The 72,089-nt window shown below is 37.1% G+C and overlaps 3 protein-coding genes across 3 annotated transcripts; 2 read left to right on the top strand and 1 right to left on the bottom strand.

Moving 5' to 3' along the window:
- Window positions 1-24,280: 24,280 nt before the first annotated feature.
- LOC145774869 (uncharacterized) lies at window positions 24,281-38,845 on the top strand. The gene is made up of 9 exons (XM_082586200.1): window positions 24,281-24,374; window positions 24,706-24,791; window positions 26,145-26,243; window positions 27,005-27,212; window positions 29,473-29,667; window positions 32,954-33,053; window positions 35,874-36,016; window positions 36,934-37,106; window positions 37,783-38,845. Exons 1-9 carry the CDS (start codon window positions 24,326-24,328, stop codon window positions 37,969-37,971), a joined length of 1,242 nt encoding a protein of 413 aa, XP_082442326.1. The 5' UTR covers window positions 24,281-24,325; the 3' UTR covers window positions 37,972-38,845.
- Window positions 38,846-39,257: 412 nt separating this feature from the next.
- LOC145774870 (guanine nucleotide-binding protein G(i) subunit alpha-2-like) lies at window positions 39,258-50,240 on the bottom strand. Its single transcript, XM_082586201.1, has 9 exons — window positions 49,896-50,240; window positions 47,820-47,944; window positions 46,951-47,044; window positions 46,463-46,567; window positions 44,428-44,579; window positions 42,672-42,804; window positions 41,536-41,713; window positions 40,856-40,980; window positions 39,258-40,094 (listed from the first exon to the last, which is right to left on the bottom strand). The coding sequence occupies exons 1-9, from the start codon at window positions 49,986-49,988 to the stop codon at window positions 40,029-40,031; spliced, it is 1,071 nt and encodes a 356-aa protein (XP_082442327.1). The 5' UTR covers window positions 49,989-50,240; the 3' UTR covers window positions 39,258-40,028.
- A 2,842-nt stretch (window positions 50,241-53,082) lies between these two features.
- On the top strand, window positions 53,083-65,182 carry LOC145774567 (uncharacterized). The gene is made up of 2 exons (XM_082585834.1): window positions 53,083-55,327; window positions 65,031-65,182. Exons 1-2 carry the CDS (start codon window positions 53,083-53,085, stop codon window positions 65,180-65,182), a joined length of 2,397 nt encoding a protein of 798 aa, XP_082441960.1.
- The last annotated feature ends 6,907 nt before the right edge of the window (window positions 65,183-72,089 follow it).

The following is a 72,089-nucleotide window of genomic DNA, read 5'->3' as shown; positions in this document are numbered from 1 at the left end:
ACCAACACAATGACTTGTGGTGGAGGAGACAGTGGGAATACAAACCTGACCAAGGCAAGACGGTCAGTGCCCACTGTCTGTCCGGATTTTTGAATTCTTGGACTCGGCGACCGGAGCTCCTGGATCACGCGAACCGTGCATTTGCTTACAAAGCCCGCCTAAACCTACTTCCCTTGAAATCAAAACCAAGCCATGGCCGCCCTTATAAACCTGCCATATGTCGCGCGTGTGGGAAAGCGGAAGAAACTCTTCCTCATATATTGAACCACTGCCCTACCGTGATGCCTGTTGTCACGGAACGACACAATTCAGTATTGTGGGAGATCGTGAAGCATGTACCTGCCGAATGGCAACCCTTGCTTACCATAGATAGTACGGTTCCACAACACGTGGAAGCGGGCGGTGCTGATCTGCGCCCTGACATTGTCCTGCAACGCCCTGACGGTGTCACGGTTGTATGTGACGTCACTTGCCCGTTCGACTACGGCGCGGATTCTCTTCGAAAAGCCGCCGACAGGAAACACGACAAGTACGGCGAGTTATGTGTAAACATATTGGAAGACAGGAAGCGCCCTTGCAGGGACGTCCTGTCACTTCCGTTCTTCGTAGGCTCCCTCGGGAGCTATGCTCCGTTGAGCTCTCGGGCTTTGGCGGCCTTGGGTGTTTCTGCTCGTGGGGTAGCAGAGGTGGCTAGAAAAGTGGCCTCCCTCTCAATCGAAGGTTCCCTCTGTGTCTGGAAAGCTTGGAACGCCGGGCTCACTCGTGGAGGGGCTACGTCATAGAAAAGACGATTCCAGCGATCAGAAGCTCAATTCCCCAACAGCAGAAGCTCTGCAGTAAGCATCCGAGCGCGCAAGACAGCAAACCTCAAAACCCGCCAGTAATTGTGTGACGTCATAGTATATTAAATCCATTGTTTCATTATCAATTTATCTGTAAACAATTGTCGTTTCATCAGCATGCTGCAGCTCAATGAAGAATACAATCATCATCAATAAAATAAAATAGCAATATATGAATTAAGTATATATTACATATCGTGAATGGACTCATATCATCTATCAATGACGTAATATCATTAACAACACTGGATCTGTATTTTCATATTTTCAATATTTTAGAATATCACACACTACCTTCTCCCGATATGCTGCTCTTTCCCGCTCGGATCAACCTTGATAAACATGATTTTCCGATCAACTCGATGCAACCTGCAAAGTTTCATCCCACTATTCTATATTTTTCCTGGTAATGTAGCCTAGTCATATCTACGCTTCGATCGCTAGTCCCCACGACCCATCTGGGCGAACCTGCCTCAACGTCTGGCCAGTGCACATCAGTGCTCGTTGGTTCAACGTCAACACTTTTCCAGTAAGTAAAGCATACAATATATTCCCACATACCTTCTTTTTTTACACCAATTAATTGAGCCTTTGCTCCAGATTTTATATAATTTTCGTCTCCCACGAGCATTTAAATCGTCCTTGTAGCTAAGCTTCTCTTCCTCGTGGGAGACCCCAAAGTTTATCCGCTCTGCCTACTGGCAGACCGGGTATAGGAGTCAAACGTACCTGTGTTACGGTCACGTGATGGAGACGTGGGCGCTGCCTGGCTTTATAAAATTTCTGTCGCCCGGCCCGTCGTGAGCTGACCTTTTTGCGTTTGCAGAAAGCTAAGCCCGTTCCGCCATTCTAACTTTTGCGGACGAGTCGCACAAAATTCTCGATCCACAGGTACCTAGACTCTCCAGCCTGGCCCCCGCGACCTAAGCTGGTGTACTTCCCTTCCGGGTGCATCGCCACCCCATAATCACGCCGCTCCCCGCCTCCACGGGGCGTGGCAGGCCGGTTCTTTAATGTCTCTGACCTGGCTATGTTTATTGTGTTCTTCTCGCGGTGTCAATTATTTTGTACTCGTGCGTCGTTGATCAAAATAAAACAGTTCATCATCTGCTTTCAGCAAGATGCATAAATGGTAGGCCTGAAAAAAGGGACCTTTCAGGCCTACCATTTCATTGCCTGAATATTTTTCTAGCAGTTTTTACATAAAATTCAAAAAAAAATTGATTGTGGCAATGAGGAAATTTAAAAAAGGCCAAACAAAAATTTGTCGGCCAAACCACTTTAAAAAAGGCCAAATTTGACATATTTGGCCGTAAAAAGACCAGTCTGGTAACCCTGGATTCTGATCATGTGAACATCTCTGGGGTAACGCCTAGAACATCACACAACTAAGGCGAAAGAGCCTTGTCCAATGTCCATTGAGTCCTGTCTTCAACGTTTCAACGTTTGAGGTCATTGCCTTTAATTTTTTTCGGTCATTACCTTTAAGCTGGATGTGCACTGACAGCTTGCTTAAAGGTAGTGTGCTTGAGAGTGCTATTTAAAATAAACAATTAAGAAAAATGACGTCACAAGTCAGCGAAAACAGCAATGGTTTTAGGTCAGCCAGGCTGTGCACTCGCTGATCTGCACACCTTGGCGCGTCATTGGGGGAATCCCAGGCAATAGCAAGTTTTAGCTTGTTGGATTAGAGTTTGAGGTGATCAGCGTTGGAAACAACTTTTGCTAGAACTGAAGCAAAAGCAAGCTTTCTACGACGATGTAATTCAAAAATTTATTGCACAAACAAGAAGAATCGAATTATGCTATAGATGAATTTTCCTTCTGTAGTCGAGGTGTTAAACATTTTCGTTTTTACTAAGTAGTACGGCGGATAAAAGTACAGCCGACCAACATAGCAATCGACTTTCTTTTCTTGTTTATCATCGAGTTGCTTTGCTATTGTTTTTTGTTTTAACTTTCACCTGTTTGTTTTTAATTCGCTTGTACATTTCTCAAGGTGTTGCGACCGTGCCTAATCCTTGCATGAAGTAAATCATTTCCATCTCGAGCACGCTTTAACTTTCGCGTTTTTTCAAACTCCTGCTGTGTTATGGCAAGTAATATTGTTCGTTTTGATGGTCGGAAATAAAAAGTGAACTGAAGTATGTGACTTTAGAAATGCAACTTGATGTTTGATATTATTAAGTCTTTCATTCAATGCGCTGTCAAATAAATATCTATCTTGTATTCTTCTCCATTCCGACAACATTATTTTTGTCAGTTCTGTTCATGTTCAGAATTTGTGCTGAAAATGCTCTCTGAACGCACCAAATTCAATGTTAATTTTAAAAATTTTCTGGGGAAGGCCCTCCAGACCCCCCGCTGTTGCTTTGCCGTCACTGAACACCCTGTCAAAGTGGTCACGGTACGCCACTGGTGGGGGGGGGACTTATATACCAGTCCCAGGTATACAAGTTCTCTCATTTTCGCAAACCATCATTTTTTCCGATTAGTTTTCTTTTTTTAATTTCTCTTTCGCCTGAGTTGTGTGATGTTTTAGGTTTTTCCCATCTCTGGGCTGGCCCAAGTTGCCAATCATATTTTCCGCAAACGTTTAAAGATTTTTCTTTGAAAAGATTGAGATAGAAAATGCAGCAGCGCCATCGCCAACTGTCAAGGTAGGCACTTTAACATAGGACAGTTTTCCGTGCTAACCAGCTACCACCATTGCGCCGCGGCGCATTGGTTAAGAAAGGTAAGACAATTTTCCTTATAAACTCAATTGATTACAGTCATTAAGATCCTTTTGCACTCAGTTCAGTTGCAGAAGAAAAAAGAACATTAGCAAAGAATGGGAATCGAACCCACGCAATCCAAATGACTATTCCCTTGCCCTAACCTTAACCCATTAGGCCACACTGCTTGTGGCGACACATTTACTTAATTTTCTTTGTATCAAAAATCTTTCAAGTAGATCGGTCAGAATATCACGTGCTGATTCGCATGATTGAAATCAGCTGATTCGCAAGAAAAACTGTCCTTTGTCAAAGGGTAACGCCTAGAACATCACACGACCAGGGCGAAAGAGAAAATTGAATTGAGTCCTGTCTTTGTCATGAGTTACCATGGGGGGGTGGGGGGAATGTTATACCTGGGACTGGTATATAAGTCCCCCCCCCCACCCCCCTTGGTAACTCATGACAAAGACAGGACTCAATTCAATTTTCTCTTTCGCCCTGGGCGTGTGATGATCTAGTCTTTTCCATGTCAAAGAGCCTACTAACTGCCAAGTAGCTGATCAAAGTTTCCGCAAACAAATTTAAATTTTATGTGCCACTAATTGCGCTAAATAGATGGAGACCAGACGGTTGTTCTTGAAGTGCGTTGTTTAAGTGCACACTGCGAGAGTCGAACTGGCGTTGCTTGATCTTGCGGTTTCTTTATCTACAAAGTTGAGCGCTTGAGCAACTGAGTTATCGAGGCGGACTATTCAACAGCTCACAATTAACATATGCGCCATAATCTTTAGGCAACATCAATTGCGCAATTTCAGACCACATCAGTTGTGAATCGCTAATCGGAAGCTTTGGCAAAAAATTTTATTGTTGTACCGTAGCCTATAATATTTTATTTGTCGGAAATAGTTGAAAATCAATCATTGAATTTCATGAACCGCCTGTTACGGCCAATCTCTGTACAAATCAAACATCATATAAAACCGTTCAGGTCTACTGAATCTTACGTCATGGAAATTCCTAAAAATGAGCCAAGATTGCACCATCGTTCGTAAGACTTGTATCACACCTGTTGAGAATTACTTCACAATGTTTCACTATTACGTCACAGTACTGCGTACGTGAGTTTGAGATATTGCAATGTATTCTGGTCATTCGTAAAATGATTGCTTGAAAGTTGGTCAAATATTTAACTGTTTGCTTAGTGCTTGTCAGCTGGACGAAAATTCCGTCTTTATCTAAGTAGTTTGTTTTGTAGTGACAGGTTTTAGTGGCGTACCGTGTTGCGTCCCATTTTCGATAGCCGCGGGCTAATTTTGCAGAAATACAATTTTGAATAGACGTTTCAGAAGAGTGTTTCTCTTTCGGTCATTACATACAGACGAACGGATTCGGGAATCTTATGTTACAATTTTCCCACGAAGAGATTATGGTTTACCGCTGTGACCATAAAGAATAAAGACGTGACTTGTTAGCTGGTAGGCCAAGAAGCACCAGAAGCACAAAAAGAATAAAGACATGACTTGTTAGCTGGTAGGCCAAGAAGCACCAGAAGCACAAAAAGAATAAAGACGAGACTTGTTAGCTGGTAGGCCAAGAAGCACTAGAAGCACATAAATAATAAAGACGTTACTCTAGCTGGTGTTTCTACGGAAGCACAGGCAGCATAAAAAATAAAGACGTGGCTTGTGTTCCAGACAATTGTTCACCTAATCAAACGTCATATAAAACCGTTCAGGTCTACTGAATCTTACGTCATGGAATTTTTCCTAAAAATGAGCCAAAATTGCACCATCGTTCGTAAGACTTGTGTCAAACCTGTTTAAACATGAAACATTGGATCACCAGCTTTGAACACCTGTTTGAATTGCGTGACAATGTCTTTCACTATTACGTCACAGTACTGCGTACGTGAGTTTGAGATATTGATATCTATTCTGGTCATTCATTTTAAAATTGTTGCTTAAAGAGGTTGGTCGCATGTTTAACTGTTTTGCTTAGTGCTTGTCAGCTGGACGAAAATTTCCGTCTTTTATCCAAGTAACCTGTTCTGTAGTGACAAGTTTTTAGTGGTGTATCACGTTGCACCCCATTTTCGACAGCTTTGAGGCTATTTTTACAGAAATACAATTCTCGAATAGACGTTTCCTGAAGAGTGTTTCTTTTCGGTCATTACATACAGACGAACGGATTTGGGAATTTTATGTTACAATTTTCCCACGAAGAGATTATGGTTTACCGCTGTGACCAGCTTGTTAGTTGGAACTTAGAAGCATAAAGAATAATAAAGAAAATTGTTGTTGGTTGGTAGTCTACAGAAGCAAAAGATTAAAGCCGTTTTCTTCTCAGTTGGTGCAGAAGAATTAAAGCACAAGAAAATTAAAGACTTTTCTCAGTTGGTACTGAAAAACTAAAAATTAAAGGCGTTTCTTTGTTGGTTCTGAAGAAAAAAACAACATTGACATTCATTGGCAAGATAGAAGATTAAAGACAATCGATCTGTGCTTGAGATTCAAGTGGACAAATCCAAGCAAGTTTTGTGGAACTTTAGGACTTCATATACCCGTACAACTACGGTATTGTGCATTTAAATTCTTTTTTGTATTTTTACGGTCTTTGCAGTTAAGTTTTTTATAACTACTGTAATAATTTTGTGTGTTTGTGTAACTTAATTTTTTAATTGTTAAATTTAGCCCCAATATTTAATATGTCTACACTCGGTGGCGACAAGGACTCGGCCGCCGTCGACTCGACTGAGTTGAAGCCTGATGATGTTCTTTGCGGTCGGCAGGCTATTCTGGGGAGGGACCCAGTAACGATGAGGCTAAGTCAGTTCGAGAGGCCCGGCATTTTAGAATGGATATTTTAACTCAAATTGGGGAACTTTCTGTAGCCCTAGGTTCTTTGAGTGATAAGCAGGAACTGTTAATTTTTCGATCTAACTTGTCTACTTTAGAAGAGGAATTACAGCATTTCCATGCTTTTTGAGTAAAATTTTTAACTCTGCAATTTTGGCAGAACTTCATGATAGGGTAGATCCCGAATTTAACTCGTTGAAAAATAACTTCGAACAAAAAGTAAGTGAGTTCTTAGATATGTTGGATGCTGACATACATCCTGAGGATAGCGCCTCAAATATAAGCACTAGGATGTCTAGGAGTTCATCACGGATAGTGGCACAAATTAACCTGCAGCTAAGACGAGAGAAGCTCCAGATACAAGCCGAGGCCGAAGCGAGAGCTGCTGAGGCCAAAGCAAAAGCTGCTGAGGCCACTGCGAAAGCTGAGGCCGAAGTGAGAGCTGCTGAGGCCGCCGCGAGAGCCGAAGCTAGAGCTGCCGAGTTCGCACTCAAAGACGCTCAGTTGAGAGCTGAACAACGTAAAGAGATAGTTTTGGCTGAATATCGTTCAGAGTTGGGCTCCCGGCGTAGCTCTAAGAAGGGCTCTTCTAGGCATTCCAGAAGTGAACATCAATCGCAGTTAAATTTACATAACCTTTTCCAGACGCCTGTTCAATCTGTAAGTGGACCAGTACAATCCACATGTTTTCAAGCTATTTCAGGAAGTCTCGGGGCCGCAGCTAAGGATCTTCCGAAGGATCTAAAGCCAAAGCCTGCAAATTTTAGCCGAACTCCTCCCCCAGAGCGTACAGGTCACGGGGCCGCCATCCGAAGTAATGTTTTGCCCCCTTCACAGTTTTCTGCGCCACTAGTTTTTGATCGCCCAGCTGCACGTAATTTGGGTGGTTGTGAGAGGCGAATCGCGTCTCCCGATTTTAACTTGTGTAAGGAGCGTGATCGGGCTGTGCATGTGACTGAGCCCCCTCAGCCCCTTAAGGGATATAGCTTGTCTTCTCCCGCTAAATCGAGTTCTCAACAGCAGGATTGCTTTTTTGAATACCAAAATAGTAGGACGTTTTTCGATAAGGCGGCCTTGATTGGTTACGATGGTAATAATATGCTATTTGTCTTCTTTAAAAATCGTGTTACGGCCTTAATGGCAGCTTCGCCCTTTAAGGGGACTCCTTTGACTTTGTTACAAGCAGCTTGTGTTAGAACAGCTGCGCAAACGATTGCTAATTTGGTTTACGACACTCCTGGCTTGTCAGAGGAAGACAGGATAGAAATGTCGTTAGCTCGCTTGTCCCAGCGTTTTGGAGTTGGTGGAGGTCTTTTCGCAGAACCGAAAATTAGAAAGTATCGCTATGGCAGCAAATTGAATTCAATCTCTTCCAGTGATTTGAAAGAGTTTAAAGATGAATTGTCGCAGTGTTTGCTTTACGCGCAAGCTTATGGTCAGCGTGATAAATTAGAAGGACGTTTTGTTTTGGATTTGGCTAAGCGACTCCCGTTTGACGCTAAGCAGCGTTATCTTGACTTTTTAGGTGATCAGTATGGTGGCACTGATGAGCCTACTTTTCAGAGTTTGTTCGATTTTGTAGTACGGGAGGAAACGCGCAAGTCGACTGATTTTAGCATTATGCTAATGGGCGTTTAAGCCTTTACTTTGTCGAGAGATGTTAGTTGGAAGTGAATACAATAATAGATCATTCTAGCGGCGGTTCATGATCATTTCAAATGGAGGGGCAACAATCGTCAGAGAAATTTGAAAAATTCTTGCCAATTTTACAATTCCATTTGACTTTTTACAGTGCAAGCATTGAATTCTTGAATTAAAGGTAGCCACTTGAATATGGACAAAATTGTGCCACAATCACTGAAACCACAGCCATTGTATAGCCATAGCCAATGAAATTAACAAAAAACAACTAATGTTCAATTGTTCATATCTTGTTATCAATTTATTTATACATAGTCTTTTTTCGGCATATGTATTGCAAGTTACTGTAGGTCATCAGTTGTTTTATGAACATGTGACATGTCTATCCTGTCTACCACCTACCGGCTCCTGAATATTTAGAATATGCTCTTTATTCGAACACTAGATAGCACAGACGCTATAAAATAAAATTTTGACAACGTCGTTTGCACTCGTATATAAGCGATCAACTTGTCTTCAAATTGTATTCAATTTTTTTCTCAGATGTATGACAGATAAAGACTTTCAGTCAGAATTGATTCTGCAGTAGCAGCATGCACGTGAAAAAACTTTGCTTGATATTTCTCTCAGTAATAGCTTCGGCTGCCGGTAAGATTCTACCAGTATTATTATTGGGTATTAGCCTAATTTCCTTTTCTTTGCTACGTCTTATAAAACATGTAAGTTTTTAATAACAAGTATAAGTGTAATACCGATGACGACTGCAGGTAGATGGAATAATTTACAAACAATTATAGCTCAATCATCGGAAAATTCACTCTGTCAAACTCTGAGGCATGTCCTGCGTCAGCGATTCAAAGCTTAAACAAACAGTAGCGTTGGCAGTGGGGTCAAGAGGTTACTTTTGGACCAGAGATAAATCTAGGGGCCTGTAAGCTTTCCAAGAAGCTCGTGAAATTGACGGAACCACACTTTTTTGAAGAAGTGTTTTGAATTAAGGCCCGAAGATCTCATTGGTACAGGGCCAAACTACCCTCTGAACGACCCAGTCTACAAAGCTACGCAAAACTGCCAGGATTAGTCTCTTAAAGAAGGCTTCTCGGTCCGAAGAGAAAGGCTCCCACAGTCAATTGCCCACAGCTGTGTAGGTTTGATGCAGGTCATTGTAAGTAGTAGTTAAATTAGTGAATAGCAGTCTAATTGGAAACAGCACATAAAATCAAATTTATTTCAGCAAACAACCTCTCTAACAAAATAGTAAGTTTAGTGTACAATAGAAAAATATTTATTTTTTGAATAATCAAAACTGGTCTTGATTTGATTGGTATGATTTCGAATTGTGTTTCTTTGCAAGGAATTTTCTTTATTGTTTGTCAGTTTATAGCCTACCATAATTCACGAGAATCTTAGAGTGAAAGAATAACGTTGAAATTTGAAGTGGGTGGCCTATAATGTGCATTAAAAAGTAGGCTACTAACCAAATTCTATTAGATATAGCAAAACATTACATTTTTGGAACCAGCGCCCGTGCCAGGACCCGAGCTTTATTTTAAGCTGATTATCCAGTTGGGGTATCAAGCACGCTATAGGCTAACGTTCGCGTTTTTTCGCTTCTACCCTTTTCTAGACCTCTGCTTTGTTTGGCATATGTTGTTTTTTGTTTTGATGGTCAGAAATAAAAGCAAATTGAACTGAACATTATCAAGAAATACTCAAAATATCAAGACAAACGAAAACTTCAAACAAAATGTTATGTAGCCGAGTAGGCTATCATTCTATGTCAGTCCTAAATGTCTTGCGAACATATTTTGAAACAGTTTCAGTACAAAATGTCATTTGGATACGACATTTCTCACAATTTGTATCAAAATTTTCAACAAGTTTTTGTTTTCCTTTAACTTATAAAGAAAAATAAATTAATTCCAAAAAATTCCTTTGGAAAACTTTTAAGTCTATGCATGAACTAACGTTGAACTGTAACTTAGATTGAAACAATGTCTCCTCTATGTTGTATAAACATTGTTTTCTTTTTCTTTTTCATGCGTTTTACTTCATCTCAATACTTCAGCAACACAAAATTGTTATATCGTATGGAAAGATTTTTAATAGAAAAAGCATTGTATTTTACGGTTATATTGTTTAACGATTTTAGGTGATAAAGTTCTTTTGGCAAAAGGTGTAACGAAAACTAGGATTAGAACTTTGTATCAAAACGTTTGGTAAAGTGACTTTAAATTGATTTACGTTTTGTCCATAAAATATGTTTGACGTAAGAGAAACTATTTTGTAACTTACGAACCTTGTTGTGATGCAATGCTGCAAAGAATGATTTGCAGACTTGGATATATAACTTACTGCACATCTGTGACCTCATTTGTCGCTTGCTTGTTCCAAATGTTGCAAGAATAATTGTGGTGTTTGAAACTAATTTACGTCAATATTCAAAAACTTACCAAGTGAATTTACAGCATCGCTAATTTATTATAAAGTGTTTGACAAGCAATGTGATATCATTTTCAATGTATTTTCTAAACTTCATCACCGAAAATGGGGTATTACATTGGTTTTATTTTGACGATTTATGATTTTTTTTAAACATACTATTCGATTGATAGCCTACATTTTTGGATGCTTTTCTTGGATAAAAATAAAGATTCATGTAATCAACAAATTTCAGCCTGCAGGTTAATTTAACAGTGGAACAAATACTGCAAAAATGTTGATTTATTATCTTTTTTAATAGAAACTGTTTATGTATTTCAGCTCTGAAATGCTGGCGTTGCGAGAGAGCTCGAAGTGAAAACGACTGCAGAAGGAAAGGAAGTATTCAGACATGCACATCTACGGCGGTATGTAGGCTACATAAACATTTTGGTGTTTTTAAATTTACAAACTGAAATCACTGACTGATCCTGCTAATGAGACACATACTGATAATGAGACTAATATTACATTTTATTTGCTCATACAAATTAACGGGTTTCACTAATGTTGTAAAAAGTCTGATAGTTGTTTTGATTTGAAAACTTTATGGTTTCGTTCTTGTGTTGTGACGTAGCCCGTTCGCGCACAGTGTAACCTGATATCATCAATTGAGGTTGTGGTGGTAGGTAGATGGTAGATTACCTGGCTGTTTCGTTATGAACATAAAAAGAAAATGCGGTACTTCAAATGCAGTAAAATTTCGCTTACAAATGAAATGTAGGCCTACAACACTATCTAAGATAATACGGTACGTTTTATTTAACTGATACGTTTATTTTGATGATTGATACGTTTCGATTTCATTGGTTGATACATTTTATTTGTAGGACGTTTGTAGCATTCAAGTGAGACGAAAAAACAATCAAACATTTTTATTCAAGCGCTGCAAGCAAAGCAAGGCCTGCAACAATAATAGACGTCAGGTTGGGAAAATAGGCTATATTATTTTCGGTTTAGTGCTTTACTAAGGCTGATATCCAATGCAGAAAAATCATCACTGTTTAGTATTTGGGAAATTTGATATAATTTTTGTGTTGTGGTTACTGAGGAAATATAAGGTTTCATGAGTAAACCACTTTGTGACTTCTAAATAAGCTTTTATGTGTTATTTATCAGAACGCACAAAAAGATGGGCTGGCCACTCAGTGCAATAGACTTGGCAATTTGTCAGTATGCACTTGTTGTTGCAACACAACTAAATGCAACAGAGCGATCTGCAGTCCGAGTATGCCAAGTCGAACAACGATCCAAACACGTCAACATACAACAACGTCAACAACATCAACAACTCAATCAACCACAGCAGCTAATTTACCAAGTAGGCTAAAAGCGGAAACACGTAAAATTTTATCATTTATTTTTATTTTTAAAAGTTGCTTGGTAGCTTAAATGAAGAGCTTGAAATGAACAAAGTGCCCGCCCGAAGTCGAATGAAGCAAGTTAAATACTTTGTCATGTCAACAATAACAATAAATCAGCTTTAAAGATCAGTATTTACGATAGGCATTTAGGACAATAGTGCACTCAGATACATCTTTGTAGCTCAGCGCTCAAGCTGTTGTTTTGTAAAGCTCCGATAGCAGGATACTTATGAATACAGCGCTATATGTCAATAAACACATTATTTCATCGTTTGTCGAAAATGCGTATTTTGCGTTGGCTGGAGTAACAAAAAGAAAAAGATGCATTAATTATTGTGACGAAGATTAATGAATGGTTTCTTGTTCTGGGTGTTATTGTCATCGTGGCGTTGTCTGGTTTCTAGAATGCGCAAGATTTTAATTTAAACTCAAAACAACTTTCATATCAATCATTCTTTACAAACTTGGCTTTAATTGGTTCCTCTCCTGTTGTGCAAAGAATGTCGTTGTTGAACTGAGCATGCAATTTTGCAATATCTTACATACTTTCATTATTATCTTACTTTTGCAATACAACATTGGCCGACTACAATGGATATTATTAACACAATATAACTGTAAAGAGTGCTTAAGCCCAAGATAAAAAATCAAGCAGAACGACTTATAGCAAACATAATTGCTGAAAAAAAATTTGAAACGGAAGAATGCTGCCACTTTATGCTTTAATTCCTTACCCTACTCTCTAATGAACTGCTATTTGCTAGTTTGCTTATTTAAATTCACTTCTTACACTAGATGCTCTAGGCCCGGTTTTATCAGATGACCCAAAAATTTGCCCGAAAATGAAGAATATGCCTCATGGGGAAGTAAATTGCACTAACAACAACCAGCCAGGATCGACGTGTTCTTTTGAATGTAGAGAAAAAGATTATAAAGTTCATCCAATTGAGAACAATGTTATTCGCTGTATGGAATCGGGATCTTGGAATAAAGAAGCACCTTGTTGTTCTTGTGAGGATACACTTTTATTTTTGTTAGTTTGCATTTTTCTTCATATTATTCGCCTAATTCATATAGAGCAAAGTATGTTGAGCAATTTTTGAATTTGATAAGAAAATAAGATTTGTAAATTTGAGCCGTAAATTGTTATTAGTCACAAAAAATTGTTGTTTACTTGCATAATTAGATTACTCACACACTCACTTATTCACTATGTTCAGTAGGCCTACCATCCAAATTACAAACATTATAGGCTTCTGCTCCCTTACCTTCTTGTGAGCATGTATGAGCTAGATCAGAGACCGCAAATAGTCCTATTCCCGCGAGCGGCACTTTGAGCACCCCTGATCTGGATTAATAAAATTATTGTAACCTATTTCTACATTGCTAGCGTGGGGACGATGACTACAATACACAGTCAATGAATTGTTTACGTAGTGTTATAAGTTGTTCATACTGCATTGGGGACGACACATACCTGAACGTGGCAAGGGTCAATTAGAGCTTCCGATTTAATAATAATTAGCACACACAAATACCTTCAACCTTCATTATGCATCCACTGTAAACTAAAGTTTTATTTTATCAAGTGTTATTTTAGTCTCTAGTGTTACTTCTTGTTTGTTTTTTTCGTTTTCAGTGCCCTGTCCCCCATTTGCTTTATTCGACGTAATTTCAATGATCCACGCTTCAAACAACAAGACGTATAGAATATTATCGTTGGTATCCAGGTTCCTTAGAAGGTAAGCGCAGTCAGCGCTGCAGGGTTGTAATGCACGTTTTCAAATCTGCACATTATTTCGCATCTCTTCTTTTTGGCAACTTTATTTACTCAGTATTGATAAGTGCAGGGCCCGCGCAAGGCTATTTTGCACCCTTGGCAAGGTTCAATTTTTTTGCCCCCATTGACTCATTTCATTGCATGAAGTGAGCAATAAATGTTATGAGATTTTTCCGGTTTCTATAAATTCAAATTATTGTTGGTTGAATTACTTTACAATAGTAAGAAGCAGTTAAAAATTAAAGGATAGTCAAAATTTACGCAATGCTTTGGCTACGTCAAAATACCACTTTCCATGCTTAGCTTTCCATTGGTAAGTTTCGTTACCAATTTCGCCATGTTGAGCGCAAAAGCATGTAGTTAGGCTCGATGTACATCGTAGCTTTATAGAACATACGGTAAATGTGAGTTTTAAATTCAGTAGCATTGACAGAGGGGTCCAGGGGCTATTTTCGGACCCAAGTTCAGGATGATTTTAGGGGCAGGTAACTTTTCCAAGGGGTCCAGAAGCTTAAAGAAACCACAGCGTATTCTTTAAATATAGTTCTATTGTCGGCTATATCGGCTGCATAGCCGAGTGGTGAGAGCCCTGGAACGGCAATCGTAAGGGCGCCGGTTCTACACCGCTCAAGAGCATGCGGCTGTGTCTTTGGCAGGACACTTAATTAAAGGCATGCTTGAAGGTGGACATGAAGATTGGCTTCCTTGCCTTCCCGTCCACTTAATCTAAATCTTCAACCACCAGGTGTAAGCCTGGATACGACAAAAAAAAGTTATATTTTCTTATAGAAGGGTCTTGGTTTGAGACCTGAGGATCTCTTTGGTTCCGGACCCAAATTATCCTCTCAACGGGGCGGTAAATTATTTGACTGCACGTACTGGAAAACTTATTGCTTACTTGGATTTAGAGCTATGCCATAAACAAACGTTTTTTGTTTCTTTCAGAATAGCGCAAAGCACATTTTGAGAAAAATCTTGACAAGAATATTTTTAACACTGCAACTTTAACAATCACATACTTTAGTTAGGTAGAGTGGTAGACTAACTGTATTTTTTTTCCTACACATAGACGTAGCCCACCCTACCTCTATACCTCACAGTAAAAAACGAACTATTTTGGCTTTCATGATACATTCATCTTCAAACAAAAATTTTATAATATGTAAAAATGTGTTTGAACGTAATTCCACTAGGTTTGGTTTTTGAATCTTTATCTTGGGACTTACAAAACCTTGATAGGTTATTCCTGGTAATTTCGCATACTTGTAGAGGCTTTTGATGCTGGGCCGGTTACTAGCGAGATTGGCAGAGTGAAGTTTCCGATTGTTGAAGTGTTGTTGCTGGGGAATTATTCCATTCAATAGGTGCCGCTGAATGAAGAGCGGTTTTTAAGAATGCGTTGCTCAAGCGCACACCCCGAGAGTCAAACCAGCGCTGCTTGGTCTTGAAGCTGCTTTACGAAGTTGCGCGCTAAAATTCCTTCTAAAATTTGCGCAAAAATTCCTTCTAAAATTTGCGCAAATTCCTTCTAAAAAATTTTTCTCTTGATTTTTCCTGCTTTTCAAACAATTGTTGGGTTGATTAACGTCGTTGGCATGACAACCAGCAATCTTTTCAACATCTAGATCCTTGAAAGGAGAAGAACATTCTGGAACTCGTCATGCCTACATAGAGTTCAGCGGAAAAACAGATTTCTCCATGACGTTTCGTGATATAATGAAAGGAAAGAAACTTCCAATACCTGCCACTAAAAGATTTAACACACGTGAGTGCAGTTACTGTACTACAGGTTTATTATAAAAAACTTTGCTAAACTTTGTAAACTTTGCAAAGTAGAGGGGATTATTTTCTAGTAGGCTATATCATTCTTGCTAACTCTGCTATTTAATTTAAATATCAACAACTCAGTGCTTTAAAGACTTATTGAAAAGGCAAGGGTAACAAAATTTACTTTATATAAACATCAAAATCTATTACTGATGAAAGTCAATGTTAACATCGCATGGTAGCCTACTATGCAGTCATGGCTTTGCACACACCAACAACTCATCCCTCATACAAGCTTAGCCGAAGGGGGCCTACACAACAGCCCGTTGGTGCTGAAAATTTAGTAGGCGTATTTGAAACAAATTTTTTGTCAAAACAAAAATCTTCACCAAGAAATTCTATTCGAAATAAAAATTAATGAAATCGAAGGCAAGACTTTTCAAACTGAAATTGAATATTTTATGAAAGTTGTGAAGTCATGCAATGATCACTGTGTGTAGAGCTACATGTAGGCTACTTGAGAGGTTGTTGACCTTTTTACTTTGTATCCTTTGAGGATTCTTCTCTTGCATCACGAGCAATTCCGACAGATGGTCGCAAGTAGGCTACATCTCCTCTTTTCCTTACAATTTAACACAAAATCTATCAAAATTTTAAAACATTCTAGAAGACCAACACATAGGCTACGCTACGTACAAAGGGAGGAAGGGGTAAAGTGTCTCCCCTTGATAAGAATTCCACACTCTCTTACAACATCATTTGACAACGTTTTACTATTACTTAGGTTGAAAGTACTGTTAAAACGGACAGTTTTAAGACTTTATTTAATTTTTTTTGGGGAGAGGCCCCCAGACCCCGTTCTGGATGCTTTCTCTTTAGTGCCTCGTTTCCGGATTCACTCACATTTGCAAGCATACTTATTGTCTCCCACCCCAAAATTTTGTGCTGGCTACAACCCTGGTTACCTACTAAATCTATGTTCTTTGTGATTTTAGTAAAGCCCACATGAGGAGGATTATAGAAAGCAAAGAAAGAAAGATCAAGCATCATGCATCCTTTATATTTGTAGCAATTACTAAACCTTTGTAAAATATGTTGCAAGGTTATGTTGAAAGATAAATGTTCAACGCCATTGTATCCTCAGAGAAGATTTACTTCTTTATTTTCATCACATAACGTAACAAACGTGCTTGAATTTTGATAAGAAATTAACTCATGAAACTCCTTCCTGAACAAAGGCAAGACAGGAAATATTTTCTGGAAATAGAAACATTATTAAGTTTCAAACTTTGGCTGTATCAACTCGCCAAAAGAATTTGTTTTTTGATACAAATTATGCGAAAAGCGAAGTTGAAATTATAAATATTGTTTTTGGTTAAGGATTACCCTGCTTTTCCACTCAATTAGTTCCCTGGAAATGGCTAAATTTCTGTACATCTCAAGGCAACTAGGTTTTGACAACAAAACATCTGGTAAACATTTAGATGACTTTTGGTCTTTCATGACCGTCATAAACAACGGACAATTGCGGTATTGTTAGAGTGCTGGTAGCAGGCCATTCGGCAAAAACGACCTTGTTGGCAGATATAATTACTCTTGCTAACGTTTGCTAAGTAAAGTTGTTAAGCTGACTCATCTTTAACTATTCTAATGTTTCTTATGTAATTGCCCGGAGAAATTTTGAGAACGATTTTTCTTCCACGAAATGAAATATTTCATTGCACAAAAGATTTCGACAAAATTATTCTTCATATTTCAAAATATTTACACAAAATATGTCATTGCACAAAATATTCCATCGTGCAATGTTTAATCACAACATTTTGCCATGGCATGTTTATACTAAATAAAGATGTAAATTAACTGGTAAAAAAGGAGCTTCTCCATAGGCTACCACAGGGATCTCAGTTTCACCGGCAATAATGCTACAACCAATTTTTTTTCTCCACACTGATTGTAACTCTGGGAACAAAGAAACACAAATTCCTACAAACCCTAAATCTCGTAGTAATTGTGCAGTGCGCAGTGTGCACACATCTTATGACTTTGTTTCCTTTGTCGGCTACTTTGTATGAAGTTTTAGATACACATGCCCATTGCCCACCCCAAGAACATCATCCAAGTTTTCTATCTTTTAAAGTTGTATAGTGGGAGTTTATAAAATTTACGTTGGCAGTAAACTTTTAAATCTCAAATAGCCTACAGGTGTAAAAAGCCGTTTGAAGTTTACAAGGCTAAAGTTAAATTTGACTAAATTTCAAGACCAACGAGGGGGAAGGAGAGTGAATATTATAGTTTACTTGAATTTTTGCATAGAAATGAAAAATGGGTAACACCTTTGCATTTGACAGAGGTTTTCTCTATTGGCTGTATGTAGTTGCCGCTTCCAAAAATGAGCCCTATCAATATATTGTTTCTCTGTAAGTAAGGTCTTTTAGCGACAGGGCTCATTTTAATTGTATATCTGGTTTTATAATGCCACCACATTATTACCCGACTTATTCTCAATGCAAGAAAGAACACAATTACACAATATATGTAGCCTACCGTTTTTTGAAGTTTTCGGATTGACCCGACCTGGAATCGATCTCAGATCTACCAGCGCCAAAACTGAAAGCGAAACCACTCGGCCACCGAGTTAGTAATCATCTCTGGTCGTGTCGTTAATAAAACAACAATAAATTAATTTTTGAGAAATTTTTTCAATTTTTTCACACCTCTTGGCTTTCAACCATCTCATCATAAAAAGAAACTGTGGCTGAGATTACAACTTTATCAGTCGATCTCAGTGTAGATCCAGGGGGCGACTGGAGCGATAACCCCTTAAAACACAGAAAAGTAACTCTATCCACAGTGTACTTGCAAGGTCCGATTTATTACACATTATTGTGCTTTGTTGATATTGCCCCCTCCCTGAGGCTACTCCTTGGATCCACCCCTGACTCATCTGATCATAAACAAACTTTAAGTTAGATTACAGTTTTATCAGTCGATCTAAAATTCTAAATCAAAAGCGTTGTGTCCTTCTGATAAGTGGATTATTATTGTTCAGCCGACGGTAAAACGAACATTGGAAAAGCGCTATCCCAAGCTTATCACAGCTTGCGAGCGCCGAATAGCGGAAACCGACCAAAAGTCCGTGACGTCATCTTTCTTGGGACCGATTCCTCATCAGATGATGACGTCACCGAAGCGGCAAAGAAATGGAGAGACAGTGACGCACTTGTAAGTTTTCTTTGGGCAAATTTAAGACAGTTGGTAAGATGTGAAAATTTAGCAAAAGCGGAAATTGAGCTTTTTGCTATACCGGTGATATAAACGTGCGATGAATAAATAAGCTTCGAATGTTTTGGAGGCGTTCCTGTAGTTCTTCGATCGAGTTAATACGTCACATTGTAACGTTTTGCTTCTGGTCATTGGCAAAGTTGCGTCAAAAGACAAACAGTTTTGCATTCTTCTTGCTGTCTACAACACGCTTCCAGCAGCATTAGGTGCCTTCATAAATTGAAACAAATGCAGCAAAGTCTGACTTTGCTGCAATAATAACTGCTGAGATTTGGTGGCAAATGCAAACAAATTCAGTTGAAACATATTTTGAAAAAGGTTTTCTTTTAGCAGAAAATGAATGAAATAACATTAATTCTGGAAGCCAAAGTTTATCGTTTTCAATATTTAAAACCTAATGTTTTCCATTATTTTTAAAATTCTATTGTAATTTTTAGAGAAGGCTGTTTGGAAAACCGTGTTTAAAAATAACAACTTTAAATATAAGTTTTGTTTCAAGATAGACAAAGATGATCAGCCTGCTTTTATTTCAGATTTTCGTTCTATACATGCCCAAACAGCGCCTAAGGTATCCCGACTACCAACAGATGAAGGAGATCACTGGATCTGTTGGAAACATCTTTCAATTTGACACAAACGCACACAAAACTGGAAGATTTATTCTAGAAGACCTGCTTAGCCAAGTTTGTTACCAACGTTGTCACAAAGCCCTCCATGATACTTGAAAAAGTGAACCCAATTTCAGTGTTTCCAATCTAGTTTTGTCAATTAGTGCATCTATGCAAAGAGAGTGTGTTGAAGAGCAGTATCGTACGTCATGTATGATTCTCATGCAGTCCTTTTTGTTAATTTTAACATTGTGGAGAATCGAAGGTTTAGGAACAATTTAACCTATTATCGTGTATGTGTCGCAACTTGGAACAGTGGCGGATCCAAGGTAGGGCGATCCATTTCCCTCCTAAATCGCCCCTTCTCCTAATGCTCCTTGCTGATCTCCACCCGTGCCTTGGAAGATTTTAACTCGGAGATGTCTTTTTTATCACACTGTTATTCCACGTGTGCAGAATCAAGCTTATCAGAGGACTAGAAGGCAAAGACGTTAATCTTTGCATCCAACTTCAAGTATCTCTGAAGCGGTGTCGAACATTGCTTCGAAACTCTGAAGACGAACATTGCAGTTAGAAAATGACGTTGATCTTAATAGTGTTTGTTTTACTAGCATTTGATAAATTTATCAATTTTTGTGATGTTGACAAAACCAATTCAAAGATTGCAGCTTAAAGAAAAAAAAAAGCCCCCGCTGCGCCATAGACTTTGTGTGTGACGTGATATTTCAATGTTACGTATAAGCACTTTGATTCTATTAATTTTATTTACAAACTTTCTCGAAGAACATAGCTTGACGTAACTGTTTAATCTTCTACTCTATGGCATTAATTTCGTTTTCCAAAGCATTTTGTGTTCATACTTCATATACCACCTGTGTTTATTTATTATTTCAAAATATGTATTTCTTCAAACAATCGCTTTCCCCTTGTAGTTGTAACTATCAAACAAAACATGTTCAGAAATAAAAGTAGTGCCGTGTGGCATTTTTACGAGACATTACATCAAAGATCGAAAAGAAAACGCCTAAAACTTCACTTATGAAATGCAATAAGAGAAGACGCCCAAGTGAACACATAAAAATGGCAAAGAGTCTGGAAATGTTGAAGAGATGTAGGATTCACAAAAGAGTCGGAAGTTGGCATCAACTTAATGGTTGGCGGCTGGCGCTGGCAATATTACAAAAGACAAAGCGAATTAAATCACATGAAGATGGCGCAAAATTTACTCCGTGGACGATAATTGAAAGTCAAACAATAATCTTTGTCACGTGAGCTTTTTGTCGAAGAGCATCACTGCATGCCTGTAGGGTAAAGCAGTCTTTATTGGACTACCCTTCTGGCCGTTTTAGGGAAGGACATGGTCAACAAAAAACGCCCAGTGTTAATAAACTGATAAACAAGTGGCATCAGCAAGTGCAGTTTCATTGCCACTCTCTGTAGAGGTCTGATATTTTTAAACGCTGTTCGTTTGACACAAATAAATTAGTACAAAAAATGGTAGTCTGCGTCTGAAGACGTTGAATCAATGTGAACAGAATGGATTTACTGGTTAGAGTAGGCCTATCATGTGTACTGCATTTTTAAAAAACCATCCTTCTTTAAAATAGCCCGATAAGCAACAAAACGTATTCAAAGTTACAATAATTCTAAAATAGTAATTAGCCGGAGGTATCTCCTTTCACTTTGATGTTGCAAGTCGTTAGAAATAGAAATAAACCGCCTGTTGATTACCTGACGTCATAATGTCTGCATCGATGAAAACCAAACTCTACAAAGAAAGAAACAAAACGATGAAGCGACTATGGCGCAATTCCTCCCGTGTGTAGCCGAGAACCGTGCCTCGTAGCAGTTCTTAAAAGTATTGTACAATACGCGGAATAATTTACAGGCAGAAGCACTTCAAAGATTTTTATTTCGCGCTGCTAGTGGAGTAGTGGTTCAAATACTTGACAGGCAGCGGCATTTCAAAGTTTTCTTTCTATTTAGCGCAACCTAGCGGATGAAATAATTTACAAGTAGCTGTCTCATTTTCTTTGTCAATATCTTCTGTTGACCTCTGGAGTTTGAGATATTCTGTTCTTGCCTTCTTATGTATTATGCCTCTACCTTCCATCGCTGTTTTCCAAGTCTCCAGTCTCTGTTCCGCTGCCTCTCTCGTCTTTGCACACAATAAAACTGAGTCGTCTGCAAACAGCATATCTCACGGTGCTTCTCTTTCGAAGTCTTCTGTTAATCAATCCATAATAACAGAAAAGAGGAGCGGGCTAAATGCAAATTCTTGATGTAACCCGAACGCTATCTCAAAATTTTGCGTGATTCCTGTCCCACACTTCACTCGCGTCCTACTTTCTTGGTACGTGTGTTGGATCAGACGGACATACTTCTCATCCACTTCTTTCATTTGAAAGCAGTTCTAAATCTTTTGTCTTGGTGCCTTTTCTAGGTCAATAAACTTTTTTAGCTCAATAAAGCACATCTTCTTGTCCTCTGTATTTCTCTATCAGCTGACGCAACGCAAATATTGCATCTGACGTGCTCCTTTTCGGCATGAAACCAAACTGCTGTTGTGAAATGGGAACTTTTTCTCTGAGTCTTTTGTCAAAAATTTTCTTTTACAACTTCAACGTATGCGAGGTGAGTTTGATGCCACGATGATTGCCAGACTCTTGTATGTCTTCCTTCATTTTGAAAATCGTAATCAAAGTGCTACTTCTTCACTCATGTTCTCAGTCTTCATTATCGTCTGGAAGATAGCGGTTAACCATTTCGTTCCAGCTACTCCCAGCACTTTCACTTTCAAACTTTTCAGCCGCTTCCAGCACTTTCAAAGCCTAAGCATGACAACTACCCTCTTCAGTATATATGCATCCATTGATTTTGAAAAGGACCCAAACCAGGCAATCGGACTGTAACTTTTTTTATAGTTTTCGCCCCCTGGTTTCTCCACAGAACCTTTGGGTAAAATTTTCCGGCATAGGTTGATACTTCTTTCCAGTATTTCTAAGCGCATAATAATTATTGATATGCTATCACAAAAGGAAATGACCAAAATAATTAGGAACGTTTTATCTCAAAAACACCTTTTGTGGAAATTGGCCCTTTCTTAAATTCACGTAGCCTATTCAGTGGTTTCAAAAATTTTTTGTCCGTAAAGAGATATTAATAGGTTTTCAGCAAATTGAATGGTTGTCAATGCAAATAATAAAGCTTGGATAGAATTATAGCCTACATTGAATTGAAATATCACAGATCGAAATCAAAGCAAGTCTTTGGATAACGGTCTTTGAATAACCATTTATATTTCTAAACTTGTTATTTTTACAAAATACTGAATAAAATATCTTTTGCTTACAAAACTAAAAGAAAAGTTGAGCTATTCAACATCACAATTCATGTTTTTTGATGTAACTTATTTGCTTTGGGACTTCACACTGGAGTAAAGTTCCAAAGCTTGCTTGCTAAACACTTGTACACAATTATTCAACCATCATTAACTTTTGTGGAATGAAAATACTGTACATGGTTGCCTGATTAAACACGTTATTATCCTTAATCCAATACTAAGTAGTTCTTGTAGTCATTTCTATGGGAAAGCGTTTTAAGTAATGAACTAAGACAAACGTGTCAAGCAATTTTCAATCATAACCTCTTGGTCTTTTGGTTGATGAAGTAGGTAGTGGAATGATTACAAAAAAGAAAGAAGATGTCGATGTCGAGCGGTAATCAGAATAAAAAACGCCATGAAATGATGTAAAACGATAATATTTACAGCAGCTTGTTCAGACATTAAAATAAATTCCAAGAATTTTGCAAACCGCGTGAAATTCACCGCTTTCTGGTGTTTACATTTATCCGATTATATCGAAGTTAATCTCCTTATCTTGAAAATATCAAAATTTGAAAATTTGACAATTAAAATCCAGAAAAACAGGCGGTAGAAAGTTGCGGTTGGCGACAGTAGGCTTTGTAGCAGATGTTATTACTTTTGCCCAAAGACAAACTACAACAGACTTGAAGTGAGAATAACGATGGTTAGCAGAAATCTTACGCAGCACAAGATGAATTGAACTCCCCAGTTGAAATAATCTCGTTTCTAGCACTAATTGTAACGTTCATCTGATGTAAGTGATAGTAAAAGCAATGACAAACAGGTTGATTTATTGCTTCACTGACCAAATACGTTTGTAGGTATTTTAATATTTTGAAAGGTTTTGAGATGTGTTTTGCATTTGCATTACCAAAGCCTAGGTAGGTGCATAGTTAATGTTTGATATGGATGCGACGTCTTATAAATGATAATACCATCATCATAAAATCATTATTACTATTATTAGGCTAATGTATTAATCTTAATTATTAATACTGGATCTGGTGACAATTTTGTAAATCGTACAAGGCCTGGTGTGTTACGATTGAAATGGCTTCGTCGTGGGAGGATTTCTTTGTCTGTTTTTTGCCTGCTGCTTTGCTCTTCTTTGCTATGAGCTAAACACATCAAGACGTGTTCCCCTCACGACCATCAGCACTCTTGATAACGCACCACGGCCGATCTTCATAGCAAATGTTTATTTATACAATTCGTGAAAATATCAGCCAAAAGCTGTATGGGCTGATAAAGCTATAGCTTAGATATATGTTGTTGTTTTTATTTGTAATTTCTTTTTATTTTCGACCGTGCCGAAGCACGATATGCCGTTTGCGTTTTGTCGCTTCTACCTTTTTCTAGACCTTTGCTATGTTGAAGTGTATTGTTTTTGCTGTGATGGTCAGAAATAAAAACAACTGAACTGAACTGAGATAATTTACTCATGTGTTTGATTCGAAAAACTTTTAAATTTGGAAGTAAAACTCGTCAAGTGAGTGACCGACTAGTGCTCTAACAGTTTTAAATGAAGACAATTTTCGTTTTTCATTCTCAATGCAATGTTTAGAGGTCTAGGGTGGTTGGAAGATTTAGTTATAAAACACACAAGCTTACCACGATGAAAGAACGCGTCTTTTTACTTTTTCTTTCAGTTGCTCTTGGCTCGGGTAAGTTCAATTATGACACAATTAACCATATCAAAACCGATAAGTAGCCTACCAGTGGGAATCTAAAATTGATACTTTAGTATTTACAATAAAATAACCTATAAAAATGCACTTGCAAAATTGAAACACACGTGAGGCATTTTATAGATAAGTCGGCAGAATTATGGTAAATCTTCTCCAAAACTATATTTGAAAATTTTTATGTTCACCGTTAGTGTTATCACAACGAATGTTTAATTGAAATGTTTATATAATGTTCTTTTGCTAACTGGAATTAGTCCATCTGACCATAGTGCATATTGACTAATTTATTGTAGTTTCATATTTGCAGGTTTGGTGTGTTGGAATTGCCACAATACCCAGAACATGGCGCAATGTAAAAGCAAAGGAAAGATTGAAGTTTGTAACATTGATCAGGTACGATAGGCATTACTCATTAAAATACAGCCATCGCAACTTTGATGACACATTCAACTTATTTTTTATTGCTAGCGTATCAGAAAAAACAAAAGTAGCCTCTTAGAACAATCGCACTTCCTCAAATTTTATCTTGCCTCCCCAAACCTCCTCCCCAAAAAAAAAATTTTTTATGATGAATGACGTGTGCCTAAAATATAAAAAAAATTCTAGCTACGTCATCGCGGGCTACATCTTTGTAGTTTGCAGAGCCACAAAATATAAGAACAAACGTAATGTAGTGAAAATTAAAAACAAAGCAACATCAAGTACATTTATGAGATAAAAATGCGGTGAGTTCGGATTGTCTTGGTGCAGCTCCCGTGATTTTCTCTTTTATGTTTTGGTATTTTGGACGCATTTGAAATATGTAAACCAACAAATACAGCAAAAACTATCCATAATGTTGTATGCAGTAGTTGTGTGCTATGAGTCCGGCGCTCAACCGTTGAGCTAACAGGGCTGGGCTTACAGGTATTTGTTTTATCGAATTATGTCGCTTTAGTAGGGTCTTTCGACTTACCGAAATAAACACTAAATTGGTCAAAAACATGGAAAACTTACATCTGCTTTAAAATTCTTGCATTGGATATCTGAGAAAATTAAATAGTAAAGCTTCTATAAAAATATCTGACTTGTTGGGAAAAAATTTAATTACAAACTACTTATGACAACAAAATGTGACAACACCAAAGTGTACTTCAACACGAGGTTGATTGCTGGGTACTTCATACTCGAGCAGGAAAACAGTTGGACTGAAAAGAGTGATGCCACAGTTGGCATCTACGCACGTACAATTAGAGCAGTATGGGCAGTAGTGTTAACAAAGGGGTCCAATGGGTACTTTTGGACTCGAACCCGGGATTATTTTAGATACCGTAACCTTTCCATTAGAACTGTCTTGTTTGGGCCAAAACATCTCATTAAAGCAGGGCCCAAATTATCCTTGCAAAGGTCCTGTGTACGGGTAAGGCCCATTACCGAGAATACTACTCACTACATGCTTTTAGTATCGGAATGCATGGCACAAACGCACATGCATACAAATGTAATGTAGCCTACAGTCTGTTATGCAGAGATCTCAGATTGCTCATAACTATCACAAACTACAAGACTAGTGATATCTTTTGCATTTTGTAAGTGGGTAAGGAGATGGAACCACAAAAAATGTAGGCTACGATTAATGATGTCCAAATAGATGTGCCTGGCCTAATTAAAACATTGGCTGTTCAAACTTTAGTTGAGCTAGCATTTTGTATGATAGCAAAAAACGCTTTACGCAATGCAATAAAATGAATCAAATTTTACTTGCAGGATATGTGCTTTACAGAGGTAAGAAGAAGCGGCCCAGGAAGAACAATGATCAGCAAAGGCTGCAAGCAGGGCGCATCCTGCATGAACCAGATGAAACACGTAGGCTAGATGTCTTGTTTTTGTATAGTTTTGAAAAAACGTAGGCTACTTTAAAAGTATTGAAAAAATTAAGCTACAAATTCAGGGCTATGAAGAACGTTGGCAAACCAAAATAAGCTATATAATAATCATTTGTTTGTTCTTTTCTTTTGTTTTCTTGTTTAGTATTCTTAATCTTTGGCTAAGTTTTTTTTTTAATTTTGTGGCTTTATTGACTTGCATTTTGTAAGAACATTTTTTTTGTTTTGAAAAGACTGCTGAAATTAAAATCGACACTAAGGGAAACACTAATCATACTACATGTTAAAAATAGGTTTAACTTTAGACTTATGTTTTTGTCATTGTTTTTTCCTACGTTGTGGTTAAGATGTTGTTGTATAGTAAGTTGATGTGACAGTTGCGTTGACCGGTGGTGTATGAATGATGTAAAATGTATCGAATGCACAAAAGGGCACAAAAAGTTGTAGAAAATGCGACGTACTCTTTTGCTGTAATGCACTTGCACCAAACAAATTTGGTTTTGGAAACAACTTGTTCAAACAACTCATCGTTATGTTCTCAACTAAAAACTGAAGGAACTACTTCTTTTCTCGATAATTTAATTTGTCTCTTACAATTTTAAGTTTTTCTTTTGTGAAGGGATATGTTGGTTTTGGGGCCGGTAACCTTATTGATACCGGGAATCAATTTGTCCCTTCAACAACCCTGAGTCATGAAACTTCTTCACAAATCCAATGAAAGGATTATTTCTGTGTAACCAGAATACTCGAATGATGGAAAGAAAACTCGATCAATGCAATCCCTATACACAATCGTCCTGTTGCTGTTGTTGCGACAAAGATAGATGCAATGTTGGCACGTACTGTGGCCCCAAACCAAAACGAAAACCCAAGCCCAAAAGAAATAAACAGCAAGAAGGAAAAAGGCAGCAACAAAGTAAAAAGCCACGAAATCCATTGAAACGAACTTGTAAGTACAAGATGTATGCTATTGAGGTACCCGGTTAACACGCCGGTTTGCTGGGCTATTAAGCATTATTCTCAATAAGCAAATTTGCACAAGAAATACATTTTTGAATAAATTTTGTTATTAGCCTACATTGCAAAGTTACTTGTAAAATACTTTGGAGAATTTATTACTCACTCTGATGTCACTCATTATGAGGCCCGAATGTTATTTATTGTTGCATTTGTCCAACCTGATTTATTTCATTTCTTTATGTTATTAATTTTAGAATGTCATAATTATTATTGCCAATGAATTTGATTTGCCTGCTAATTTAATTTCTCATTTTCCTTGGACCAGATGATCAATATTTTGATAAGAAAGCAGTGGCGTAGCCAAGGGGGGGAGTTTTGAGGGTTACAACCTCCCCCCCTTTGGAACGCGTGTGACGTCACGATATTGAGAATGATGCTTTCAGTCTAAAAAAAATTGCCTAATTTTAAACAAAACTGCATTAAAAGAGCGAGTTTTGCCAATACCAAACATCTCAGCCAGGAATTAGCAACAAGAAAAGACAGAGACTTAGCTTTATTTCCGAAAAATGCCAAAAAAATTATGATCTTATCCTTTTGCTATGCCATCGGACAGCACCATTTTACAGGAATATTCATACCCACATTTTTGTTGAAAATGCTCTCAGAATGCACCAAATTCAAAGTAATTTTTCAAAATTTTCTGGGGAGGCCCCCCAGACCCCCCGCCGCTGGGTTGTCAAAACCCCCCCCTTTCAAAATTCCTGGCTACGCTACTGTAAGAAAGTGATAAGGAAGTTATGCTACAATAAAAGTTATGAATGGAAGTCTTTTGGAAAATATTTGTCCAATATTATTTCTTAAAAGTTATAATCAAAGCGACGTCTATGATTGAAAGGAATCATACAGGCGCTGTAGCCGCTTTTCTAATAATAAGCCTAACTTCATTTTTCCATAGAGTGAAAGTAAGTCGACACGTATAGTGATTTTTTTGTCCTATTCAGGCTTTTGCCCGGTGGTTGAAGATTTTTATTAACTGGACTGAAAGGAAAGGAAGCCAATCTTCGTGATAATTTTCAGGCATGTCTTTAAGTGTCTTGGCAAAAAGCACAGCTGCATGCTTTTACTCGGTACCATTTCGAGTGTTGTTCCATGGCTCTCCCCACTAGTGATGAAACCCCAGTACCGTACAGTAACCATTTTTTTGGGTGTTTACTTTTTAGAAAAATATTAGACACATGCTTGATTTACAGAGTGACTCTTTATAATCATATTACATCAGTTTATTTTGATATGATATGAACAATTATTGAGTAAACTACAGACCAAGTGTGTGTTTAAAACCTGCTGAAAAAAAAAGTAAACATCAAAAAAATGGCTACCGTCCGTCCCTGGAAAACTCCCCATCTACCTTTTGCACACGCCACTGGTTGTGCACATTCCACATTTAAGCGGATTAAAGTTCAAAGCTAATTTCGTAGTTTTCCGTGTGCACAACTGCTACAAACATTTGCAACTATAAAAGTTGTCCGGCAAGGTGACTCAGATGTAATCCTGAAACTCATTATTTAAGCAACTTTTTTTACCTCTTTGGCAATCCTGGCAATATGTAATTGAAGTCAGCCAATCAGTTCCTTTTCACACTGATTCCACAATTGCAGATACTGAATTAATGTGAAAAGAAAAATTTGCAGGCTGGAAAACTCGTGTTTAGGAAATGTAATGCATACGACATTTGGTGCGTGATATATATTTATAAAAAAATAAGCTAATGCTATTTACATTACCATGCATAAGCCATCACGCTTACCAAAATTTTTAAACTGAAAATTTAAAAGCTTGACCATTTAGCCTATTCTAAAAATATTGCTATGTATAATTTTATGTCATCTTATTTACCTAGTTGATTTTCAGATTTCGTTTTTGTTAGTAGCCTAGCTACTTTTTATTTCCTAACTAAGCGTTTTTTATTTTTTGTTTAAAGTACCATCAAAACAGAAAAAAAGATTTACTTTTTCATTCTTTTCAAGATTGGAAAGCTTTGATGCTTGTAATATACTGCAGCGGGCGAAAAAGAGGTGTCGCTAATGTTTATTTGTTATTGGACTCTGCAATCGTAATCTACAGGCTAAATTGAGTTATCCAAAAGTTGATTTTTCTGTTACTGGTTGAAAAGCGATAAGCAACTTCAATTATAATTACAGTCTACACGTTTTTTCAATGTGTTCTCTTTATTTGCATTTTTCCTCCAGCATTGAACAATTGTCCTCGAATCAGTCGAGTGTTTCCCCACGGAGAAGTTATCTGTGGAAAATCCGGTAAAGATAAAAGAACTGTTTGTGATTTTAAATGCACGGAAGAAGGATACGTTTTGTTTCCTAAGCACGATCATACAATCATTTGCAAGCCGAATGGAAAATGGAACTTACCGAAGCCTTGTTGTGGTCGTAAGTGGGACTACTAAAATATTTTGGTGTACTATAACAAAGGCCCCAATGTTTTCAATGACAAGACTAAAACTAGTTGTTTTCCAACAGTGGTTTAAAAAACGATCGCCAATCTAGAGTGGTAAAGGTTTGCTCCAATGGCCCATGCAAATAGAGCGGGAGCCAGGTCGATTGATTTGACTGTCTGGGTCAGTAAGGTTTGACAAGTGTTTCTAGACTGAAATTTTGTGTAGATTTCAAAAATAGACCTCTTACTTGCACTAGCCTGACCGTTTTTGTTATATTAAGCATTTTCCGAGATGATGCCTGTCAATGTCGCTATATCCGTTAGGGTACACCATTTGCCCCTCGACCTTTAGCAAAAAGCCTGAACTTTTTTTTTCTTATGAGGTTATCTTAGAAAACAACTTTTGCAAAGTTTCATTTTGATTGGACAAAGTTTAACCAACCCACCCGGCCATTTTCTAAGGGGACTAACGGCATTTTCTTCACATTATCGCCACTAGATGGAGCTGCTTACAAGATGCAACTGCATATTTACTTTGGAAACATACCCCTCTTCATTCTGCATAAGTAAAAAAAAAATTATCTAAATTGGCCAATGTGAAGCAGAAATATGGGCAGTTTTGTATTCTCCCCTAGCGCAATACTGCCTCTAGTGGCCAAAACATAACAACAATTATCTCCTTACATAACAACAATTAACAATTATCAACAATTATCTCCAAAACATAATAACAACAATTTATCTGTGTATTAGACTAACGTTTGATACGGTACCGTAGCCTACTGCAAGCATAATGAATAAATGATGTTATTGTTCAGGAAAAATCTTTGGAAGAGGTCATTGTTGAAACTTCGCCGATTTGTGAAATTTGTTGTATTTTGTTATATCCCGTGGTGGCTAACTGCTCCTGAACCATCAACTGCTCCAAAAAATGACCAACTGTTCATTCACTCCTTCCTTAATTATCAAGCAATTGATGGTGCCATTGCGGGTGTAGCTCTGAAAAGTTTTGGAAAACATATGTGGTATCTAGCAGAAGAGCTTGTAGTAGTAGGCAGCCTTCCATCTTTTCATATGATGGTAGCACTCTGGGTTCGGTAGCTTCTCATGTGGCTCTGAAGTCCAATCCTGGCGTGGCAGTATCGTCCACAGTTTGGACATATGAAATCAGAGGAGTTCTGAGGCTGCTGTCTCTCTTGTTTGCAAACGTCTCTGTAACGCAGTGCAGGTCGTCCTAGTGGGCGTTTCCCTGTGGCAAGTTCACTGTACAGAATGTCCTTTGGAATGCGCCCATCCTTCATTCTGGATACATGCCCCGACCAACGTAGACGTCGCTGGCAGAGAAGAAGGTGCATGCTCAGGGAGCAAGAACGTTCCAGAACAGTGGTGTTGGGTATTCTGTCCTTCCAGGAAATACCAAGAATGCGCCTCAAGCAACGAAGGTGAAAGCTTTCAAGGCGGTTTTCTAGTCTGGCATAAGTGGTCCAGGACTCACTACCGTACAGCAGAGTACTAAGAACACACGCACGGTACACTTTGAGTTTTGTGTTATGTGTCAAAACATTATTGTCCCACACTCTCGCCCCAAGTTGAGTCATCACTCCTGCAGCCCTGGCTATCCGTCTGTCGATTTCCTTATCTAAGGACAGGTTGCTGGTAACCGTTGAACCAAGGTGAAGAGCTTGTACCGTTGGCTTTTTTGAGTCAGAGTGTGAAAACTTCAACCAAAGAACTGATGGCACAAAAAATGATCTTAGTTAAAAATGACGGTGTGTGCACAAAAAGGTTTGGCTCTGGATTTGGAAAACCTTGTTTCCCTGAACTCCCAGCAGACACATCCAGGGATCTCCAGGACTATATTGGAGAAGACTCTTGGTCATTTTTTAAAATCTTGAAAATTGACTCAGCATTTTTAAGTGAACCTATCGAAAGCTGGGATGACAATGAGACTTACAAAATTGCAAAAACAATTGTGAATAACATCATTGTGGTTAATGACACAGCAGAGCGAGGAGTCAAACTGGTCCAGGATTTTCATGGGACTGCTCTCAAGGAAGAACGATACCAAAACATTTTACCAGTAATAGAGAATTCCCGAAAAAAATTACCAAACCAAAGAAATAGGAAAATAGATTCAGCGTCATGGTATCTGACAATCTAATTGCGAGTTTACTGTTTCATTACCTGTGTGACCTTTATGATGTGAAATTCGTGTAAGGTTATTGCTGTACAATATCTATCACAATTACAATAGATGTTGCACTGTTCTTTCTTTGTTTGTTTTCAATGATAGCCTATACATCTCAATGAGTTGCATTTGTTGAAATTTTGCATATTTGAAGTCAAGTCCAAGCGGTTACGCTAGCTTAAACTTATGAAAAGCAGTTTTTCTGCCACCTAGTGGCTAGAATCTTTAAAACTAGCAGCAACAATGAACTCACCACCCTTGAAAATGGGGGGTTAGACGCCAGTTTTGCTTCAATTGGATGAACATTTAAGGAGATAATTGTTGTTATGTTTTGGCCACTAGAGGCAGTATTGCGCTAGGGGAGAGTACAAAACTGCCCATATTTCTGTTTCCCATTGGCCAATTTAGATATTTTTTTTTTAATTATGCAGAATGAAGAGGGGTATGTTTCCAAAGTAAATATGCAGTTGCATCTTGTAAGCAGCTCCATCTAGTGGCGATAATGTGAAGAAAATGCCGTTAGTCCCCTTAGAAAATGGCCGGGTGGGTTGGTTAAACTTTGTCCAATCAAAATGAAACTTTGCAAAAGTTGTTTTCTAAGATAACCTCATAAGAAAAAAAAGTTCAGGCTTTTTGCTAAAGGTCGAGGGGCAAATGATGCACGCTAACGGATATAGCGATATTGACAGGCATCATCTCGGAAAATGCTTAATATAACAAAAACGGTCAGGCTAGTGCAGGTAAGAGGTTTATTTTTGAAATCTACACAAAATGTCAGTCTAGAAACACTTGTCGAACCTTACTGACCCAGACAGTCAAATAAATCGACCTGGCTCTCGGTCTAAAAGAAATTAAGGATTTCAGAGACTCTGCATCTGCATGTTTTTCAATGTTGTGCCGTATTTTAGATATATCCACATTCCTACCCCAGAGTTTTCTTCACTACTTTAGCTTACAAAAAAAACATAGAAACGCATAGCATTCGGTGTTTGTTGTGCTTTTGCACAGTTTTTAGCCAACAGTGAAATCGAATCTAGGCAGGTTACCCAGGATAAGTAACAAGGATACCACTTTTTTTCTTTGTGTTGCAGAAAAATGCGAAGGAACACAATATGACATCATTGCAATGGCGCAAGGCAGTACCAATGAAACATACGAGAAAATGTATCAACTCTTTGACTTTATGTTTAAGTGAGTCATTGTGAAAATTTTCGTGAAGACTAAACTCCTTCATAGAAAATAAAAAAGTTCTAAGCGACTTTCTGATCATAGATTGTACTAATTAAAGACTAATCTTGATTATATCAACCAATACTAAAACAAACAGGCCTCCAAGAAATATGGTAAAAACGGGGGAGATGTGGGACCAATGAGCAGGGTGGGACCAATGACCATAGGCTCGATTTCGCCATCCTGTAGGCGTCATTACACAAGATGGAAGATGCACCAATGATATAAAAAGAAGAATCGGTCAAGCAAAAGCGTCATTTTGGAAATGCAAGGAATTTTTAAGAGGAGAAATAAATTTACAATTAAAACTGAGACTTCTATCTTGTTACATCAAACCAGTCATGTCATATGGAAGTGAAAGTTGGACCTACAGCAAAGAAATTCACAAAAAAATTAATGCTTTTCAACTCTGGTGCTACAGAAGAATATTAAAAATATCATATAAAAAACACATTACAAACGAAGCAATTAGAAAAAGAATTGGAGTGCAAGATACATGGGCAAACGACTTGGCAAAACAAAAGATGAAATTTGCGGGACATATTTTGAGAGGATCGGCGGGACAGCTACATCAATTGGTTATTGAAGGTATGGTGGAAGGAAAGAGGTGTAGGGGAAGAAGGAGACGAACATGGGGAGATGACGTGATACAGTGGGCTGATTTGTCAAGCATTGGAGAAACAAAAAGAGTAGCGGAAGAACGTGACTTGTGGAAGAAAGTGACAGCCAACCTCCGGATCGGAGACGGCACGTGATGATGATGATGATGTAGGCGTTTTGTTTATTTATTTGTTGTTTTAGTGTCGAGATTTCTTCTTTGTCAAGCATATGTGTTTTGGTCAACTCAGACTTGCTGGTTTGATTTTAAGAGGTAGAAGTTGTTTTTAGAGGAAAAAGTATGTTTTTTCGGTCGCATTAATTTTTTTGTTTTCGAATACGAAGAGAACATTTTTAAATAACTTACTTTTTTTAGTTCAGGCTATGCACCATGGATCGGGTGATAGAACTGCATTGGTTTTCGGTAAATATTCACACCAGTTTTTTAACCATTGCATGAATGCCAAGATGGAGCAGATGTGGGACCTTTGACCCATGCTTGCCATCAGGTGGGTCAAAGGTCCCCCAATGTTATTTTATTTGTTTTTAGCTTCAATATGCCTACTTTTAAGCTATGCAAAAATAATTATTCCTTATTTACACAAGAAGTGTTGAACAATGTAGGCTATTAGAACATAATGTCAGTTTAAGAAAGACTGCCAAAGAAAACAATACTGATAAAAACACTTTGTGCCGTCAATCAGAAAAGTGTTACGTCATGACACGACGACTTCGCCAAAGCAGAGTGATGAAGCTGGTTTCTACGCGCTTGTGAAAGTGTATTCCAGTGAAGGAAGATGTAAGAGGTTTACTGGCCTGTTGTTGAATGGTCCTGATGAGTGATGAGGATGGAGATTTTGAGATTTCTTTTTTGAAGGGGAGCGTCAAAATTAAAAATGCTTTTGTGTTTCCTGATATTGAGGACTTTGTAAAGCACTCAGAAATTGTGTGCATTTTTGACAAACCTACACAGGTAGCACCTACCAAAAAGCTTTCTAGAGTTATGCGGTTTAACGAATATTCATCTCGCCATGACATTTAATGATGCATTGTAAATTTGTTTTGACAGTGCATAAACGAACACTTTTCTGATGCTAGACTTGAAATTTCACTTTTCGTATTGTTTTGATTGTATTTTTTTGTGCAAAATCAAAAAACCTGAAAGTATTGTGTAGTTTTCGATTGTAAGGGTGGGTCAAATGGTAAGGGTGGGTCAAAGGTCCCATTACTCGATTGTAAGGGTGGGTCAAAGGTCCCACGAGGATGGGTCATCGGTCCCACATGTGTGGGACCAATGCAGGGATATCTAAAGAAGGGGATACGAAGGCTTTTATTACGTCTGACAATAGAAGGGCTTTTGTTTATCGTAAATAATCTGTGTTAATCGTAAAATGATAATTGGCACCGATAGTAGTTTAATAAATCTTGTTATGATAACTTGCATTGCGCTATTAACATCAGGCCTGGATATTCACAGCGTGCTCGTGGTTGCTTGTTAATTCAACTACCCATATACTTGCTTTACATCTAGCCTCCTGCAAAGGCTTTGTTATAAAAAACAGCTTAATGGCAACTTTTCAACCGTCTTTGTAAACAAGTATTCTTTAAATATGCTCTACGTAACATTTGCTAACTGTCTTCTGTAGCTCATTGTACCAGCTGCACTACAAAACTTTCTACGATTTTAAAAAGAACCACATGTTTAAAGCACTACAAACTACCGCCCTGGTAGTGTCATGTGAATAAGGCAATCGCTGCGAGCCTTCATATCCCCTTCTCTAGATATCCCTGGACCAATGACCCACTTTTTCATTTTTTTATAATTTCAGTTTTGGAGGATAAAACTTCGAGATATTCATTTGGTTTTTGGCATGTAGGTAGATGGGTTTGCTGACAACTTTTCTGCAGGTTTTGGTGATTCCTGAGAGTCAAACTTTGAAAATTTTTGGCCAAAATGTGCAAAAAGGGTCATTGATCCCACATCTCCCCTATATTTGCACATAGTAGTAAGCTAAAACTTGTTGCATACACGCATTCTATTTGAAGACCTCCAGTCTGTGAGTCAATTGTAGGCTATAAGACGACTCTTTTTCAATGACCAACTTCGGCTGCAAAACGTGAATAACCTGCTTTAGTGTAAACTCGATTCAAACAATTCTATGTAAACACTGCAATTGAACGCAGGAGGCTTGCCATAAATCCTGGTATCCAACACGCACACGTTGAGTTCAGTGGTGAAGTAACCTTGATTCAAAACTTCAACGAAGTTGCTGCAAAGACTGAAGAACATCACAATTCTTCAGTGGAGCATTTCCATTACAATACAGGTTGGGCTGCCACAAACTGTTCGCCTACCTATTTGTAGCTTGCACATGAGTTGAAGCGACGTTGCAAGTACAAAAATATAGAATAAAAAACTTATTACAAGTTATTAAGGCTATCAAGAAGTTGTTTTGTTTATGTGATAACTCGTAAACATGACTCATATATAGCCTATGCCTGCATAAAAAATCTGTAATAGTTTTTACTTTGTACTGCTTGTAACTGAACGTAACTTTTGTGCTTGTGATATGAAGTTATGGAAGCGATTAGAAACTTGCAAGTCAGGTTTACAATTTCTATGTTTTAAACCTGACAATTCAATAATAGGCGTACGTAGGCGGATCTATAGTCTAGTTGAAGGGAGCTAGAGACTGGAAGTAGGCTAATATTATTTATTGTTAATCTCATCCTTTTTAACAACCAACACAATTATATGAAAATAATTTTTTAACTCTGAGATAACCTTGCAACAGCTTAAGGAAATAGCAAATCTAGGGGGGTATTTGGCATAAAACTATCAGGAATCAGATTCAATGTTGCCCGATGCAGTAACAACGATAAGCACTAATTGGCCATATCTTGAGAATACAAAAGTTTTTAGGAAAACCTAACTCAGGAAGCATTCTTCAATCGAAATTTATTCTCCAATGTAGCCTGGGCCTACCAGAGACATAATACACAAATGCTTCCCAATACATAAATTAAATATTTCATAATCGTGGTAATGTTATATTATACAGATTTGATGATAGAATAACATATTACAAATCAATATACAACTGTTATGCTTTGTTGTTATTTATTGAATAGTTATTTTAGGAGATTTAACATTTTTTTTAAATACTCCAACTGTTCGTTTTTTTCCTTGGGTCTACTGTACTTTCAATTTTATTTTTTTACCGCTGAAATATTATTGATGCAGGCGACGGCAGCACCAACATTGGAACGGCATTGTCCTTTGCCCATGACGCTCTTAGTCTTGAAGAGTCGGGAAATAGAAAAGACGTACGAGATGTTATCTTATTGACAATTGACTCGGATTCTGACGATGACTTTCTAGAAGCAGCGATTAAATGGCATGAAGAAAATGCAATGGTAAAGTCATAATGTTGAATATGACATCAAAGAATATGCATAATCATGATTGATTGATTGATTGAATTTTTATTCTCGGACTAGGAAAGTTTCTTTGACAATTTAATCCTGGCAGTTTCGCATACTTGTATAGGTTTTAAACTACTAACGCAGGCTCGGTCACCGAGTTTGACAGAGTGAAATGTCCGATTGTTGGTGTTGTTGCCGCTGAGTGGAGAGCAGTCCTTAACGTGCGTTGCTCAAGCGCATACCCCGACAAGCGAACCAGCGCCGCTTGATCTTGATGCTTCTTCGTTTACGAAGTTGCGCTCTAACCAACCGAAGCATCGGAGCGGGCAACAATGGTGATATTTATATGATAATACTATGATGTCACAATAATAACAAATATGATGTTGTAATAAGCAAGAATGTAATAACGGTAAGATAAAAAAAAAAGGTAATAATAATTTATCTGGTCATTTTTACACAACTGTAGACTACCTGTGCATAAACACCATGACACAGGCAGCAGCGTTGACGGGGAGATCCAGGAAGTACTTTTATAGCCTAGCCCAGGATGACGTTAGGAGAGGAGGATATGAACCCCCACGCAATCTTTGTCTACAGTATATAGTGTCATCCACTATCTTGTCCTTACAAAAAGTTTAATGCTCTTATCATGTTTCATTCTTAGTTTCTTGTATTGGCCTTTCCGAAAGATGGAATCTATCCCAGTGATCACAATTTGGCTGAGATTACACAGCATGGTCATCATATTTATCAATTCAAAGACGAGAACGCCGAAGAAGTAGCTAACTACATAGCTGATGATCTTGAAGATCATTATTGTACCAATCCATGTGGAGAAGAAAGTGGACACTGAAGAAGATATTGGAGTACACTTATAAATTTCGTGTTTATTGTGTTGGTGCACTTTTACTTAAATAATGACTGTTCTGCAGTAACACTGTTGAAATTTACATTAGCATTTGGCTATCAGTTTACTAATTCTAAGGATTTCCAACCGCAGATGAATTTATTCCTTGATGAAAATTTGTTCGGCCAATGGCAGCGAAGGCTGGTCATTTCATTAGGCAAAAGAGCGAAATGCTTGTGGAAGTTTAGAAACTGATTTTCAAGGCAAGTTAGAAATCCGGATGTAGCTACAGTATAATTACAGTGACGTAAATTTAGCCAGCTCAATACAAATATTTGTATTTTCGTTACGCTTTTAAACATGGGCATAGTCATGCGCAAAAATCGTAACGACAATTTTACCATGTTTCACTGTAAACCTTAACCCAGAAAAACTATTTTCGGCTGTTTTGCGACATGTCTGTAATTTCAAAAAATTGTACCAGAAGTCGAAGGATATATTTTTACACCTCAGAATCGGAGAACTTAAAATCATTTCTAAACTAAAAAATTAATGTAAAGCCAATTTAAACTTTCCATTCTACTGCAATATATCACAAAATAATTGCCTTGGAGTGGTATTGTTCGTATAACTATTAGTTTTAGACTAACAACATAACTGTGTAGGCCTAACTGTTTTACATCATTGCCTGGTTGCTAAAATGTCTGTTTCTCTCCGATCACTTGACCGTTTTGTCCCAGACAAGTTGTCTAGGATTCCTAATTGTAAGCAAAGGTAAACTATGATATTTAAAGATATCTAATGTTCGTTTTGCCTCAAGGCTCCGTTTGTCTTGCTCAATTTTCCTTGGGAAATGTGCATTTGAAACAACGTTTAGGTTTTTATTGAGAAAACTGACATTAAGACTAAACAACGGTTTGCAATACACTTGCACAAACTGGTAACGCAAAAGACAGAGCAATAAAATTATAGATGGTAGAATATATTATGAAATAAATAACCCTGTTATTACTTCTTTTTTCTGAATACACCAATAAGACATTTCTAATGTTAATTAACCAAGAAAAGATAGAATAACAACACAGTTATCAGAAAAGCTCAATAAGCAAAAGTAATGACAGCTTTAGAAGAGAAAATAACATTTTGCTTATCTACGATTACAGCCTATTGGAAAGCTTGCAAATTATACTGTAGTGCAATCGATAACGATATAATCATTAAGATTCAAAAATAACAAGGTAAAGAACATACCTCTATAAATTCAATTGAAAAGGCAGATGCTACAAAAAGCTGCTAGCCTATCTACAGTTGTGTTATTGTGTAGCCTATGTTTAGATTACTAAGTGTATAGTTGCATCGCAACCACTCAATTGCACCAATTTCAATGCCATCTATAAATAACTGCTTACTTTGGTTATCCTTGTTGACCTTCAGAAAAATGAAAAAACATATGGTAGCGTAAAATTGCTGTGATGATACTTTAACACGCAAATATGTTGTACTCAGAAGCAGGACGTTTATCAAGTAAAAATGAATTTTTAAGGACAAACTAAATTGGTAAGGGCTGAAGTAAAAGCAAGCTCTATAATATCAATTGTATTGCAGTAGATATTCAAACAGCGGCTTCTCATTTGATGACCCAAACGTACTACAAAAGCCAGAGCTCTAGCAAATCGCTGGTTTTACATTCTATGTCTTTTGGTACACAACATTCTTTGTCAGTCCAAGATTAGTTGACTAACAAAGGTTTTTACATTGGTTCAGCGTATGCAGACGTTGTATAAACGAAATGTAAAAAACGGACGAATTTTGCTAGCTGAGAATATCCTATTACAACTTATTCCCCATAATTCGCATTAAAGTTGCATTTGCTTGTAGAAACCCAAACGCTTTTTAACTTGTCCCAGCAAGGTAATATTAACCAAAAAGTGATGATTTTCCCCAAGCTTTTCAGCAGATCATTCATCATTTCTCAACTCATGGATCCCTATGAACGAACAGCTCATTTATTGTTCGAAAATGTTGGAGAATTTCAGCTTTTCAGTTTCCAGTTCCCGATGGGATCAAATTAAACCAATTTCCATCATATTCGATTTGGTGATGACATCAGCCACAGCGTCGAACACAACCTGTGGAAGTAGATTAGCTTTCAAATCACGTCAGAATGCCAACTGCAGTTTTTGCTGTAGTTTACACAATTTGTATCGACACTGAAAAAATTCCTTGAGGAATTGCGACACTTTTTTTTTATTTAATTAGGCTTATGAAATTCAATGATTGCAATAATTTAAAAACAATTTACCGTTAAACCACAAAATTAATTTAATCAAAATCGTTGATGTTCGCAAATCCAACATAATCGTGGTGTATTTAATTTATTCATGTTGAAAGCTACATATAAGTGGGGTAAGCGCATTTGTAATCTATAGGTTGCTGCAGCAGATGAGGTTTATTAACCAATCAGAAGGCAAGATTTAAATCAACTGATTGCAGTCGTTGACTCATAGCACATAAAACCAACGTTGCAAATAGGCAAGTAAGACGTGCGTCTGAACTTTGCAAGTCGTTTTTCACAATTTTCCTCAATCCATTTGAAGCAAGAACTGCTAAAGTTACCGTGATTTAAAAACTAATTGTTTAAAGTTACCGTGATTTAAAAACTAAACTGTTAAAGTTACCGTGATTTAAAAACTAAACTGTTAGATTTATTGCGATTTAAGCTTAAACTTATCCAATGCTTCAATGTATCTTCAGTAAAGATCGCAATCGTGAACAAATCAATCGTAAACATTGCAATCGTAGACACATCAACGTAAAAAAACGGTTGCTTTGCTGTTTAGGTACGACCCAGTATTAAGCAAAGCAACAGGTGTTCGGTAGTCATTCTCACCTCAATATTTCGTGTGTCAGTTGCACAGGTGAAATGAGAGTAGATTTCTTTTGTATCAGGATTTTTGTTGAGATCTTCAAACTGTTTTCTCATGAAAATGGATGCCTCTGAATAATTATTCTTCCCTGGAAAATATAAAACATTCGGTTTGTACTCCAAAGTGTGTTAGATAATAGCCGTTTATAATCTGCCTACATTTTCTGCTGAGACTGTAACCCTCTGTCATGTAACAGAAAAAAATCGTCGCATCGTCATCATGCATTATGACCATGCAATAAATGCGATTGCCATTTTTAAGGCTTTGTTGTGTTGTCGCTGTAAACTACGAAATTTGGAATACGAAAATATTGATTTCTAGGACCCATAGTTATCTAAACAGGACACAATTAATCACAAATTAAAAACAGTTATTAACAGTCCCACAGAATTTTTTTAAAAACATAATATCTTATCTTTCAATGCACTATCTTGATACCCTTTGGGTCACAATTGGCAATAGGCCTAAAAGGTAAGAAAGTGTGTGTATATACTGTATTACACTGTTAGCATTTTCAGCAACACGTAACAAATCGAGCAGTGTTGTGGCATGTTAGATCCAACAAACAGAGATTGAATGCAAACATGTCGTATGATTGGTGGAAGCGGCTACCCAACTAGCTGCAGCAATTCCATCAACTCACCTGAGTATTGGGGGAAACATATTGTGAGGGGAGAGTGCTCAATCTTTTGTAAAAATAAATCTTTTTTGTTTAAGAAAAGTATCATGGAAGTGGACGAGAACCAGGAGTTATTGCATATTGATTCAAACAACACCATGGACTCCTTGATTCGGTTTGTTCCTGCATCTTCACGGAGCACCTGTTCCAACAAAACAATGCATCAATTTTATTTATAACTTTAAACTGATATTAAATTGTGTGGAGTTGTATTGTGGTATTTCTTTAGCAAAATCACAAAACATGGATAAATTTGTGAGGAATGGTTGGTTGGTTTTGAATCTTTATCCTCGGACTGACAAAGCCTTGATTGGTTATTCCTGGTAGTTTCGCATACTTGTAAAGGCTCTTGACGCAGGGCCGGTTGCGAAATTTTCTTTTCCACGTACTTTCTGTCTCATTTACATATTTTGGTAAAAGATTGTATTAAAACCGTGTGAATGCAACAGTTTCTCGTTGGCACGGTTGGTTCAGTGGTTTCATCCTCTGCATAGTGTTCGTGAGAACAAGGGTTCGACGCCCGTCGAAGTCAAACTTTTTTTTTGTTTAAATTAATTTTTTCGGTGCACAAGAGGTTTTTTGTATCCTTTGAGACACACTACGTACAGCCATGCGTACAATCGTACATGCATATCACAAACGTCACAAGCTGAAGTAATCATATCAAGTCCTTTAAGAGAGCATTACCGTACAGTTATCAAATAGTTTTCTTTAGAAAATCATTGAAATATATTTCACTATACACAATAATTGTTAAAAACAGCAAAAAAGCTGAAGGAATTTTAAAAATTGAGAACGTTTACTGCTCAAAATGCAAAAAAAGTCCATAGTTTTGTTTATTTCTTTTAGTCGATAATTTCTGGGCCAATTGCTAATCTGAGCTTAATTAGGGAGCTGCAGGGTGTTGAGGCATAATATGTAACGCCAAAAGTGAACGACTCGAGAAAAAAAAATCTTTAAACCCATAGCCTAAGCCTACAATTAATTGCTAAAAGGAAGACTTACCAACTTTGGATTTAATTTACCAACTTGAGTTTTAAAATGCAGTAGGCTAACTAGCCAAAGTAGTCTACACGATTATATAACGTGATTGTAGTTACCTGGTCATAGCCACTCAAAGCAACAATGAAGATGATGGCGGTGACGTCCTCAAAACAATGAATCCACTTTCGTCGTTCTGTTCTCTGTCCCCCGACGTCAACCATCAGAAAATTGACGCCTTTGAGTGCAAATCTAAAAACGAATTACAATTTAAGCCCAAATGAATGATTCAGTAGTATCTGCTTAGCCTTAACTTCTCAATTTCGTTTACTTGTCGCCATCGGTTGGTCAATGATTGGCGTTCATTTCTTACTAATCAAGATCCATTCAATTGTTTCATTTTTTATGAATTTATTTCTGCTAAATTTGACGTTAGGGTACTTTAAACTCAGTAGTAATCGCAGAACCATAAGCCAGAATGAATGAATTTGTATGTTCTCTATTTCAAAAAATCTAGGCTGCAGTTTCTAGATCACATAAGTTTCCAACACAATTACTGGCGTTGAAATCAGAAATATCGACAAAATTCTTTTGTGTGACCTCTTAATAAATATTGACCCACTGTAGACATGCAAGAATGTGAAGTTTCCAAGATTGTATTATAGCAATTATTCTACCGTTAAAACAAAACGCTTATTTATAAAACTATCCCATTTGAGATCTAATTGTTTGCGGCGTCGATCCACCAAAGACTTTGAAGTTCAAAACTCGCTTTATGATAAAACTGCGAACGAGTGGATTACATGATGAAAAAAGAAAGAAAAGAAAGACATTGCACAGGCATTTCATTACTCCACAATTTGTCGGACATTTGAATTGTACAGAAGGCGCAATAACCACGCAAGACCACATCAAGCTATTATGGCCATGCCTGGTTTTAAAATTAATAAAAAAATCTAATATAGGATAACAGTATTACTGACTACTGATGTGTGTATATCTTGATATAACTTACACAACTTGTACAGGGTGTTCATAAAGTGCTGTTACAATTTTAGTTTTCAACATTTTGAAGTTGTAACATGAGTTTATGAACAACCTGTATAACTTAAGTTGATATGTAGCCTATGTGAATTGAAACTCCCAGACAAATAGGGTGCAAAAATAAGACTGAATTGCTTAGGTAATTGAACATGTTGTCACAGATTAATTACTACAAATAGGAAAAACTTTTCACCATAACTTTTGATTTTTCAACTAGTACATACAGAAACACTACAAATTATCGATTACTACATATTATTACACTTGATGACAGGCAAGATTTTTATCATTTAGCAAGCTATGGAGACTGGAGATACTGTATATTCTGAAGCATTGGATGATGGAATATCAAAGGTAAAAAAATGTAATATTAAAATAAAAAATTTGATCAAGTGATAATAATTTGAACTCTTTGACGATTTCTTGAGCTCGTCAAATGTCATTACTAGTAGGCTGTAATGTAATAATGGGCTGGCAAGGTTACTTGGCACAAATGTACCATTCTTGTTTGGCGTTGTAACTTATTGAGAGTAATTATTTGGTGACATCAAGCTTAAAATCAGAATAATTGTTTTAAAAGTTAGCGCACAAACAAACCTTTATTAAAAAAAAAAACACAAGCAAACATGTAAGGAGTGAGAGTGAGTGAGAGATGTTTTATTTGCCTTTCAAGCTCGAGATAAAAATGAGTACAGATCCTTAAATAAAAGTTGCCTACATACTGTACCGTACTGTCTTCTGTATATCACAGAAAAAACTGGCAGCACTAAGTAACCTCGCGGTTTTCTAGTTTAAGTGAAGATACAACGAAATGACAAAGTTAGTAGTTACTTTGTTTCTGTGATACCAGTGGTGGTAACGCGTGTCCTCAATACATCTTGTTGGGTCGGAACATAATCATCTTTCAATACATTCTCGAGCTTATCCAGGAAATATCCAGCAGAATCGATAAGTTGGAATTCTCTTGCCCGCGAAAAACAAACCTGCGTCACATAAGTGTCAGGTTAATTTTAAAATAAGTAGTACAATGGATGGCACTTGTGCTGACACTTGTACTTTAAAATTATCACTTTATGGCCGCATTGTACAACAATTATTGATTTTCTATACCAACTACTACTCAAGGAATTATAAGCTAAGTTGGCAAAAAGTATTTTACTATCTTGGTGGCTTAGCAAAAACATTCACCACTTCTGCAGCGCTGAATCGATAGACCCTGGTTCAAAACTCTGTCAAATTGTACAGAAAACCTTATAAGAAGTATATAAAACCTCTTGAACATTTAACATTGCAGAAATAAGTTGAAGCCAGTTGACAGCACCACAAAACGACTGCGCTGACACTGCAATGTAGGCCTAAAGAGATGAGAGCAACGCATATTTGCGATGAATACAACGAGCTACAGAAACAGACATTGTTATTGCCCTTCAAGTGCGGTAATAGTTTTTCGTAACTCAAGTTGCTGTGCGTATTTAATTAGGCAACTCGCAGGTGTGGCATTATTCCTTTTTAGAGTGCTGGTAATTGGTAAAGTCCCCAGATCGCAACGCAATCTTTTGTTTAATTTAATTTCGTAGTTGTTGCTTCATTTTGTCGTCTTCACTATTCCTGAAGTGTTGCGGCCGTGCCGTAATTTAAACTGATTGTCTTGCTTTGGTATAATGCACGATTGCACGTTATAACGTCCGCGTTTTGTCGCTTCTATCTTTTTTCGACCTCCGCATATATTGTTTTTCGTTGTGATGGTCAGAAATTAAAACAAATTGAACTAAACTAAATTTCAAAAGTCAATATTGGATTATTGTTTTCTTATGTAATCGCTTTATCTCTGCATAATTTCTGTCATACTGCAATTGTTATTGTAAACATTGTTCCTCAGTTTCTTCATAGAGCCCGTCCAGACAAAGGCGAAGAGCATGAAGCGAAATTAAATGCGCCATGAAAGGCTTCGATAGTAAAAACGGCTTAGTTATATTGCACACAGTGAAAGAGAATTGCTCAAACGACTATATTCATGATACACATTGACCAAGTTAAAATAAAAAATTGTAAATCCAAAACTAAGAAAGCTGCTGGAGATGTTGTTTCATTCAGATTACGCTGCAGCCATGGCTGTAGCTACCATGACAAGTTATTGTGTTACTGAAGACTATTTTTGGACATAGCCTGGTAGTCCATCAGATTATCCATAGTCATGTTATTCTTCTACCTTAGCTATACAGTATTGTATTCATCACAAAAGACTTTAGACCGGATATTTTGATAACACTACACAAACATTGCAAAGACTGCGTTTTCAAATTTGCAAGAAAAACTAAGTTTTATTTTTAAAACTGTAACTGAAACTATATGCTTTGTTCACAAAGCTACATAGCCTGCTCTATACAACATGAACCTTACTTGTGCACTGGAAGCGCGAAATGTCATTTTATATAATTGTCTGATTTATTTTTGCAAACAGCAGAGCTTCATTTTTAGGTTAAGTGGCCTAAATGCTAACTAAACATAATTCGAAGTGAGGACATTAGTAGATGATAACAAATTTAATAGCAGAACCATCAACAAGTATCAACAGTCAACACAGTGGCTTAAGATTCTTGTTCAACATAAACCGACTCTGGTCATTTGGTTAAAAACTTCGCAATCTTTGTTCGGTCGTACCATGAAACTTTGATGATAGTTTGTCCATTGTTGAATTGCTTAGCTAATAATTGCATCATAATAATAAGTGTTTATTATGCTTTATTGTAAGTGCTATGTCTATTAAAGCAATTTGTGCATATGCAAAATTCTGTTTCTAATTAGATAAATGCAAAAGAGTATAAGAATTATACTTTATGATGTAACACTGTAACACAGTAGGTACCTGGATTCCTTTATCTTGCCACAATCGCTTCATGGCCTCACCGAGAACTTGCGAAATGACTCTTTCATTTGAGTCTGCAGCTCCCAATACCACTTTGGCATCTTTCTGTAATGAAATTGAACTGTAACTTACAAAATTTTTAATGAGTAATACCAGGATCAAATGCCCACGTACATTTTAAATGAGTAATATCAGGATAAAAAAACTCACGCAATGATTACATCCAGGACAAAGATGAGAACTGTTACGGTCAGTCTAGCTCAGAGCCAAACAGCATTATTTTTTAAATATTTGTAATTAGTGAATGAAAACAAAACATCAGTAACCTCTTAAGCACATGTAGCTCTCTGCTCGCTACAAAGAGAAAATTACCTGACTATAAAACTTCGTACTGATTCGCAAGACAGAAGTCAAGTGTTTCGATCTTAGGGATCTTGTTTACGAAAATTGTGTATGTTGGGTATTCTTCTACTGGACCAATTTCTTACCTCACTTTCTGCATTTTCATATTCGATTTTCAAAGCTTCCATGGCGTTGACCAAGGAAAGCAAACTTTGGAAAGCATTACGGTGAACAACCGGTCTATAAAAGAAACAAAACGGGAGTTTGAATTAAAGATTTCCACTGTGCTCTGTGAGGGCATTTGCATGTTTGTTTCACAATAGGGAGATTGCATTATGAAAACCGCAGCTCCGCTTTTCCTCAACATTAGAAGAGTCAAATGCCAGTTTTTTTACATTTTGTCACAAGCTTTCTTTTAACAAAAAAACTTAATTACTAAAAACCAACTTCACTACTTTTATGATGTAATCCATAAAAGTACAATATTTTGTAAATCAGAAAAAACGTAACCCTTCTAGTGTGGCAGATAAACCATAAACGGGTGTAGTTTTTCATCCCTATGATCTAGAATCCCTAACTTTGCAAGTTCACAATCAATCTTATTGGCAATCACTACAAAGCTCTTATCAAAAAACATCTAACTGATGCCCATGCTATATTGTACTTCTTGGGTACTATATAAACAGTAATATCATTCTAGTTAAAAAAAAAAACCAATTCATTGGTATTTGCTATAGGGATACATTTATCCGACCTTGAAAATATACCATGAATGAAGATACTTTTCTGTGTTTTAGAAAGAGCAATCGCCCCATCTGAGATCAATTCCAGATTGGGTGGTCACATCAAAGACTTTAAAAACAGTAGCGATTGTGTTCAGAGTCAGAATAAGTCGGGTGTTCTTCTTCTGTCGAGTCTTCTAAATTTGGTTGATACACCACAGAGTCGGATAAAAATGTATTGATATCGTGACATCGTAAATCTGATACAAAATTAAACACAACTAAATTCTTACATAAATTTCATTCTTTCCTGTTGCTGATAGCCGTCCTTGTGGATTATCACCATCTGTTTCACAACAGTGCTCTTACCAGACTCTCCTGCTCCAAGCAAAAGCAGCTTAATTTGGTCACGAAAACCCTAAGCACACAAAAAACAATCAATCACAGTAGTAGAGTCATTAAACTTATAGCTGTGTCAGTCATAGATGGTCAGTGTTCGAAAACATCGGTGTATGTGTAGACACTTTCATATTTGCCTTTAATTTTTTGATTGGTTAATTACATGGTTAAACTTCTTAAATGTTAAAACCGCATGTTGGTCATTCAGAGCTGCTTCCCAGACAACAAAACTCATCCTTTTTACATTGATTCAACGTCTGCAGATAGATTTTGCTAATTGGTTAGACACCCTATATGTGCAATGTGGGCATATAGCAGTTAATCACAGTATTACATTGATACAAACTAAGTTGCAAAAACAGCAATAATTACAATATGAAGAACACCGGTAAACAAACGGTTAAAGAAACGTAAATTACTTGCAGAAAAATTTATGAATGTAAACTAATTGCACAATTTTTCTCACATATGAAATTGTTATTGTTTTATTTTTGTAGCCTTGTAATCTTTTACAAGATGCTAAGGGAAAGAGGGCCGAGCTGCATAGCCGAATGATGAAAACATTATTACTGCACTCGAAAGTGCTCCGGTTCGACACCACCTAAGAGCATGCGACTGTGTATTTGGCAGCACACTCAAAGACATGCATAAAAGTGGACACGAAGATTGGCTTCCTTGCTTTTCCGTTTACTCTAAATCTTCAACCACCGGGCTAAAGCCTGAGTATGACGATATTGGACTTTTAAATTTTAAAAGTATGTTGTTTCAACTTTATGTCTATGATACTTCGTACAACGATTACAAAATTCGCAACCTTTCATGCTCATTTTTCGTTTAAAAGCACGAATGTTTAATTTTACGTGGCAACACTTTTGTTACGCTTTATTTACACTTACAGCAATACCCAGGATTGCTTTGTCTACAATCTACCACATGTTTTGAAAAGTTTGTCTAGTAAGTTTTATCGGCAAACCTTTGTATTTCACCTCAGGACCAAATTCACTACAAACTAAACAGCAAACTAATCCTTTCTTACATTGATTCAACGTCTGCAGACGTCAAATCAATGTAAAAAAACGGTTGCTTTGATGTCTGGAAAACATATTGTGATTATTTAGGGTCAGATATTTTTGGAAACATTCGCTGTGTAAAGGTCACAATTGAACGATTGATTGACGTCTCATATTACGTAACCGAAAACGTAGAGCTTTGCTAAAGAGAAAACAAAGACTATGAGATGCCTACAACAAAGTTGGACGTTGTCGTGGGACGTGGATAGTGCATAACGCATTTATGATCATCATCAATTCAAAACAGCAGATGTTTATTCAATAGATTTATCGATCTGTTCTAACTAATGTGCTATACATTTGTGCTGAAACACCCATCGTCGGTATGTCCAAAGATAACTTAAGAATAATGGCTTAAATTTTATAAAGAAATGTACAGAATGTTTAAACCGGACAGACAATCCATGAACTGTCTATGTTAGACTAATGCAGTGTGTTTCCATGCAGTGGGCTGCGAAATATTTAAATAAATCAAACGTAAGAAAAAAAATATGTAGATAAGTGCGCAGATGGCGCTGAATCAACGACTGAGTTCCATCGTGGTGTCGTTAGTGATTCTGAGTGGAACAAGACAAGTCAAACGGACTAGCTGCTGCCAGAACCGCGTGAGGGCATTTCTGTAGCTTTCAAGACTATGATCTATGCCATGTCAAGAACAATAAGATGCAGAACGATTTGCCGATTTGACTGACAGGTTCAATTCAAATCACTCAGGCTACAGCTTCTGCAAGCTAAAGAAATCAAGAACTGTCGAGAGCGAAGCAACGTCGTTTCTTAGCTCTCGTTTAGCACAAACGCCTTTTGAAATATTTCTTGTCGTAGCGAGACAACAGTTTGTCTTGATTTTCTTTTGTTGTTACTTAAACAAGTTGTGAAAACTAGCTTAAAACAGTCTCTTACCTTTGTCTCTCCCCTAATGAGTCGGTCGATTTCTTTGCTTTTGTTCGCTGCTTCCAGTTGCTCTTTCGATGTATGGCATCCCATTCGTAACATGGTGCAGTGTTTTGAGACCTTACCATAAAAAAAATCTTTTCAAATATTTGACTTGCAAACAATCGTTGATAAAAAAAAATCCTAACTCCTTCTTTTGGTTCCTCAGCTTGTACTGCAGCTTAATAATTGGCGACGTTTTTGAAACAAAATTCTTCGAAAGATATCCAAATCTTTCTTCAGTACAAGTTTTCACATTCAGCAGTTAGCACATGCCAATAAACAGTTGCACAATTACAATGTAACAGTTTTGTGCTGAACCTGAAACAGCCCAAATGAAAATAAACAACGTTATCTTACGTACAACTAACATATTTGCCAGCTTAGCTGTAATGTTCTTTCTAGGTTTGCTCTGCCTAACCTAAGAACAATCTCTCCACTTTTCTCTTTTTAACATAGCAAAGCTTTAGAAATTGAACTAAAGTTGTATTTTTCGCTAACTTCAAATTTTGAGTAATGATGCAGTAAGCCTTTGTTAAAACATTATTCATTTTTAAAGAATGGCTACCTGGAGATATGGCCTGATTTGTCCCATTCTGCATAATTTTGCCAACATTTGATAAGTGTCTAAATGAAATTTTCAAAATTTTAACGTTTTTTTTATTGTTTTCTCCAGGTGACAAAATTGGTTTTACCATCATCAGGCGTCGAAAAACAAAAACAATGAATTGATTCAGAAAATTTCAATCAAACTGTTGACCACTCGCTAACAGTCTGATTGGACGTTTTTTAACTTACTTTTTCTCATTTTCTACTTCCTCACCAAGGAAACAAAAAGATTTTGTATCATCACGAGTCGGTAAAAAGTAAAAAGTCTTAGAAAATTCAGTCAGACAGTAGCAGTAGCGGTGATCAAAATCTGCAAAATGTGACAAAACATGCCACACCTCCAGCCATGATTAGATCATTGCTGCTAAAAGCGAAACTCAATCTATTATTCATTATGAGGTTTGACTTGATTTTCAGGTATGAAAATAATCTTTCAATTCTCTGAGTTTAGCATAAAATAACCCCAAGCATGTGAAAATGTTCTATTGACATAATCTGTAGCCTATATATACTTTCTTTCCTAACGTGGTTAAAAGGTAGGCTACAACACAAGGTCTGTAGTTCATTCTAGCTTTTTTTGAGACCGCTTTTCAGATAGAACATCATAGTTTACCATTCTTCAGCATCACTGTCAATTGTTTCTCTTTGTTCTCATCACTGACATGTTTCATTGTACAACAATGAGTAGTGTATTCACAGTATTGTCACTGAAACAACACCATAAGCTATTTTAGAAATTGACCCTAGCCATGTGCTGCCATTGTTGTCACTACAACTATGTTAGCCGAGGTCAAGGGGCAAGGGCCTAGAAAAAAAATGCGAATGTTTTTGCAATTTTGTCAAAGTAAAAATTCCAAGAAGCGAAGTTCAAAGCAAAGAAGTAGCTTACGAATTGTAGTAGGGGGTCCGTGGGGTTGCCTTCAGAAAAATTTAAAAGAATTTATTTTGCTTTGGTTGTTTTGGCCTATTTTTGGTTTGAGATGCACACTTTGACTTGACCATGATTATCAAGTCATACTAGAATTTCTTTGGTGTTCTAGTTTGACTTGATGATCATGGTTCCTTTGTTGCTAAAGTTAACATTTTTGGTGTCGAATTACAGCAAAGTTTGTCAGTTTTAAACCATGCTTCTTTCGTATTTGGCAAACTTGTCTGTTGCTGCATGTTCAATTCAAATGCTGTTGCAATTCAAACGGAGGGAAGCTTACCAGAGATAAGACATACCTGACCATTTTTGCATGCACAGTTGAGATTATTTCTACTTGCTAGTTTTCACAATAATTGCGCAACACACTGACCACAAACTGCTATAGGCCTATGTGCCGCCGCTGCATAATTATAACTATGCTGTTGGTTGCGCTAATAGAACGTGATTAAAGCATACAAAGAAAAAGATATGCAAAAATGGAAAAAGTTGTTTATTATGTTATCTTGCTGTGGTCTTATTGATTTACGCAAACATGACAAGTACATTGCAAATACTATGTAATGGAGAAATCTTTAACTTACACTTTTCCAAGTAGAAGGAAAGAAAAAATTAACAATTTGTGTAAGAGATCGTCAGGGCGTAGCCAGCACAAAATTGCGGGGAGGGGGCCGAATAAGTAGAAGTGTACATGTCAGTGAGCGCGGAAGCGAATTGGCGAAAGCGAAGCACTCATAGAGGTGTCTGAGGGAACTCCGCCAGAAAATTTTGAAAGACCAAACAAGTAGCTTACCTTTAAAACTGCGCATTTCACAGTACTTTCAGCCTAAACCCATAATAAAACTGTGTCACATGATGCTGTAACTCTAACACAACGTAAAATGTTATTCAAAATCTTTCTTGGAGAAGGCAATTGCCCTCTTTGTTGCCCTTGACTACGCCCCTGAACATCGTGTATGACGCTGGTATTGTTCAAACCTCAAAAGTTGACAAACGATGTCATGACGATAGAAAGTTAACGTTTTGTGTTGTCATTCCTACATTTCAAAAATACGAGTTTTGAGCTCTCAGCTGATTACCAAGCGCTCAATCATTATGACGTAAAGGTTGCAACAGTCAATCGAATCACCAAAATGCACAACTGAAATCTGTCTTCAAAAGCATTTCTAAATAAATAGATTTAAGCCAATTTAATAAAAAATTGGGGTGTAGGGATTTTCATGAGAGGTAGCACCTCTGTTCCTACCAGTCGCACATCCCTGATGTGGGTAGAGAATTTTGGTCCTCCACTGAAATCCTAAGTCTCACTTATGGCTCCACGTAGTTGGTAATGCACACCAACGGCCACACCCTGGTAACGGTTCGACTGCCGGACTAAACTAAGTGAGGTGCATGTCTAAATGGTTTGCATTTGGCATGTCTATTGGGAAGTCAATCCCATGAAGTGCATGAAGACTGGATCGGCTAGAGAGGCAAATGAACTCATTAATCGGGTCAATGGCTCTAAGGGCGTAACAGCAAAGCGATGTGGCTCGCTAGGGCGTACTCTTGACAAAGTGAGTAACGGCCAGTCACCTCGAAAGAGATTGGAGCCTCATCGAGTATTTTTATCCGTAGTCTACAATGAACGTCAGTAACAATGAAGTGAGATATAAGGATCGATCCGTGACCCCTGCAGAGACATCCTTCAATTGCTACAGGGAAGGAGCATCTCCATCTACCAGTATGGACAACTATGATGATGGCACATGCCCAAAGCCCTATGGACGGCATGAGCCTGACGGAGGCTGTCTGAAAACTAGAGGAAAGATGCTCAAACTAGCAACATGGAATGTACGAACATTGCATGCTATAGGGCGTTATGACAATTTAAAACAGGAGATGAAAGAAATGGGAATTGACATTATGGGAGTTAGTGAAACACGGTGGAAAGATAATGGTAAAATAGCAGATGATGGTTTCGTAATGATCTATTCAGGCGGATGTAAACATATGCATGGAGTGGGAATTCTAATGAAGAAAAGCGCGGCATCTGCAATGATGGGATATTGGCCAATGTCCAACAGAATTATAATGATGAAGCTACAAGGAACCCCTTTCAACATAAATGTTATACAGGTATATGCACCAACACAAGATCATACAGATGAAGAAATAGAAGAATTCTATGACAAGATAAACAATGTTTTATCATATACCAAAAGGAAAGAAATTACGTTCATAATGGGAGACTGGAATGCGAAAGTTGGAAGCCAATATGAATTTCCAGTAACAGGACGTTATGGTTTGGGAGAAATGAACCAACGAGGAAGACGACTATTGGAATTTTGCAAACTCAATCAGCTGGTCATAGCAAACACTTTATTTCAACAACCACCTAGACGACTATACACATGGCATAGCCCTGGAGATCAATATCGTAACCAAATTGACTTCATTATGATAAATCAAAGATTCAAGAACTCAATAAAACAAGCCAAAACGTATCCTGGAGCTGATATAAACTCTGATCATAATCCAGTTGTTGCAAAGGTGCAAATAAAACTGAAAAAAATGAAACAAAACCCAATTTTGGAACAGTTAGATATGAATCAACTTTCAATTGAAGAAACGAAACGACAGTACAATCTTTTGGTGAACAACAAATTTGCCTTACTGAACAAGGAATCTGGACCACAAGAAGGCGACACTGAGAACATGATTGAAAACCAATGGCATGAAATACAGAAGAACTTGAGTGATGCAAGCAAAAAAGTTTTAAAACAAAAGAAAAAAGCCTCTAAGCAACCATGGATGAATCAAGAGATTCTAGACTTGATGATAGAAAGAAAAAAAAACAAAGACAATAATATCCAGTATTTTAAGCTACATAAAGAAATAAATCATAAGTGCCAAACAGCAAAACAAAAGTGGTGGGATGAACAGTGTGAAACCATTGAACAATTAGAAGCTATGCACAAGTCACGAGATATGCATCAAAAAGTTAAAGAAATGACTGGTAATAGAAAGTCAAAAGCAAGACAAAACAATTGCATCAAGGATAAAGACGGACAAATGATTTTCGACCGAGATCTAGTGACGCGAAGATGGGAAGAGTATATTAGCGACCTGTATGGAGATGAGAGAGGAAATATTCCTGCTATTAATAATGAAGAAGGTGAACCAATACTGGAATCTGAATTTGATGAAGCCATAAATGAATTGAAAAGCCATAAAGCACCTGGTAAAGATCAAATAACAACGGAAATGATAAGAGCTCTGGATTGTGAAGGACTAAAACATATTCATAACTTATGTAATAACATCTACATGAATGGCCACATACCACTAGAAATGAATGAATCCATTCTTGTCAAACTGCCGAAGAAGCCAAAAGCCACACAGTGTACAGAATTTAGAACCCTTAGTCTCATGAGTCATATATTAAAAATTTTGCTGAGAGTTGTACTCAAAAGAAATAGAAAAATTATCGAAAATGAAATTAATGAAACTGAAAGTGGTTTTATGCCTGGAAAGGGAACACGGGAAGGAATTTTCGATATGAGAACTATATGTGAACGTTACAACCAAATCAATAAAGATGTTTATACTTGCTTTATAGACTATGAAAAGGCCTTTGACCGAGTTAAACACGAAAAATTGATGCAATGTTTGGCTGATATAGGTTTAAATGGAAAAGATCTGCGACTGATAGCAAATCTATATTGGACGCAAAAGGCGTTTATTCAGATGGAAGATGGTCTATCTGGTGCAATGAACATAAAACGTGGAGCTCGCCAGGGATGTATACTATCTCCATGTCTATTCAACCTGTATACTGAAATGATTTTCAGACAGATTGATGGAATGGAGGGTATCAGCATAGGAGGTATGAACATATCCAACCTAAGGTATGCAGACAATACTGTTTTATTGGCGGAATCAACAGAAGCTCTCCAAACAATAATAGAAAAAGTGAACAATATTGGAAAGGAATATAACATGAAAATCAACATAAACAAGACGAAAACTATGATTATTACAAGAAAAGAAAATGTACCAAGTTTAAATATTACCATTGGCGGAATGCTGGTCGAACAAGTCAAAAGCTTTACCTATCTGGGACACACAATAACTGAAAATGGCAGATGCGATACAGAAATATTGAGACGAATAGAAATAGCAAGAAACAACTTCGTGAAAATGAAAAAGACATTAACAACACGCAAAATTAACATCAACACTCGAAAACGAATTGCGAAATGCTATATATGGACTACACTACTCTACAATGCAGAATCATGGACACTGTCATCACAAATGGTTAAACGACTTGAGGCATTTGAAATGTGGATTTATAGAAGAATGCTTAAAATTTCATGGAAGGATAAAATCACAAACAAAGATGTACTATCCAGAATACAAACCAACATGGAAATTCTACAAACAATTAAATCAAGAAAATTGAAATATTTTGGCCACATGATTCGCAATAATTCTATTCAAACACAACTACTAGAAGGAAAAATGAACGGCAAACGAAATAGGGGCAGACCACCAAGAATTTGGACTAATGATATTGAAGACTGGTCAGGACTTAACTACAAAACTGCAAAAGAAAAAGCTCAAAACAGAGAAACTTGGCGTCTCATTGCCTCCAACCCTCGACGAGAGGAAGGAACTTAATGATGATGATGAATAAAAATAAATAAAAAGTCCAAAATGCGGAAACAAAACGTTTGTTTATCAAACGTTTCAATAACAATGAAGGTGACAACAGCTTTGTTTGCTGAACATCCTTTGTTTAGTATCGTCATTTTGGGCTGTTTATTTGTTGATGAAATTGACCAAACGTTTCAACTATTTTGCTCCTGAATTTAATCCGAAAGCTAAGCAACTGAAACATTGACTAATGGCTATATTGATCAGTTCATACAAAGATTTATTTAAATGATGCCCAACACTCAAAGCAGTCACCTCAAGTTGTCTATCTGAAAGGCTCTGCTTTCAAAACAACCTTTGCTTGAGTTGATTTTAAAGCCTATCTTTTCGTTGGTGTGGTATTGGTAATTTGTGTTTAGGGTTGAAAAGAATATAATGCTCTTAATTCAATATCTTCGTTGTCTAACGTCTACAGTATTGGGTTAAAACAAATTCACTTCTCCTAAAGTTACCCTGACACAGTCACTGCTGCTAATATTTCAACTGGTAACCTCACACAACCACAACGAATCGTCACGTTTTTCTACAGTCTGAAAGCTCCAAGCTACCAAAGCCATCCTTTTTAAAACAACGTGTGAAATTAGTAATATAACAAAGTTTTTGTGAAAAAATCTGCGTAGCCTTCTCTCTGGTGCTTACATGTACAGTATTTAACATTATATAAAAAGGACACCTTTCTGTGAACGAGACAATATTTAAATGCAAAAGCGATATTGTCCATGAATGCAGATAAAACCAAGCAACCACACGGCATTTAAAGAAAGTCACCTCTCTACCAAAATTGTTCATGAATGAGCTCTAACTGGAAAAGGTGTCATATTTTTACGTTACCACATACCACGTGGTAATTATGGGGAACGTTTAATTGTGGATAGTCTGAACCGCAAATGAATGATGCTCATAAACTTTTGACTTCTTGTGACATCAGTAATCAGTTTATTTTTGCCTCCATGGTGGTTAATACAATTGAGACTATACCGTCCATTTAAGTCGATATCTTCTCATTTGCATTTATTTTTAAAGGATGTGCCTACTTGGGCGCTTGTGGCACATCACGAAGTGAATGTAAAAATAGAAATTAACCGCAGCCATAATACCAAGCCGTTGTCGCAGGTGATATAAAATCAAGGCAGCAAATGCCCTTTTTAGGTTTGCAGACATTGAATCAATGTAAAAAATGACTGATTTTTCTGACAGGATAACGTCAGAAGAGAGCGTCATTTCCCCAGTCAGGATCTTGATTCAAAATCAACATTATAGGTTTTATCTCCAGTTGCACGTCACGTTGGAAGAACTTTGACAGAAAATGTACTAGTTGCACCACTGCCGAAAAGCCAAACAATACCAAAGAGATTGAAATTAAAAATTGATTTGAAACAGAAACATTTTGAATATGATGGATGTTTTCAGTTCCTACTTTGCCCATGAATAAAAATTATTATACAGTAAGACGACGCTTAGATACGTTGAAACTGCAGTGATGCTACAAAACATGATATATGCGAAGACGGAAAAAAATTTGGAGATGATGATTCAAAAGACTATGGGATGACTTGTTGAAAATTGGAGACGCCAAGAGAAGAATGAAAGATCGAGATGTGGGTACACAATTGACAGCCAACCTTCAAATCAGAGATTTTACACGATGATAATGATGATGCAAATACTGCTCCTACAAATGAATGGCACAATTCTTGTTATCGCACAACGAAAATGACAAATGTCAAACCGCTCATAGTGACATCATGAGGCTATCGACCCCAAAAGTTAAAACCTTAATTGAGAGGACAGCTTGATATGTAAGCCTAACCAAACTGATATCACTGAATGCGTGAAAACAATATCAAATTACTGCAAAGAGCTGAAGCCTTTAATTATCCACCCAGCAAATCCGTCTTTCTTTACATTGATTCCACGTCTGCAGACGTTGATTCTTTGCAAAAAACAGCTGTTTTTTCTGGCTGGATAAATATTTTCGGATTCTGTTGTGTGTTGCAGGCTGCGGATCTCTTTTACATAGTTCGAAATTACTTTTTTAATCCCGCTACTGGAACAATTGGTACAACAATGAATTTGCTTGAATCCGTCTCCCATATCCAATGCAAACAACAAATTAATTGTTTTTACATTTGAGTCAACGTCTGCAGACGTTGACTCATTGTAATAACGATTAATTTGCCCTCTGGGAAGTAACTTTGAATCGTTAATTATTGTCACTACTATACATAGCTTCGGGAGAGAAGTAATTTTACTATATCATAAACAAATGACTAACAATAACTTAATAGAATTAATGTATTAGGTATTTCCTGATGAGGGCAAAGAGTTCTTGCCTAACAACGTTTGAATTTTTTAGTGTATTGTATTTGTTTTGAATAATGCTATTCAATCCTATTAAGTTATTGTCAGTCATCTGTTTATGGTATTATACTATTATCACTCTATTTTAAGGGCGTACTTTTGATTTTTACAATCTGATTTTGTTTTGTATTGCAAGCTTTTCATTGTATAGCGCAGGTTACACTCTTTTAAGGAAAATATAACAAGACAATGTTACCCAGCCTTGTTTTTGTATGTTGGTACTACTGTAAAGGTGCTTTGTGACTTGTGCTTGTGCTGCACAAAACAATGGGAGTTAAACTGAACTGAACTTGACTGTTTGCAGCAAAAACAACTTTTCCTTCTTGACGCCGTTTATGCTTGCAATACAGGCTATAGCATAATGTTATAAACGTTTCTATATTTTAAGATATTCTTCTCAGAATTTTTATTATTTGCAAGCAAGATGTAGTTGATAGAAAATAAAGTGGAAAAAGAAACATCAAAGGCAACTTTAATTTAAAAAATATATTAAATTAAAGAGACAATAACCAGACTCTTTTAATGGGGTATACCTTCATGTTTACTTTCTTCCACGTCACTCTCACAATATTTGGTTTGTCTATATGTGAAATTTACTGTATTGTCAATCGTCACGTACTGAAACTGGTACCGGGTTATATGCAAAAGACTTTACAAACAAGTTTGCACCTTCACAGTGTGGTTCTCAAAACGAATTTCAGAATGAAAGCAAATGTTTTGTTGCAACGTATACGTCCGATGCCAAAGACGAGGTTGTGAAATATACATATTATACAGTATATGCAAGTTCTAAATGTCTTGATAGATTCATATTAATATAAATGGGCGCTGTCTGCGTGTCTTGGATAATGAAACTAAAGACTGGATGCTCTCTAGAAGCATTCCAGTGTAGTCCGGGAACATCGTGACCTTGGGGTGGCAAAAGGACTGGCCCTGGACACCAGAAGCTCAAACACCAAAGAAAGATAACGTGAATAAAGAAGATGTACTAGTAGGGGTTAAGTAGTATTTTCCACTGTGACGTGACACTGTCTAACCATCAAATCGTCCGCACTGGTGGAAGTAATGAAATCAAAGGACTGATTTGTTGGATGAGTTTATTCCTTTTACAGTTCAGTTTTGGATCTCCGTGCCGCAACTTTCCAAAAGGTACCATAAAAAATCCCCTATGTTGAAACTTTGAAAAAACAAAGGAAAAGCGCAAATCCTAGCTAAATCAAGTCATCGGTTTGCCATCAGCTGTCTTGGCGCAGAGGGTTAGGGCGATGATGATAGCGAAAAAAAAAAGAAAAAAAAAGATAGTCATTTCATTGAGGTGAGTTTGATTCCCACCACTGCTATTGCTATTTTTTATTCAGTAATTACCAAACAATGTTCAAAGTAATAAATGTTAAAGTGCCTTCCATACTGATCAATGCGACTCTGATTGGTCAAATTTCAAAGTAGGGAATTTTTTTATGGTACCTTTTGGAAAGTTGACTCCGGGCCTGATACAAAAGAGTTTATATATCTGATATTTTACCGTGATAAAGCTCGCCAGTGGTGGTTACAGAAAAATAAAACATTTTCTTTTCTAAACCTGGCGACCATATTAAACAAATAAACACATTGACGGGGTACAAATTTATAAGCATTTCATTATTGGTCAAGTGTTTAAATAAACATACAAAGTGCTATCATTTTAACAGCAATTTTATTCTATTTTAGAGGAACTACCACAAAAAATCGTTTCTGGAAACGATTTGAAAACAAAAACTGACGCTTAATAACGGTGATTCTAAACTTTTTGAAAAACGACTCAATTCCCAGCAGAGTCAACATCTCATGAGCCAGGCCACAGCGAAGAGATCAAAAATATAAAGATTGCTCAGATGATAATTTTGGGCAACAAGTTGCTGCGTTCATTCTTAAAGCACTAATCTTCATCAGAGGGCTTGCAAATGACGTAATTTTAAAACTGCTATCTTCGTTCCGAAGCATTGCCATATATATATAATTTACACTTTTCTAAAAGTGTCCACGCTACAGAGGAAAACGATGGTAATGTGTTCTACCATGACAATAACATATTCCTGTCTCCCATTAATGTATGAAGCTCGTTCACTGTTGTAAAGACGTCTTTGACTCAGCATCCCTTGAGTGGTATGTGGCAGTGGCATAATTTCGATCTTTACAAAAGAGCTGCATATCTGCTCGTAGATTAACTTTAAGATGCAGAACATTGCTTCAAGAGATTCACCTCACAAAGAGACGTTAAAATTCAGACTCATAGTCTGCCCATCTGTTCACATAATAAACTTTTAGTTTGCAAGTCTGTATTTATATAAGGTAATGAAGAAGTTGCTCTTACGGCAACGAAAGCTTTCTCAATAAATTATATAAGTTTGATGATTTATTTATTTGGTTCAACAAAAATGACGAATTAAAGTTTGAATCATCAATTAATCGTTGTTTTTGCAAAACATGACATAGCTCAATCTAACTATTTTCAAGTAGGCCTACTAATTTTGTCAACTATTTATTAATCTACCGAGCATTACGTAACTAAATTCCTGCAGTATATATTTAAAAGAGAAAAGGAGGAAATGTTAGTAAAAATATAAACAAACTTTTCTTCATTAGGTAATAATGGTAAGTTAAAATCTGTTAACCATTAACAAACGTTTAATATTGACAACGTGAACAAAGGAAGATGGTTTTCAACACCACCATGGTTAGTTGGAGTGTTCAACGTTTAAAACGTCTTTGGTTCGACACCCACAAAAGGCACACTGTTGTGTCATAGAAGACAGCTTATACTGTAGTTGAAAGTGGACACCAAGCTTAAGTTCCTTGGCCAATAACAATCCACAATGACTTTTGGATTCGGTTTTTGGATCTGGCAGTCACTATCCCACAGATTGATGAGTGATGACCCACTACATCCATGAAAGTTATAGACTTAAAGATAAAGATGTTTTCCTTAATTTACTGATTGTATGAAGAAGCATTGAATGTTTTTTCGTGATCTAGGCTATATCCTCTGAGGAGTCTAAACTGACAACTTCGACAAGCTAACTCTCTCAATGACGTTGTTTATGAATACGAAATTAACAGCTACAAACCAAGCAGATCTTCAGACTTTTGTAGCCTATTTATTTTTAAACTAAAAATTAACTTTACAAATGGCTGTACTACATCTCTGTAATTACAAGCTATTGAAGGACGAGATTAAAATAACCAGAAAAATAACTGTATGATTTTCCAACTTCACGAAACGACTGAATTTTTTAAAGTTTAAGAGAGCTAGTGTCAATTCAGGTTGCATTAGCTGTTACGATTAGCATACTCCCTACTTTGCGCCTTATAGATTGTTTATTACTTCATTTCAACGAATTGTTACTTTGAAAATTAGCTATTTTTAAATTTTTGTAGTTTTAGCTTCAAAGCCGCCTGTTTGCGTATGTCCTTTGTTCAACTATTTCTCTCATGTTAAGCTGTAGTGTGTATACACAAAATGAAAACACATCTAAAGTGTTTCTTTCTGGCTTTATGATAAGCTACACTTCGTTTTTTATTCAGTGAACCACTCATGTTACACTTACCGTTCTAACAACAATTCAAAGTTATTTTTCTGCGGTACTTGACAAATGATTGTCCCCATTCAGTTGTCCATATGTACATGGCAATTGAAATTTTAAGTTATGTGAGTTTTTCAGCAAGATTAATTCCAACCAAACAGTCTCGTTTAATTTTTCACTCGATCAACCGTTAATCAAGTTCTCAAATTGATGCTTGCGAGCGACCTTTCAAGTACCAGACATGTACTTAAACCACTTGTCTACACCCCAATCAGCAAATGGACACAACAATATGAAATTAGGTAAAAAACGAGTTAATTTTAGACTTATACTGCCTGTGTCTGTAACTCTATCCATTTCATACCCTTCCGGCTACATCAGCAACTGCAGCCAGCCTACAGGTTTAGATTCGAAGACAAATACATTGAGATTAACGATTTTCCGCTCGAACAAATTGTTCTTTTATACTGATTCAACGTTTGCAGACGTTGAGTCCATTGTAAAAAGAACAGATTTTGACAGTGACGTTCAGGCGATGTCGGGCTCAGCAAAGAGCAAAAAACAACAAAAGCAAAAAGACTGGAAAAGCCTTCACCTCATTGAAGCATTGTCGAAACAAGCAAATGTAAAATTTACTCGAGGCTACATCGACTTTATCCTACAATGAAGGCAGTTCAATGTCAAGATAACAACCCATCCGAGCTTGAACAAAAAAACAAAAACAGATAAACTACTTTGCATTCAGTACAAAAATTTGAAAGAAAGTTGCAACTTTTCAAAAGCGCAACGACAAAAACCTTCTTTTCTGTGATAAATAAACTCAAATGCAAAGAGTACTTTACTCATACTTACCAAGCATTCCCTTTTGTAGAATGCTTTGCACAAGTGCAAAAAGAATTTGTGGAAGCTTTTAAAAACTTTTGATCACTAGAACATGAGATACGTACGTTGTAAACGCGGCAATTCTCTGTTGAAATTTAAAATGCCCAGACAGAGCTTCAACTGGAGCTGATTGATTAAAAAGACGACGATTTACATTTTTACGACAAGTAGACGAATAGACGAAATAAAAGTTTTCTCTCTCTCTCACAAAAATTTTCTAACTTACTGAAATCGCTTCCCCTCCCCCTACGGTTACTCGGTAGATCCGCCCCTGCCAAGATCCACTACTGGCTGAAAGTAGATGCAACGCAAAGCTGTCGCAGCGGTACTTTTAGGGTTTAAGACATTTTGTATGAAGATTCAAACCTTTTCTGATAAGTAACTTACGTAACTCTTAAAAATACAGATAAGCCTAATTTGATCCATTGACCTAATCATACCCCTTGGTGTCGTTTCGTAATTGGATGGTTTGTCTTAGTCAATATTGTAACAAATATCCAATGTAATTGATGGGCTCTTTAATCATGACTTTTGGAATTAATTGCAGTCTCACCACTTCCAACATTCCAGTTCTTTTTGAAAGATGGGCAAGACTCAAATTACTCAATGCAACCTACCAATTGAACATTGCCAAAAATCACACAACTCTAACAATCTCGAACTCAACTTCATAAAAAATTTGCAGCCAACAGAAGTTAACCTTTTTACGTTATTTAAACAACAAACGACGCCGTAACAACTTAAAATGGAAAACTTTTGCTGAGTGAGATTGCAGTAAAGCAGACAACCCGCTGTGTTTGCGCTGGGACGATGGCTTTCTGATAGAAGACAAGTGTCGCTCAAAAAAACTGAGTATTTTGCTGCTGTAAAAAATCGGAACCCTAAAGACATCAGAGAATCAGCAACAAGTTGTTAGCAACAAGTTGTTGGCCAGTTTCGGAAGCAAATCGTTTTTTTATGTAATCAGCTTTCATCATGTTTATTTGTTGTACCTTACATTTTAAAGGTGTAACCGATATAAATAGACACAATACAGCAATAACTTATGGCGAAAAGCATAATTGTTATTTCTGATATATTAAGATACAGTTTTGTCTCATGTTTTTTGCTGGGGAAATGGTTCTAGAGCACCATCATCATAAAAAAATTGCACATTACTAACTTTTAATAAAAAAAAAATGGTGATGAAATCGTTCAGAAATTCTTGTAGACTAGAAAAGCCCATACAAATTTCTAATGAAAAATTAAGGTTTGACCTTTGGGGAATTGAATGTCGTTCTCCACTAATTGAGTTATTCATATTTTATGTAGTTTCATTTACTTTAAAAGTTAATCAAATTAATTTTAGAATGCCCATGAGTCATTAGAAAACAATATTAGGCTTTAATATTTATCATCGTCTTATTCTGTGCAGACGAATCCCTACGTCAAATGTTCGTTTTTCTGAATATTAAAATTTCTCATTCATATTTTACATAACCGACAATGGTGTGCCGCAACTTGCAGAATTAATTACGTCCTAGTGATGCCAATTGACGTTGTAAAAAAGACCTAGTTTTAAAACTTTCAAAACATAGCCTTCTTTTTCTAGAAATTTATAAATTATTTAAATAGCCTACTTTATGTTAATCAGAAGAAAGCTGTGTACAAATACTAATGTAGGTGAAGTGACATTATCATCATTACTGCCAATCAAAGTTCTGTCTAGTCGTGAGCCCATTAATTTCACAATGCTTTTGAACAAGAAATTCAAAATACAGATTTTCGCTCAGTTGTTCTGGAAAGTAAAAGGCCAGAGCTGTGTTATGTTTCAAAAACACTTAGGCTACTAAGACAGACCTGCTGTGGTTTACTTGATAGGAATAGGGTCATATTATATGGTTTTATTTTTATTATGAACGTACCCGAAACAAAAAAGATAACCTACTAGACATGGGTGGGTCTAGCAAGCAGCCTTAGGAGAGGGGGGGGGGGTTTCAACAAAACACAACGATGTGTATTGTGCAGGTCTACATTAATCCGAACTTACAAATACACCGAAACTAAAGTTACTTTTCTGTGTTTCAGGTAGAGAAGGTGATTCCCCATTTGCTCAAATTCGTACTTTTACTGACTACAACAATCGGTATACCAGCACGTCAACGAACGGGCAAAACAAAAGTAGCAAATATCTTGAAAGGTTTAAGACGTGCCTGAATTGTGACTGGCACAGCCTCTGAACACAAAAGTCATAGGTTCAGGTTTTAATACATTTTTGATGAAGTTGTTCACTTGTTTTGATTTTTGACTGCTGTTGATGATGATGATGTTCGCCCTTCGTTTCCGAAGATGGCCAATGAGACTGAGATGGCCAATGAAAATGAGACTGACTGCTATTCAAAAACTAGTTAAATCGTTTAGAAGTTTTTAAAGGAAGAAGGGCATAATTCAACCTAGACAGCAAATCAACCGATGTTTACATTTGAATGTAAAAAATGGTTGATTTGCTGTCTGAGAATGCCTCTCATTGCGTAGCTACGTCACAGCCTCCAAAGGCTTTCTGCCGCTAGACTGCCAAGAACTTTCATTGTCATCTGCAACAACACCATCACAAAATTATCCATTTTTTAGTAAGTAAAGGCTAAAAATAGAGAAACTTGGTCAAACCAAATCATTTCTGGCTGTTGTAAAAGTTCAAGAATGTTAAAATATCTGAAAACGTCTTTGTTCTTAGAATCTAGTATTCTAGTTAATTAAACAGCACTTAAAGGAAATCTTGTTCTCATTGAAATATCGTAAAAGAAATAGCACTTTTTGCCAATTTAATGTGTTTCCTCATTTCTTTTCAATTTCTCTCCTTGACTTACTTGACTAGAAAAAACTCACTTTGTGTAAACAAACTTAGCATGCAATCTTTGTGTAGGTTACTGGGCATATGGCACTGCATGCCGTGTTGAATTTCGGTAAAGCCCGATTTCCTATGACATCACTATAGCTCAAAGGCAATTTATCAAATACACGTTTTGATATTTGAACTTTGGACAGATATTTCACTCTTTTCAAACTACTAAGTGCATAAAATAGTTTCCTAGCACAGCAAGACTAACAAATTGTTAACACAGTCTACAGATGTCACTGACGGCAAAGCAAGAACAGATTTTAGCAAAACAAGATTACTGACATTGATGTATTGCCATTTCGTTTTAATAAAAGTAATTTTTTTATTTCAATGTATACGAATGATTAATTTTTAATGAAAATTGATGAAAAAGCATTTTTTTCGACAAGCAAAAAGAAATAATAAAATTTGCACAAATGAAAACTTGAACGATAAGATTAGACAAATCAAAATATCACCTAAACGTTTAAAGGTGAAACACAAAAGGAAAACAAATTAAAAGGCTTGTAACTTCTAGCATCTGTTCTGGCTTCATCATGTTCAGGAGAATGATGAGTTGTAGGCATGTGGTTGTAGGCCACAGAGAACCATGAACTAGGACTGCCCAATATAGAATCATTAAATATGAAGTAAAAAAAGCGCCACGTTTAGCTGCTTGAACGTTGAAATTACGGAAATTAACGTGTTTTATTCACTGCACACAAATATAATTGTATTGAAAAAGTGGCTTTACCTCGCAGATCTTTCAAAATCAAACTTGCAATGCAATTCTAACAGTAGCAAGTATTGCGCTGGTGGTTATGTTTTTACGTATTGCCTTATTTTATTCTTAGCACGGCACAACGATTGTGTTTTGTCGCTTCTACCAGTCGCGAATCTAAGAGTTTTTTTCGGGGAGGGCCAGAAAATTTGAAAATCAATTAAAAAGAAAGAAAAAGCTAAACAGATATGAACAATGATACTACGACATATACGATATGCTAGAAAATAGACATTAAAACAACCATTTTCATCAATTGTGATGCCGAGGGACTAATATCAGCTGTTTAGAAGCATATCAAACCATTTGATGCGGAAACATACAATTTTTCACAAAATTTCGGGGGGGCCCGGGCCCCCTGGCTCCCCCCATAAATCCGCGCCTGGCTTCTACCTAATATAATCAACCTGAACAAAAGACAATAACATATTATCTCACCATTCTGGTCAATGAAAATAGTGACGTACGTAAAATGACATCACACTTTGACAAATGGAACAGTTTGTATGAATATCAACTTCGTCAATCAGCAAATTTGTTCACCAACTACAGTAACTTCGCTTCTCTACATTACAAACACGATGTAAACTTTGAAAACTAGCCACTAAAAAAAATTATTGGTTGTTGAGCGATTGGTTCTATAATTAGACTTATTCTAAACGACTGTAGCCTACACAAATCTACCGTCAGAAATGTAGGCTATCCCAATTCAAAACCTCCACAATCTATCTCTATGTTGTCTCAGTTAGCTAATGAATGAGATGGTGCATATGCCATTATCAGGTAGACAGAAGTATTTATCTATTATTTCTTCCATTAGCTGCTTCAACATGCTTGTTTATGTTCGACAAATGGTCGATTGATTTATTAAAACCGATGTATTTGCGTTGCTGCCCTGCGACCTATTGACATTGATACTGGAAAGACTTGGAGAACGAATTTAAATTTGCTAATTCAATTTATAAATATTGATCTTTAGATGTGCTTAAATTTTTCAAATGTTGCTTGTTGGTTTTTGCAATGACTTTAGACGTACATATCCAGCCTACAAGCACAAGCTGCTTTGCTGCGCCGAGTGCAGCAACTTATTGGATTTCTAAAACCGGCCAGCGGTAATCCTTTAACTGAGTGTTGACTTATGACTTACGACACTCTATTCTCTCAAACGTTACACAACTGCCTTTGCAATAGCCTACTTAACCTCGATTCAATCTTGTGTAGCCTATTTCTTGTCAATAGCCTATGCTTTATGCAAAGCTATTGCTGAAGCAAATAGCTCAGTTAGGACCCAACTTTGTGCACGAAGAAACCACAAAATCAAGCAGAGCTGGTTCGATTCTCGGCTGGTGCGCTTAAGCAACACACCATTTAGCGGTACCGAGTAGATAGAGTAACTCACCACTCACAGACAACGTCAGCATGCAAAAACTACTGTAGGCTACCCCTAGTCAACTTCGGTAACCAGGCTTGAATTAGTAGTTCGAAGCCTTTCCAAGCATTAAGTAGTAAATGGCCGGCTGGACCACTTTATCTGATGCTTGTCTCTGAAAACAAAAAACGTTGAGGCAACATTTTCATACCGAGTGGCCCTTTCCTAACATCCTTCTAATGATCTAATCTCATCTAATCAAAAGCGACTTTGGAGCTTTTGGGGTATAGCAGCTCGAAAAAAATTCAAAATTTTTCGTTTCGACGCAAAGATGTTTGACTTTGGTCTTGTTTTGCTGCAAAGAAAAAACAATTTCGTTGTGTGTTCAGATCGAAATAATTTACCAAAGTAAGTTATTAAAGACTTATTGGGGTTTTAAACAAAAGTATTCAAAAGATACTAAAAAATATTTTTCGTGAGGAATTCGAATTACAATAAAAAAATCTCTTCAAACAACTCCATTTTAGCTAAGATACGTTGAAGCAAACCGAGTGCAATTTTGTAGTGAAATATAATGCACATTGCACAGCGGTGTACGCTAACTTATATATCCTTGCACCTCACATGCGTTGAAGATGGTGATGAGTCCACCAAGAGATACTTCTTGGCTCACTATATTGCTTCTCCTCTAGTTAACCTATGACGTGGCTAGTTAGCCTGGTCATCTCAAAGTGGCAACAAAAGACAAGCTGAAAAACAACAACTTTCTCTTTCAGCGTCATCACTTCTCACAAACCTATTTAGCTCTTCAAAACCAAACACCATCTTTTGTCACAATACAGTAGCCTACAAAAGACACAAAAATAAAATTAAATCAATGCTGCAGTCAAAAGCCTAAGTCATGTCGGCCTACACATATTTTAGTACCAAGTAGTTTGTAATTCAATCACACCCTATCGTTTGAAACAGCCAGAAAACTTAAGCCACAATAGCAAGACTAAACAGTCAGTCAACAGTGGTCGTAAATCATGTGCAATTTGATATATAGCAAAATGTGTCACCAAAGAAGAGCTGCATATTCTTTTTTTGTCACGTCACTTTCATCGATAAAGACATCGGAGAAATGTAAAGGTGGAAGAGTGTCACGAATAAAAATCTTTTGAAAACAATTGCTAGCGAATTTGAAGTCTAAAAGCACTTTTTTGGTGACGGACCTTTGTGTTGTTGAAAAGTGTCATTTAAAAAGCTTTTTACAAGTAGGAAAAGCTTTTACAAATTACATAACAATAATCGTCATAGGCCTACGTTCACTTTCGCTAAAGCTCTCACTTAAAAAGTAGATGTATTTTTATCGCATTTTTAAAGAAGATATGGAAGTGCAGAAGTCTGTATCTACCTGTCGTATGTTGTAAAACGTTATTTTTCTTTAGATTAAACTTTTACAATTTATTCTGCTGTGCTGATAAAAGTCGTCTTCGGCTACATAATAGCAGTCATGGAAATAATACCCGAAAGCTTAAAGAAAGGCCCAGTGAAACTTTTACTCTCTTGGCCTCAACATCTTTGGTCTGCAAGATTCCACAAATACACTGTCAGTGTAGCCCACGATAAATAGTGAGGTTCAGCAGCTTACATGGTTTAGTATTGTTTTCGACACCGTAAAAGTGACATTCAACCGACTTTAAACCAGCCTATGATTTGTGAGAGAACCCACTGTTGAAATTACTACAGCACTACAGTCCGCCCCGTTAGCTAAGTGGTTACGCGCCTGGCTCAAGGTCACGCGGCACCGGTTCGACTCCCGGGGTGTGCGCTTGAGCAACGCATTTCAGGACTGCTCTCCAATCAGGAGCACCTAGTGAATGGAATAGTTCCCCGGCAACAATCGGAAATCTTCACTCTGCAAATCTCAGTAGGCTAACCGGCCCTGCGTGAAGAGCCTCTACAACAGTGGTTCCCAACCTGGGGTTCGCGGAACCCTTGGGGGTCCGTGAGAAAGCATTTGGGGGTCCGTGATTACCGTGATGAATTTTGGGAAAAAAAGAAAGAAAAGCGATCTTTTTACTTTCATTTATCTGTTTAAATGCAAATGTGTCAAGTACACCGTACTTTTAAAGCGCTCTGTCAAGAAGTAGGGTCAGATTACGAAGTACTTTTGTATCATTTTGAGGTAGGCTACGTTGGTTACCGTATCTAGAGAAGTTTTAAAACGACTGCAGCAGCTAAAAAATGAGGTATCAACTCTTTTGAAAGCAACAAGAAGTCCCCTCTCAAAATTGTTTGAGAGTAAAATTGTTCTATACGGCATGGCCTACTTAGCCGATATTTTCGGTCATATTAACAATGTTAATCGTGGCATTCAAGGACCAGGTGTGACAATAATTGATGCAGCTGAAAAACTGAAGGCGTGTTTAGCCAAGTTGAAAACGCAGATTGGAAGCAGGTAATTACGCTAACTTTCCAATGTTAGAAGATCTTATCTTGATGGATGAAACTCAAAGAGAATGTACTCTTTTGATCTCAATGAGAGAAAAATTTTGCGCACACTTGAAACCCTGCAAATCTCATTTCAACGTTATTTTAATTTAGAACACCTGCCGAACGAAGTTGAAACATGGATTCGAAATCCTTTCTTTTTGACTTAAACAACATTAGCGATGACGATCTCAGTAAAAATGACCTAATTGATTTGAAATTAAAAGAGTTGTTACGCATTGAATTTCATTCAAAAACTGTGGAAGAATTTTGGTGCTCACAACTGCAAACCTACCCATTCTTGGCAAAGCAAGCGATTATTGTTTTGTTACATGGAAGCTACACCGTTATGGTTAGCGAATCGCAACTGCTCGCTGTACTAGTGAGTGCTCAGCCTTGTGCTGATAGCCGGGAAGAACGCCCCTTTCTTTACAATTCTCAGCTCTTGTTACAATAAAAACTAAACATCGAAATCGCCTGGACGTTGAAGATGACATGCGTGTTGCATTGTCAAAAACTCAATCACAGTTCAGTCGTTTAGTTCAGGTAAGGCAACAACAACCCTCTCATTAAATTTGCTTACGTTGAAAAAGTTTCGGCATGGCACTTTGGGTCACCTTAATATTCAAATAGGCTACTGCTGGCATTTCTTGAACAATTCAATCATTTTCTTATTTGAGCAACTGTTTAACCTGATATTTGCCGCAGGAGTCATAGCGGCAATACAATATGACACAGTACCAGGGGCTCTATCCACTTTTAGAATTCGGGGGGGTGGTTTTTGGACAGTGGGCTAAAATCGTCATAGTCATTTCAACTTCTGGGGGGCTGCGCCCAGTGCTGTGTCAAGGGGGGGGCCAAGGGGGGCCCCCGGGCCCACCATCTCAGGGGGCCCACAAGTAATAGACTTTTGCGCGTCAGTGTCATGTTTTTTAGCTGCTAAAGTTTACTGCGTGTACTTCCATTGAGAAGATAATTTAGGTCCGATACCAATGAGATGCCGGGCCTGGGCCCTTGTACCAAAATATCTCAAAAATCACCATATTATCTTGAATCAAAGTTAAAATAGGCTGCGACAACATTAGTAAAATCATTTGTATTTGAAACAAAACAGGTTGGTTGCAATTGAATACTTGAAATCAAGAAGGGCCCAATTCCCACAAAGGTGTGTTTAAAATAAATGTGTTGTAGTTATTTTGTGATGGAATTTCAGGGGGCCCACAGGTAATAGACTTTTGCGTTTCAGTAACAATGTGTTTTTTAGTTGTTAAAGTTTACTGCGTGTAGCCTACTTGTCCATTAAGAAGATAATTTAGGCCCGGTACCAATGAGATGCTGGGCCCTTATACCAAAACATCTCTAAAAACACCACATTATCTTAAAGAAAAATTAAAATATGACAACATTAGTAAAATTACCTGTATTTGAAATAAAACAGGTTGGTTGCAATTGAATACTTGAAGTCAAGACGGGCCCAATTCCCACAAAGGTGTGTTTAAGATAAATGTGTTTTAATTATTTTGGTTGTTTATTTTTTCGTATTTTGTGGTAGGACTTTGGAATTGGCAACTGTTGAACTGAAACCACTTTATACACTGGTAGGATCACCATACTTTGTAAGCTACTGTTAAACCACGAAGTAGA

The sequence above is a fragment of the Aplidium turbinatum genome, chromosome 7 (genome assembly GCF_918807975.1).
Source record: "Aplidium turbinatum chromosome 7, kaAplTurb1.1, whole genome shotgun sequence".
Lineage (NCBI taxonomy): Eukaryota > Metazoa > Chordata > Ascidiacea > Aplousobranchia > Polyclinidae > Aplidium > Aplidium turbinatum.
Note: the sequence above shows the minus strand (reverse complement) of the source record. Positions and strands in the feature narration are given on the sequence as shown.

Bases quoted from the DNA above. Each gene is read 5' to 3' on its own strand.
- LOC145774567 (XM_082585834.1), top strand. From the start codon at position 53,083: ATGAACGTCAGTAACAATGAAGTGAGATATAAGGATCGATCCGTGACC. The intron at 55,328-65,030 runs GTATGAACATAT...TCTGTGTTTCAG, and splicing joins GGAGGGTATCAGCATAGGAG to GTAGAGAAGGTGATTCCCCA.
- LOC145774869 (XM_082586200.1), top strand. From the start codon at position 24,326: ATGAAAGAACGCGTCTTTTTACTTTTTCTTTCAGTTGCTCTTGGCTCG. The intron at 26,244-27,004 runs GTAGGCTAGATG...CTGTGTAACCAG, and splicing joins GCATGAACCAGATGAAACAC to AATACTCGAATGATGGAAAG. The intron at 27,213-29,472 runs GTAAGTACAAGA...TTTTTCCTCCAG, and splicing joins AAATCCATTGAAACGAACTT to CATTGAACAATTGTCCTCGA.
- LOC145774870 (XM_082586201.1), bottom strand. From the start codon at position 49,988: ATGTTACGAATGGGATGCCATACATCGAAAGAGCAACTGGAAGCAGCG. The intron at 44,580-46,462 runs GTACCTACTGTG...TATGTGACGCAG, and splicing joins GGCAAGATAAAGGAATCCAG to GTTTGTTTTTCGCGGGCAAG. The intron at 40,981-41,535 runs GTGAGTTGATGG...TATATTTTCCAG, and splicing joins ATGTTTCCCCCAATACTCAG to GGAAGAATAATTATTCAGAG.